General features: G+C 41.3%; 1 protein-coding gene across 1 annotated transcript; it reads right to left on the minus strand.

Moving 5' to 3' along the window:
* Nucleotides 1-11,280: 11,280 nt before the first annotated feature.
* On the minus strand, nt 11,281-50,144 carry C15H11orf97 (chromosome 15 C11orf97 homolog). Its single transcript, XM_070803354.1, has 4 exons — nt 49,932-50,144; nt 44,184-44,288; nt 30,014-30,139; nt 11,281-16,657 (listed from the first exon to the last, which is right to left on the minus strand). The coding sequence occupies exons 1-4, from the start codon at nt 50,074-50,076 to the stop codon at nt 16,653-16,655; spliced, it is 381 nt and encodes a 126-aa protein (XP_070659455.1). The 5' UTR covers nt 50,077-50,144; the 3' UTR covers nt 11,281-16,652.
* Between the last annotated feature and the right edge of the window lie 21,945 nt (nt 50,145-72,089).

The raw sequence follows: 72,089 nt of genomic DNA on the forward strand, positions 1-72,089 counted from the left end.
TTATTCAGTTTTCCCTTGTTGTTGTTCAGTTGCTCAGTCACGTCTGACTCTTTGCAACCCCATGGACTTGCAGCACACCAGGCTTCCCTGTCCTTCACTATCTCCCTGAATTTGCTCAAACTCATGTCTGTTGGGTTGGTGATACCATCCAACCATCTCATCGTCTGTCGCCCCCTTTTCCTCCTGCCCTCAATCTTTTCATAGCATCAGGGTCTTTTCCAGTGAGTCAGCTCTTTGCATCAAGTGACCAAAGCAATGAAGCTTCAGCTTCAGCATCAGTCCTTTCAGTGAATATTCAGAGTTGATTTCCTTTAGACTGACTGGTTTAAGCTTGCTGTCCAAGGGATTCTCAAGAGTCTCTCCAGCATAACAGTTTGAAAGCATCAGTTCTTCAGAGCTCAGTCTTCTTTATGGTCCAACTCTCACATCTAGACATGACTACTGGAAAAATCATAGCTTTGACTAGATGAACCTTTGTAGGCAAAGTGATGTTTAGGTTTTTAAAATACGCTGTCTAGGTTTGTCATTGCTTTTTTTCCAAGGAGCAAGTGGAAATGGCAACCCACTCCAGTATTCTTGCCTGGAAAATCCCTGTGGACAGAGAAGCCTGTTGGACTACAGTCCATGGGGTCACAGAGTTGGACATGATTTAGCAACTGAAAAACAACAACAACATAACCAATTAACAATGCTGTGATAGTTTCAGGTGAACAGCAAGGGACTCAACCATACATATACATGTATCCATTCTCCCCGAAACTCCCTTCTCATCCAGGCTGCCACATAACATTGAGCAGAGTTCCATGTGCTATACAATAGGACCTTGTTAGTTATCCATTTTACATATAGCTGTGTGTACATGTCCATCAAGATTAGTATTTTTAAAAGCTCACTTGTGAAAGGAGATGTGTATACACATGAGATGGGCTTCTGGCATGCTGGCCATGTTTATTGATGTGGGCACTGGTTAATGGGTGTATTTGCTTGAAGAAATTCATCAGACTGTATGCTTACATATGTAATTTTATGTATGTATAGTATGTCAATAAAATGTTGCTAAGAAACAAATCATTCTGTCATCAGTGAAGAATGAACTGGGTATTGTGCTTAGTTTCTCAGTCGTGTCTGACCGTTTGGACTGTAGCCCCCCAGGCTCCTCTGTCCATGGGGATTCTCCAGACAAGAACACTGGAGTGGGTTGCCATGCCCTTCTCCAGGGGATCTTCCCAACCCAAGGATTGAACCCAGGTCTCCCGCATTGCAGGCAGATTCTTTTCCATCTGAGCCACCAGGGAAGTTGGATATTAGGGACCAGGATAAGAGTAGAAGTATCTAGTCCAGTTAGAAAACTCTTGCTATAATTCAGATGTGAAACAAGAGAGCCTGGACTAAGATAGTAGCTGTGAGAATGAGATTAAATTAAACTTAAAGGAGAATCAATTCAGAGATGTGTAGCAGGCCAGTCTCTTTTTCCAGGAAGCCCTCCTGGACGTCCATATGAATACATCTGGGGTAGGTCACATGCCCCTCCTGTGTGCCTCTATATACATCTTTCAGAACATGATTGGGCAGTGATCATGGCTGTTTCTGTCAACCTCTATCCCTAGCACAGAACCAGGCATCTAGTTGTATTCATCATCTCAATGAATACTTGTTGAATGAATAAATGCTCTAATTGTATTATTAAAATGCTCTGTTAATATCACTGATCCCCAACTAGAAAGTGGGCAAGTATCAGGAGAAGCTGGCTATTCGAATGACTTGTTGTGACTTTAAGAAGTTCCTTAGGCTTTCAGTGGTAAATGCTATACATATATTAATCAGGACCCTGGGGACAGTCATCAGAAACTCCATCAAATTAGGCTGGGTCTCACTGGCACAACCTGGACTAGGCACTTATGCTTGAAGAATCACTGTGGTGAGGGCATGAGGACTCCCTTTAGACCTTCTTCTGGGTCTAGGGGGTAGAATCAATCTCATATAAAGACTGTGGACTAACAATGGGGGGAAAGTAATTCCCCAAAGGAAAAAGTGAAGTGCTCTTACCTGAAGAAGAGAGAAGGGACAGTGGCAGAGACCAAAATCATGTGTCTACCAGCCTTATGCAATTCTAAATTCTAAATCACTTTAGAACTTTAAATATTCTATGATTCTTTTTGACTTTGTAACAATAAGCAAATGCTTCTTTTGTATGTATTTAAAGACCTCCTAGTTTCCACAAAATATTACACAAGAAGAACTGGATTTCAGTCATAAGCATGATGACAATGTCAGGTATCAATAAGGAATTTTGACTAAAGGTTTGTACAAACTAGAGGAGAGCTCCAAAATTCAAGGCTCACTTTATCAAGATGGTTGAGGGATCCATGCACAATGGGACCGAGGATGGTGTATTCAGTTCCAAAATTTGATATAGAGACTGGATTCTCTGGGGGCAAGAACCAGGCCAACTGTGGTTCCTAAAAATTCAACTCATGCTTTGTTCTTCTCCATGGAAAGAGTTCATTTTAAGCCTGTCCTGCTGCTCCTCAGGACTTACCAAGTGGTGCAGTGGTAAAGAATCTGCCTGCCAAAGGAGGAGATGCAAGAAACATGAGTTCCATCCCTGGGTGGGGAAGATCCCATGGAATAGGAAATGGCAACACACTCCTGTATTCTTGCCTGGAAAATTCGATGAACAGAGGAGCCTGACAGGCTATAGTCATAAAGAGTCAGATGTAACTAAGTAACTGAGCACACACACACACTGCTCCTTCCCAGAGACAGATGCTATTTTCCAGAGATGCCTCAGAATGTGTTGTGACTGCCCTGGGTCTGCCCACCAGCACCAAATTCACGGTCAGCCTGGGTCCATGAGAACCAGACTGTCCTCAAATGGGTTGCTATTTTTTATTAGATCTGAGATTTCTGCAACTGAACATTGACCTGCTAAGTATACTTCAATTTTTTTTTTTCCATTGAAGACAGAAAAGGGCAAAGTTCCTCCCAGGATGACATACTTATTAGGAAATGGGGAGCAACCAGTGAGCAGATATAACTGCAAAAGCTAACTCGTATGCAGAAAGGTGATTATTTCTTTTCTCAGATACTATTTTTTTCCTGTGCATAATTGGGCTGACGATTATGGAGTTACTTAGTTAATAACTGTTAAGGACTGTGTAAGTTCCATAACAATCCACAAGTTATTGTTCATTGCCCTATTAAACCCTTGATAGAAAAATAAAACTAGCACCAACTTTTAAGGTTGTTTGTCTTTATCCCAGTGCAAAATTTTACTGCCCCTAAAAGATTGTCATGAATAGTCAATATGAGAATGTATTACACTTACTTTAGGATTTTAACTCTTATGCACTCAAGTCCTTTCTATATTCTTACTTGACTGAACAGGTAATGCAAGAATTTTGGATGTTCAGGAAAAGGTACATTGTGAAATTCTGGTTTACAGTCAGAAATATTTGTATCATATTCACAATGTTTGTAGGGCTTACATCTGCATTCTCCTTGTTAAACTACTCTTTCTTAGAGTGTATTTGCAATCACGTGTACAAGTTATGGAATACAAGACTTACATGAAAGAAAATTATTTTGGCCTTCTGAGGTGACCCACAATCTGTCTGTGGAATGTGTTTCTCTCTACATAAACCCACTTCTTACCTCCCAAAAAAAGAAATAGAAAATTACATTGACATTGCAATGAACATGTTACTATCACATAGTGTAGTGCCTGGCACATGTAAGGTGTATAATAAATATTTGTTACATAAGCGAATAGATGAGTGAATGAGTGAAAAACACTTATAATTTTTTTTTTTGTCCGCATCACTCAGTATGTGGGATCTTAGTTCCCTGACCAGGGATTGAACCCACACCCCCTGAGGTGGAAGTACAGAATCTTAATCACTGGATCACCAGGGAAATGCCCACTTTTAATTTTACATTTCATGAAGCACTTATGAAACAGTTCACTTTGTTCATTCATGAAGAGTATGGAAAAGACTGGACTGAAAAATAATGACTAAGGTAAATAATATAGCACAAATGTAGGGTAAACACGTGGAGTATCATACTGGCTTCCCCAAGTCCTCTTCATGTTCACCAGCACGATCTTCATAGCTCACCTGAAGTCTACTTGGGTCCTTGGTCAAATGAGTTAGCACAAATCCTGTACGGTCTCAGGATCGCAAACAGGTCTGATCTGGGTTTACTATGGTACCGGCTCCACATCAGAGCTTATGTGTGGCCATACTCAAGGCAATCGGACCCTAACTCAAGACAAGACCTGAACTCAGGAAGGCAGCCCAACTCTTTACAGTTGGAGGAAGGGATGGTGAATCCCCTCACCTTTCCCCTGTCCTGACCCCACTTCTCACACAGACCCAGGGCACACCTCACTACAGAAAATGGAGAGGAGATGCATTTTCCATAGAAATCAGGGAAGTCCGCCTCGACCAGCAAATTTCCCTCGAGCAACCACTGAGAACACAAAAGTAGTCAGATCAGATTCCATCACGCTTATTCCTGTGATTCTTCTTCTAAAAGGAGTCTGAGGAACTTGAAATATTAGGAAATACTTGCTGGATTAAAGTCAACAAAACTAGTGACATATGAATGATTTTGAAAGTATATCGGAATGGAAGGGTAAATCCATGTTGCTCATGCATGGCAAGGGAGAATTATTGCCAAAGAAGTGGGGCAGCCACATTTTATAGTTCCATGACCAGCTTCAGTTTCAGTTCAGTTCAGTCACTCAGTCGTGTCCAGCTCTTTGTGATCCCATGAATCACAGCACGCCAGGCCTCCCTGTCCATCACCAACTCCCGGAGTCCACCCAAACCCATGTCCATCAAGTTGGTGATGCCATTCAACCATCTCATTCTCTGTCGTGCCCTTCTCCTCCTGCCCTCAATCTTTTCCAGCATCAGGGTCTTTTCAAATGAGTCAACTCTTCGTATCAGGTGGCCAAAGTATTGGAGTTTCAGCTTCAACATCAGACCTTCCAATGAACACCCAGGACTGATCTCCTTCAGAATGGACTGGTTGGATCTCCTTGCAGTCCAAGGGACTCTCAAGAGTCTTCTCCAACACCACAGTTCAAAAGCATCAATTCTTTGGCGCTCAGCCTTCTTCACAGTCTAACTCTCACATCCATACATGACCACAGGAAAAACCATAGCCTTGACTAGATGAACCTTTGTTGGCAAAGTAATGTCTTTGCTTTTTAATATGCTGTCTAAGTTGGTCATAACTTTCCTCCCAAGGAGTAAGCGTCTTTTAATTTCATGGCTGCAATCACCATCTGCAGTGATTTTGGAGCCCCCCAAAAGAAAGTGAGCCACAGTTTCCCCATCTATTTCCCATGAAGTGATGGGACCAGATGCCATGATCTTCATTTTCTGAATATTGAGCTTTAAGCCAACTTTTTCACTCTCCTCTTTAACTTTCATCAAGAGGCTTTTTAGTTTCTCTTCACTTTCTGCCATAAGGGTGGTGTCATCTGCATATCTGAGATTATTGATATTTCTCCTGGCAATCTTGATTCCAGCTTGTGCTTCCTCCAGCCCAGCGTTTCTCATGATGTACTCTGCATATAAGTTAAATAAGCAGGGTAACAATATACAGTCTTGATGTACTCCTTTTCCTATTTGGAACCAGTCTGTTGTTCCATGTCCAGTTCTAACTGTTGCTTCCTGACCTGCATACAGATTGCTCAAGAGGCAGGTCAGGTGGTCTGGTATTCCCATCTCTTTCAGAATTTTCCACAGTTTATTGTGATCCACATAGTCAAAGGCTTTGGCATAGTCAATAAAGCAGAAATAGATGTTTTTCTGGAACTCTCTTGCTTTTTCCATGATCCAGAGGATGTTGGCAATTTGATCTCTGGTTTCTCTGCCTTTTCTAAAACCAGCTTGAACATCTGGAAGTTCGCAATTCACGTATTGCTGAAGCCTGGCTTGGAGAATTTTGAGCAGTACTTTACTAGCATGGGAGATGAGTGAAATTGTGTGGTAGTTTGAACATTCTTTGGTATTACCTTTCTTTGGGATTGGAATGAAAGCTGACCTTTTCCAGTCCTGTGGCCACTGCTGAGTTTCCCACATTTGCTGGCATATTGAGTGCAGCACTTTCACAGCATCATCTTTTAGGATTTGAAATAGCTCAACTGGAATTCCATCACCTCCACTAGCTATGTTTGTAGTGATGCTTTCTAAGGCCCACTTGACTTCACATTCCAGGATGTCTGGCTCTAGATGAGTGATCACACCATTGTGATTATCTGGGTCATGAAGATCTTTTTTGTAGAGTTCTTCTGTGTATTCTTGCCACCTCTTCTTAATATCTTCTGCTTCTGTTAAGTCCCTACCATTTCTGTCAGGTATGACCTAAATAAAATCCCTTATGACTACACAGTGGAAGTGAGAAATAGTTTTAAGGGACTAGATCTAATAGACAGAGTGCCTGATGAACTACGGACGGAGGTTCATGACATTGTACAGGAGACAGGAATCAAGACCATCCCCAAGAAAAAGAAATGCAAAAAAGCAAAATGAGTCTCTGAGAACATCACAAATAGCTTACAAATAGCTGTGAAAAGAAGGAAAGCAAAAAGCAAAGGAGAAAAGGAAAGATATACCCGTTTGAATGCAGAGTTCCAAAGTATAACAAGGAGAGATAAGATAGCCTTCCTCAGCAATCAATGCAAAGAGATAGAAGAAAACAATAGAATGGTAAAGACTAGAGATCTCTTCAAGAAAATTAGAGATACCAAGAGAACATTTTTTATGACCAGCTTGAAAGTGAAAGTGAAGTTGTGTCCGACTCTTCGTGACCCCATGGACTGTAGCCTACCAGGCTCCTCTGTCCATGGGATTCTCCAGGCGAGAGTACTGGAGTGGGGTAAACCACAGTCCAGAAATCTTGCACGATTCACTGTGGTGAAATCACAATAAAAATGCTCGTTATATTATTTTCAATCACTCCAAAAAGAACCTTTGGGTCTGAATTTACCCTTAGCAATATTTCTGTATGCTCAGTCGTGTATAATCTTTGTGACCCCACGGACTAGAGACTGTGAGGCTCCTTTGTCCATGGAATTTTCTAGGCAAGAATACAGGAGTGGGTTGCTATTTCCTACTCCAAGGGATCTTCCAGACCCAGGGACCAAACCTGCATCTGTTGAGTCTCCTGTATTGGCAGGCGGATTCTTTACAACTGCACCTGGGAAGCCATAACAATGTTTAACCGGATTCAACAAACATTTGATCTCAGGAGGAAGAGAATCTACAGGTGACTAAACACTGCGCCAACTGTCTGATTGCATTGCCGGAACTACTTCTGGCCTCGCAGCACCACACAACGCTGCACACACAAAAAAAAAACCCGGAAACTTCTTTGCATGAGTCACTGTTCAAAGGCAATTTCCAGGAGCATCTAAGACAGTAGGAGGAGTGAAGCTCCTCTTAAAGTCAGAGAAGAGAAATTCGATGTGATTGAAGACTGGAGATGCTGTCCGACCACCATTTATAGAGCCCGCTTTTCATCACTGCAAAGCTGCTTTGCCTCTTGGGTTCCCTCCAGGCTCTCAAGGACCCATTTCCCTGTCCACAGTTTGAGAAAGAACTTTAGGGATTGTTGTTAGATTTTGGTATGATGACCTCAGGATTGCCTGTGTTCCTTTAAAATATAAAATGCTGTGATTTTTCTCTATTTTGATATATTTTGACATTATCAGCTTGCAGAGCTATTCCTAAAGTGTTTTCCAAGCCATATGGCACTGAGAATCATTCTGTATTGATATTGGGTTGATTTAAAACCAAACAACTTTTTGGCCAACTCCATATTTGCAGGGCTACATTAGGGTCAGAACTTGTTTGGGTTTAAAAATTTGCAAAAGCTATAACTTCATGTAGTAACACTTATTGGATGTCAAGTGTGTGCCAGGCGTGAGGTATATCTGAACAAACAAACAAACGAACATTTCTACCCCTGTGGGACATGCTAACTGTCACATTCAACCCATACTGTGAATTGTAGCTTTAGAGAAATTTCAGACTTGAAGAATCCAAAAGTAGACTTTAAAAGCTGTGATGTGAGGTGAAAAAACGCGCCTCTTCCCTGGCTAGCCCTAATTTGCATAGGGCAGGCTCACTGGGGAGGAGACAAAAACTTATAAAAAGAGGGAGCCAAAACGCATTGGGCTTCCTTGGTGGCTCAGAGGTTAAAGCGTCTGTCTGCAATGCAGGAGACCTGGGTTCGATCCCTGGGTCGGGCAGATCCCCTGGAGAAGGAAATGGCAACCCACTCCAGTATTCTTGCCTGGAGAGGGTCATAGTCCAACCGGGTCGCAAAGAGTCGGCTTTCACTTTCACTTTCAAAACCCACTGAGGCCTCTCCGTTGGAGTCCGCTTGCCCTCACACCTGGAGGTTGTAAGACAGAACTTTAAAAAAAAAAAAAAAGCTGTGATGTGTTAGGCTTTTAGTAACCCTGCCCATTTGCCTCTTGAAGCAACATTTCCTTGATCGCCTTGTCACTTTGTCCTTTGTCATTTTGAATTAATCAAGTGTCACCATCAGAGTGGAAAGTTTTTTTAGACACCTATCTCTGCAACTCTTTCATATACAATTATAATTAGTTAAGCAAGATTTTTTCATACTGTCACATAAATTTTTCAGGTTAAAGGGAAGCTAGGATTTGTGAGGGGCGGGGTGTAGACAGTGGGTCTCTCCACCCAAAGTTTCTACTCTCACTCCTTTAGTTATAGAGATGTGGAAATAAAACTAGAAGGAAGCTATTTAGCCCATAGGTGTGCTCCAAGGAAGCACTATAATTAAGACAGATAAAACTAAAGGCAGTTGTACTGTTGCAAGAAGGGGGACCCCTTCCAGGGCCCGAAACTGGGCTCTTGTCTAACACTCAGAAATGAATTGTCTGAGGAGACACATGTGCTGACAAAGCAAGAGATTTTATTGGAAAAGGGCACCCCGGTGGAGAGCAGCAGGGTAAGGGAACCCAGGAGAACTGCTCTGCCACGTGGCTCGCAGTCTCGGGTTTTGTGGTGAGGGGATTAGTTTCTGGGTGGTCTTTGGCCAATTATTCTAATTCAGAGTCTTTCCTGGTGGCGCACGCATCGCTCAGCCAAGATGGATGCTAGTGAGAGGGATTCTGGGAAGTGGACAGACTTGCCATGTCTCCTTTCGACCTTTCCCGAACTCTTCTGGTTGGTGGTGGCTTATTAGTTCCGTATTCCTTATCAGGATCTCCTGTCATAAAACAACTAATGCAAATAGTTACTATGGTGCCTGGCCAGGGTGGGCGATTTCAATCAGTGTGCTTCCCCTAACAGTACTACAAAGGATTCTTTTGGTTGCAATTACAGTGGCCTGCCAGAGGCAGCTTTTGACAAAAAAGAAAAGGGTAGGGGACAAAATTTACTATTATGTAAGAAGTAGGTCTCATCAGTTCAGTTCAGTTCAGTCGCTCAGTCGTGTCCGACTCTGCGACCCCATGAATTGCAGCACGCCAGGCCTCCCTGTCCATAACCAACTCCCGGAGTTCACCCAGACTCATGTCCATCGAGTCAGCGATGCTATCCAGCCATCTCATCCTCTGTAGTCCCCTTCTCCTCTTGCCCCCAATCCCTCCCAGCATCAGAGTCTTTTCCAATGAGTCAACTCTTCACATGAGGTGGCCAAAGTACTGGAGTTTCAGCTTTAGTATCATTCCTTCCAAAGAAATCCCAGGGCTGATCTCCTTCAGAATGGACTGGTTGGATCTCCTTGCAGTCCAAGGGACTCTCAACAGTCTTCTCCAACACCACAGTTCAAAAGCATCAATTCTTTGGCTCTCAGCTTTCTTCACAGTCCAACTCTCACATCCATACATGACCACAGGAAAAACCATAGCCTTGACTAGACGGACCTTTGTTGGCAAAGTAATGTCTCTGCTTTTGAATATGCTATCTAGGTTGGTCATAACTTTCCTTCCAAGGAGTAAGCATCTTTTAATTTCATGGCTGCAGTCACCATCTGCAGTGATTTTGGAGCCCCCCAAAATAAAGTCTGACACTTTCCACTGTTTCCCCATCTATTTCCTATGAAGTGATGGGACTGGATTCCATGATCTTTGTTTTCTGAATGTTGAGCTTTAAGCCAACCTTTCCACTCTCTACTTTCACTTTCATCAAGAGGCTTTTGAGTTCCTCTTAACTTTCTGCCATAAGGGTGGTGTCATCTACATATAACTGAGGTTATTGATATTTCTCCCAACAATCTTGATTCCAGATTGTGTTTCCTCCAGCCCAGCGTTTCTCATGATGTTCTCTGCATATAAGTTAAATAAGCAGAGTGACAATATACAGCCTTGACATACTCCTTTTCCTATTTGGAACCAGTCTGTTGTTCCATGTCCAGTTCTACCTGTTGAGTCTCATAGTGACCCTCTTTTTTTTTAATTTTTTTAAGAGTTGAAGAGTTTTATTAAAGATAGCAAGAAAGCTAGTGTAATTAAGTTATAGAGTCACTCAGCAGAAACTTCCTTAAATGATCAAAGATTTAAGCCATCTGTGAGGCCAAAGGCCCCTCCACTGAGGGACACTCTCACCTGACACTCATGGGTAGCTAAGGCCTTGGTGTTCTGCACCCAAAGCGAATCTGTGACAGGGGGCTCGCTTGAACAAAAGTTACTCTCTTGTGAGAAGGGTTTCAAAGTCCAAAAGGAGGACTGTGGGACAGAGAACGCTGTCAGAATTCTACATCTGCTTCTTTCCCTCCACCCCACCACCCCCATCAGCTCTCTGTTTCTCCTGTTCGCTGGGCAGAACATAATCCTCCATAGCTCCATGATTCTCCAACAGTAGTGTCTGACAAGCAACTTTGATTTTCAATTTTAAGTCTTTGGCAGCAAGAATCTGACTGGACTATCTTGGGTGTGGTGTTCACCTAGTGAAATTAGCTATGGTCTGGCATAGGGTCCAAATGTGTGGTGGTCAGTGGGTGGGCTGGGGAAGGGAGTGGGGATGGCAGTTTTCAGAGAAATGAACACCTTTGTGAGCTGAACAGTTCTGAAGAGGTGTCTGACTCTTGTTTTCCTTTTTATTTTAAACAGATGACCAAGGAAGAAACTTTCTCAGTCTATTATTTCCATAAACAAATGCTTCCTTATGTCTACTGTAAAACAACTTATTATGAAAAACTATAAACACATACAAACATAGGAAGAAAAGGGTGATGAGCCCCTCCGTTCCCTTCATCAAGATTCAGCAATTATTGATTACCCACATATGCTCCACTTAACCACTTTCCCTTTATTTCTTTTTATGTTTTCAAGTAAATCTCATTTATCATATCATTTCATTCCTTCATGACTGTGCCACCTACAAAATCTACTTACTCAAAAGGGATTACATGAATCTAATCAAGCCACCTGGTAACTTGACACCAGGTGGCACTCAGTGTTCCATTGTCGCCCTTGTGTCATTTGAAGATAAACTACAGATTCTGGTGGTGCCCAGCCTTCCCTCCCAATGAGGAACCTCCCATCAACACTCGTCTAATGGTTTCATCCACTGATGAGCACAGTCAGTCAACGCTTTGTGGATTATAAAATGATGGTTTCATTAATCTCTCATTCTTTCCACATTTATTAACTGAAATTCTGTAAAGAGGATTTCCCTTAATCTACTAGGGCTCTTAGGTACCTAAATTACCAAATTGTTCAGAAAAGGTAAGATAATAGATGATTCTTTCTTTTCAGTTACTACCTTTGTAAATAAGAATTAATGCCTTTGCAATCTTAGTTGGTATTTAGTGAAACTGGGTTTTGTTTCTGTTGTTGCCATTTGCCTTCATTCTCTTTCATTTAAAAAAATATCCATATGAACTCATGGCTCTTTATATTTTCAGTGTGTGTCATTTATTTTGTGCTCAAATTTCTCCATCTTTGGACAGAGGACTGCTTTATGGTGACTCCCAAGTGCTTTGGATGTGACCTATTAATTTTGGAAACTTCCCTGTTTTCTGGTACAACAAGATGTCCTAAATTCACATTGGAGATTTCCTGCCTTGGGTCTAGAATCAGACATTTTCCAAGGAGCTCTGGTTTCTTTTTTAATCTAAGTATTTTAAAAAAATCAACTTTATTGAGGTATTAGGAGTTAGGTTTTCAACATAAAATTTTTGTGGAGACACAATCCAACTTATATTCAAACCGGGGAGTTTTTAAAAATGTTATGAACAATATTATCTTACTTATCAGGATTTCCTTTCAATATTGGCTACCAGGATCAAACTTGGTAAACTTTAAATTAGAATTTAAATGAAAGAATATAGTGAAGTAAAGATCAGGATCAGGAGGAAAAAGACATAGCTTTTAATGATCCATGCACACTTACAGTAGGGAGACTAAATCTCATTGTACAGGAAACTGAAGTGAAAAATCTCCTTTTGAAATTGGCCAGAGCATAAACAAATAAAGGCTAGATGGGGAAGGAACAAAGGAAGGCAGATAGACAGTCAGAAAGAAAAAAACAAAGGAAGGAAAGAAAGGTGAGAAAGAAGAAAGGAAAAAGAGAGGGAGTATAACAGGGGAGAAATGAGAGAAACAGAGAGAGACAGACTCTTTGGCCAAATTAGGAAGTGGGATGAAACCCTATGACTCAAGTGACCCAGCACCCCATGGCAGCTGTCCCTGGCTTGAACCCAGGAAGCACGGGAATTCCAGACCCGGGAGCAGATAAGATGAAGGAAGAAAGTGGGCAAGATCCAAGCATCTTCAGGAAAAAAGCAGTTTTCTTTTGTCCTCTCCTCGAAAAGAATCGGAGAAGGCAGTGGCACCCCACTCCAGTACTTTTGCCTAGAAAATCCCATGGATGGAGGAGCCTGGTAGGCTGCAGTCCATGGGGTTTCGAAGAGTCGGACATGAAAGAATGCTTCTGTCGCATTTCATCAAGAATAAAAAGAGCCATTGGTTTAAGATTGCTATAGATTTTTATCATTTGAAAGAATGTCCTTGTAACCCTGGCTTCCAAGGAGGTTTCATTTAAAAGTGCTTTTAAAATTTAAAAAAGAAAAAATAACAAGAGGCATCATATTATATAGTAATTTTAAAAATCATCCTCTACATTATTCATTATTATAAATAATCCTGACATGAAAAACCCTCTACATGAAACCGGTTTGGAAGATGTGCAGTGGGGCAGTGAAGAACAGAATTTAACCCCAAAAGGACCAAGGCCCCAAAGTGGAAAAGAGAGAGGAGTCCTAGCAAGGAAATAGTGCTGTGACATCAGTCCCTAGGGGGAAGGCTGCCGTGTGTGCTAGAGGCTGCTGGGAAGCCCCCGGCCCGGACCGCAAAGCTGAGGATGAACTGGGGGGAACTTGTTTGGGGGCAGGAGTAGAGCAGACACGGGGAAGGATATTTCTAAAGTCACCCTGAAAGCCCAAGTGCAAGAGGACATCATTTCTAGTCAAAGAGGACATCATTTCTGAAAACAGGTGGCTCAGTGGTAAAGAATCTGCCTGCCAATGCAGGGGACTTAGGAAACGTGGGTTTGATCTCTGGGTGGGGAAGATCCCCTGGAGGAGGAAATGGCAACCCACTCCAGTATTCTTGCCTAGAGAATCCCATGGACAGAGGAATCTGACTGGCTACAGTCCATGGGGTTCCAAAGAGTTGGACATGACTGAGCAGCATGTGCAAATAAAAGTCAGTCACCTACAGAGTCCCACTTGGGGTCTGTGAGCTAACAGCAAGGCTTGTATCTGCTCTGCAGGTAGAATCAATAGAAACCGAGCTGTCTTATAGTGAAACAAGATTCAGACTTCTGGCATTGACAGCAGCCTTGCTGCTGCCTAGATGGAACTACCAGCCAGCTCCCTTGGGGACAACATCATTCCAGGTCCCTTTTGCCTGTGGCCACGTGGAAAGGTATATGAGCCCAGAAATCTTCTCTGAGTATTACTATTTGGTGTTGTATCTGTACTTGAATACCTAATAACCATTTTTTCTATTACAGTAGGAAAACAGTTTTCAAAGTTCTTTTCTAATCTTTCCTTATATAACATGTTTATTAATCAGAAATAAAAGGATGCTGCCTCTTTTGTCATGAAAGTTCAAATCTATTCAGCCAATATTTATAGAGGATAGTCTAATCATCTGGCATTTATGTCACCTTATGAATTAGGGCAAGTTTTGGGATCTGGGGCAAATTACCTAAATACTCAGTCTTGGCTGTCTTGTCATATGTGTATGTGATTTGTAACATGAGATTAGCAATGTATTTATTGTTAAGTAGGATCTTGCTATTCAAGAAAAGAAGGAAATGGCAATCCACTCCAGTACCCTTGCCTGGAAAATCCCATTGACGGAGAAGCCTGGTAGGCTACAGTCCATGGGGTTGCAAAGAGGCGGAACTGACTGAGCGCCTTCATTTTCCTTTCCTTTCCTTTATTCAAGAAAATAAGACTTGCCCCAATGCCTGCTACTGCTGCTAAGTCGTTTCAGTCGTGTCCGACTCTGTGCAACCCCATAGACGGCAGCCCACCAGGCTTCCCCATCCCTGGGATTCTCCAAGCAAGAACACTGGAGTGGGTTGCCATTTCCTTCTCCAATGCATGAAAGTGAAAGTGAAGTCGTGTCTGACTCTTAGCGACCCCATGGATTGCAGCCCACCAGGCTCCTCTATCCATGGAATTTTACAGGCAAGAGTACTGGAGTGGGGTGCCATTGCCTTCTCCGTATATAGTCACTGCTGCTGCTGCTGCTGCTGCTAAGTCGCTTCAGCCGTGTCCAACTCTGTGGGACCCCAGAGACGGCAGCCCACCAGGCTCTGCCGTCCCTGGGATTCTCCAGGCAGGAACACTGGAGTGGGTTGCCATTTCCTTCTCCGCCCCAGTGCCTGGAGCCTAGTAAATAATGAATAAAAGGTAACTGACAAAACAATGATGCCAGTGATGATAAGTAGGAATAAAGTCACATTCATCATTCATTTTCTGAATACTAACAATAGCAATCTATGTTTTATGCCGTGGAGCACATTAGTAAAAGTAGTATATATACACACACAGAAATGTTGAAAGGTTGCAGAAAGGTTGATGATATGAATTTTGATAAGGTTAAGATTTTAGATTCATAAGAATAGTAAATGCTTTACCCCAACTCCAGGTAGTTTTTGGTGTTATATTTCTTGGCTCATTGAAGATATAATCTCTCCAATTTTAGCCACTGGCTCACAACACTGTTTTTTAAGTATCCAGTGATGAGAGAGTTCCATAAACATGGTGGTGGCTGAAACTGGCTTACATGTAGGATCTCTTAATGTGTATTAACTAAGTGGAAATTTTTATATTAAATCTGGAAAAGTTTGGATTTTGACTCAAGAGATTGTTGACTGTTTCATAGCATAAATATTTTTAAGTAGGGAAGGGACATACGCAGTCAACAAATCTTTGTTGACCTCAGTTGATTTATTTCATTAACTCTGAGAAATAAACTCGAGAACTATAAACTGGAGAAAATTTTAAGATGAGCTTTAGAGTGGAAAGTGAATGAAAGTTGTGTAATCACAAGACTAGGAAAAAAAAGTTTTTTAAATTTGAGGGGAAGGCTGTAAGTAAACTGGGCTTCCCTGGTGGTCAGCAATAAAGAATCCACCTGCAATGCGGGAGATGCAGGAGATGCTATCCGAAAAACCCAAATATCCAAAAAGTAGAGTAATAAATGCAAAAAAAAATTAGTACAAACATATACAGATTTTTAATATAATTATTCAGTTATATTTTAATGAATAGGAATGATATGTTAAAAAGGGATAACATATATACCATACAATGTGATTTCAAACGTGAAATAAAACATGCATAGGAAAAAAGAATAAAACTATATAAGCATGTTTTCAGTGGTTATTTCTAGAAATGAAATACAGATGGGTTTTTTCCCCTTTATTTTCCAGTTTTCTATATGGTATATATATTATTTTTGACAATTGTGGGGGAAAGGAAGGTTAGGGGTTTTTGTTTTTGTTTTTCTCCTTTTCAACCTCTTTTTAGCCCAGTAGTATTATATTGAGTATTTGTAAAACCTCTCACCCCCACTCCTGTTTTCAAGATCACTTCATAAATTTCCCACTTCCTTACTTTTTAGTGGACAAAATTCTAGAGAAGTGATGAGTTCTACCAAGGCTAACATTAAAATGGTTGTCTCTGAGTCAGAGGCTTTTCATCTTTGCCATTCATTTACTAACTTTTACCTACATGGATAAAACTTTTACCTGGATATTCTTTTTAATGGATGACCATAATCATGCTACAGTGAAAGGTTAACATATTCACCTTGAGGACTCAATAAAATGCCTTTGTTTCTTATCGTATCTGGCATGTTTAATAAAATAAGCTGAATTAGACATCCAATGTATTCTAACTGTGACAACTAAAAATAAATATAATATTTTTCTTCATTGTTTTCAGGTACTTAGCGAACTTTACCAATAGTCTTTCATTGCTTTGGATTAATTTACAGATAGGAAATAATACTGATAATAGGAATTACAGGCTAATATATGCTTCTTGTACACATCTAAACTGTGAAACAAGCTTGGGTTTCTTCTGTTTTTCAGACATCAGGAGAAAGCAGTTTCTTCTCAATGGAAAAGTTGTTCGTCTTATCCTAGAGTAAAGAAATAAGTGGACAAATAAGCAAGTTTGTCCTTTGGGGGAAATGTTTTTTAGTCCCAACCCCATTTTAATCTAAAATTGATTTAATGTTCTCAACAGTGTTTCATTGGGCAGAGCACCATGTAAAAGCATGTAAATCACCCAAGAGATTCAAGTAACTGGAGAAACCTCAGTCTTCTAGATCCCCCTATCTCAGAGCATGGTGTCTGGACTGGCACCAGCATCATCACCTGAGTGCTGGTTAGAAATGCAAAACCTCAGACCCTACCCTAGACTGACTATATCAGAAACTGCTTTTTAATAACATACCCATGTAATTTACAGGCACATTAAAGCCTGAGAAGAGCTGGGCTAGATAACTTTATTATTATTGTTTTGTTGTTCAGTTATATGCCACAGAATACGAAGGAAATGATACAAGTAAATAACTCAATCTTATTAGTATAATGAAAGCAGGAGATACTTCACAGTCTCTAATTAAAGTGGTTTTTAAAATTTTTTTAAATTATAAAAGTATGATAACACATTCATAGGAGATTTGGAAAATACAGAACAAAGTTACATATAGTCCCACTATATATTACAATTATTTTATTATTTATTTTTTATTGGAGAATAATTGCTTTACAATATTGTGTTGATTTCTGCCATACCTCAACATGTGTCAGTGCTTTTCAGGTCTACTATATCCTTCTACTTTGCTGTCTATTCATTCTATTAATTTTTGAGAGTTTGATATTGAAACTCCAACCAAAAACTTCACCTTAAAAAAATAAAGATTTTTAGCTGGAGTTTCAACATCAAGCTCTCAAAAATTAATAGAATGGATAGACAGAAAAGTAGAAGGCAATAGTAAACCTGAAAAGCACTATGAACCGATTCAACATAACTAAGATTTATACAATTTTCACACAACAGCAGGATACAAACTCTATTCAAGTTCCCAAGGACAACTATAAGACACTGGAACATATCCAGGGACATAAAACAAGGTGCAAAAATTTCATGGTCTAAAGGTGTTGAACTCATACAGAGTCTGTTCTCCTATTACTGAGACATTATGTTAGAAATCAATATCAAAAGATATTTGAAAATAACCCACATATTTTCAAGTGCAATGTGACATTTTCCAAGACAGACATTTGACTTAGTCATTGAAAGCCTCAATAAAGTTAAAAGACTGAAAAAACACAGACTGCAGAGAAGAAAGCACTTAAATGAGAAATTGATATCAAAGATATTTTTTAAATACCATATATTTGGAAATTAAATGTCCACTTTTAAATGATGGGTGTATTGAAGAAGCCATAACAAGAAAAATTAGAAAATAATTGTATGAGAATAAAAGTGAAAATAATTTATCAGAATTTGTTGTATGCAGCTGAAGTTGCTCAATGCAACTAAACACAATGTAGAATCTTGAACAGGTATGAAAGCAAATAATGGAAACTAGCATAAAATTTTGTGAAATTTGAACAAAGCTGTACTTTAGTTAATAATACTGTGCTACTGCTGCTGCTAAGTCGCTTCAGTCGTGTCCGACTCTGTGCGACCCCATAGATGGCAGCCCACCAGGCTTCCCCGTCCCTGGGATTCTCCAGGCAAGAACACTGGAGTGGGTTGCCATTGCCTTAATTTCTTGTTTTTCTTTTCTTTATTTTTACAGTTTAGCATTTCTTTGTATCCTCAGAATTGGATTAAAAGTTTCAAGCTTCAAAGTTTAAAAAAAAATTATTAAGATAATAAGCTGTCTAGACTTTTTGCAGTAATACTAGATGCCAGAATAAATGGGACGATATCAAAGTTTTGAGTGAACATAAATTAGAAATCTAGCATTCAATTCATACTTAGTCAAAGAAGTGGAACCAAAATGTCATAAATTTTTTAGTGAAGCAAAAATTCATAAGTTTCCTAAGCTATAAATATTATGTCAGATCTGAAGGTGGCTGGCAGTGAGGGGCAGCAGGGTCACTCTTCAACTGGCTTTTCTGGGTTTGGCATCTGAGAGAGAGTTTCTGACAGAGTAAAGGTACTCCTTTCTGCTACTCTCTTGAGATCTTTTAGGGGCAGGTCCCTATATCTGGGAATTGGAGATACAGAAACTGAGCGTTGGGGCAGGGAACTGCTCACTTAGCAGCAGAGCCGGGTTGGGCCAAGTGCTTAGGGTAGTGCCTTGCACAAATTCCAGGTCAAGTTAGTGGAGTAGGACGATCCTGGGCTCACCTCCTCCCAGGGACACACCAAAACTACAACCTCGTAAAGAACAACTGTCTCTCAGGACTGACCTGAAGACTAGCACAACAGACTTTCTACAACTAATGGTATAAGGATAAGGCCACGATGAGAAAGGCAGGAGGTGCAGAGTCCTGGTCTGTGAGAACCAAACCTTGGTTTTACTTCTGTGCGGCAACCCACAACCCCAAGAGACATCACAACCACAGAGGTACCCCCTGAGGAGACAGGGGGCCAAGTCCCAAATCATGCTCCCCAGCACCAGGACCTAACTGGGAAGCTGAGTCCCCAAAAGAGCTGGTTCTGAAAACCAGCAAGGATTAAATCTGGGGGCGTGGCAGTGGGGGGACGAGGATGGGGGCATGCCCTGGGAAAGGGGGGAGACTTCACTCTTAAAGAACTCCTCGCAGAAACTCACTCACTCCAAACCCAGTGCAGAGGCAACAGCTTGAAAAGCTCCTGGGCCATACAAGATGGGGAGTCCTTGACATATTTCGGGGCCCAGAGTGGGTGGGGTTTGTCATAGTCTTTGTAGACTGGGACCTGGGGACTAGAGTCGATGAGAAGAGGGACGCAGGGGACCCTAGTCTTGAGTGAAACAAGGGTGCTTTATTTGCAGAAACACATGTTTATATATCTTCATACAAGGCCGCTTTAGACAGTAAAAAAAACTGAGCAAAAACAAAGCCAAGCAAATAACAGTCTTCAAAGGGCCAGAAAGCATTCCATATCCTGAGTAAGAGGGGCATAACTGAATAGATTACATTTAAGTAAGGTCACTGAGAGTTCCAGAAAAAATATCTATTTCTGCTTTATTGACTATGCCAAAGCCTTTGACTGTGTGGCTCACAATAAACTGTGGAAAATCCTGAAAGAGATGGGATATCAGACCACCCTATCTGCCTCTTGAGAAATTTGTATGCAGGTCAGGAAGCAACAGTTAGAACTGGACATGGAGCAACAGACTGGTTCCAAATAGGAAAAGGAGTACATCAAAGCTGTATATTGTCACCCTGCTTATTTAACTTATATGCAGAGTAAGTACATCATGAGAAATGCTGGGCTGGAAGAAGCACAAGCTGGAATCAAGATTGCCGGGAGAAATATCAATAACCTCAGATATGCAGATGACACCACCCTTATGGCAGAAAGTGAAGAGGAACTAAAAAGCCTCTTGATGAAGGTGAAAGAGGAGAGTGAAAAAGTTGGCTTAAAACTCACCATTCAGAAAACGAAGATCATGGCATCTGGTGCCATCACTTCATGGGAAATAGATGGGGAAACAGTGGAAACAGTGGAAACAGTGGCTGACTTTATTTTTGGGGGGCTCCAAAATCACTGCAGGTGGTGACTGCAGCCATGAAATTAAAAGACACTTACTCCTTGGAAGAAAAGTTATGACCAACCTAGATAGCATATTGAAAAGCTGAGACATTACTTTGCCAACAAAGGTTCGTCTAGTCAAGGCTATGGTTTTTCCTGTGGTCATGTATGGATGTGAGAATTGGACTGTGAAGAAAGCTGAGCACCGAAGAATTGATGCTTTTGAACTGTGGTGTTGGAGAAGACTCTTGAGAGTCCCTTGGACTGCAAGGAGATCCAACCAGTCCATTCTAAAGGAGATCAGCCCTGGGATTTCTTTGGAAGGACTGATGCTAAAGCTGAAACTCCAGTACTTTGGCCACCTCATGCGAAGAGTTGACTCATTGGAAAAGACTCTGATGCTGGAAGGGATTGGGGGCAGGAGGAGAAGGGGACGACAGAGGATGAGATGGCTGGATGGCATCCATCATCCATCATCGATGGATGTGAATCTGAGTGAACTCCGGGAGTTGGTGATGGACAGGGAGGCCTGGCATGCTGCAATTCATGGGGTCTCGAAGAGTTGGACACGACTGAGCGACTGAACTGAACTGAACTGAACTGAAGGTCACTGAAGGGAGTCACTGATGGGAGTCACTGAAAGGAATCCAAGCAGGTGCCTCTTCTCATGATCTCAGTCCTGAGAACTGCGTGCATCTCTACTCGTTCCTGTTTTCCAGGAACTGATAAGGAATAGAGAATCCTTGAGAAACGGAACACAAAACAAAAGAATAACATATTGGATCCCTTAAAGCTGAACGTCCCCTGACAGGCGTCCAGTGGAACCTCCTCTGGGGGCGGAAGTGCCTGCCGAGCATCATTTGTTTTCACTTTCTTCCCACGTAGCTGGCCTGGTGCTAGTGAGCACCGTTTCTATCAGTCTCCATAAGACTAACTAACACTACCTGCTCTGGCCCTGCTTTCTCCTGAGAACCCAAGAGGCCAGGCCTACACACCAGCACCTGCTCCCTACAGTGGTCACAGCCAGGTCTGTGGACATTTGGACCAGGAACCGACTCCACCTACTAGGATGTCTGCTGCAGTCACAGGGAAGCCTGCCTGGGGACCAACCTCACCCACCATCACACCCACAACAACTGTTGTCCACCCATCACAGGAGGGCACACGCAGCCTGCACTGGGGATACCCCTGGGGCACCTGGCTGTGTTGACCAGGGGAGATTGTACCGCTGGGCCCTATAGGACACCTCCTACACAAGGTCACCCTTTCAAGACTGGGCGATGAAGCTGATATATGCAGAAACAGAGTTCAGGAGTCAGTCAGTTCAGCAGTGTCTGACTCTTTGCAACCCCATGGACTTCAGCACACCAGGCTTCCTTGTCCATCACCAACTCCCGGAGCCTGTTCAAACTCATGTCCATCGAGTTGGTGATGGCATCCAACCAGATCTCATCCTCTGTCATCCCCTTCTCCTCCAGCCTTCAGTGTTTCCCAGCATCAGGGTCTTTTCCAATGAGTCAGTTCTTTGCATCAGGTGGCCCAAGAATTGGAGTTTCAGCTTCAGCATCAGTCCTTCCAATGAATATTCAGGACTTATTTCCTTTAGGATGGACTGGTTGGATCTCTTTGCAGTCCAAGGGACTCTCAAGAGTCTTCTGCAACACCACAGTTCAAAAGCATCAATTCTTCAGTGCCCAGTTTTCTTTTTAGTCCAACTCTCACATCCATACATGACCACTGGAAAAACCATAGCTTTGACTATATGGACCTCTGTTGGCAAAGTAATGTCTTTGCTTTTTAATATGCTGTCTAGGTTTGTCATAGCTTTTCTTCCAAGAAGCAAGTGTCTTTTAATTTCATGGCTGCAGTCACCATCTGCAGTGATTTTGGAGCCTCCCAAAATAAGTCTGTCACTGTGTCCATTGTTTCCCCATCTATTTGCCATGAAGTGATGGGACCAGATGTCATGATATTCATTTTTTGAATGTTGAGTTTTAAGCCAGCTTTTTCACTCTCCTCTTTCACTCTCATCAAGAGGCTCTTTAGTTCTTCACTTTCTGCCATAAGGGTGGTGTCATCTGCGTATCTGAGGTTATTAATATTTCTCCTGGCAATCTTGATTCCAGCTTGTACTTCAGTCCAGCATTTTGCATGATGTACTCTGCATATAAGTTAAATAAGCTGGGTGATGATATACAGCCTTGACGTACTCCTTTCCCAGTTTGGAACCAGTCTGTTTTTCCATGTCCGGTCTGGTTAGAAATGGAATTAGGCAAAATGAAAAAACTACAGAATATCTTTCAAAGGGAAGAATAAGACAAAACATCGGTGGTGGGGTGGGGGGAGGGGGGGGTGGGGGGGAAAAGAGCTAAAGGAAAAGGAGATAAAGTTTATCAGATAAAGAATTAAAAGTAACAATCATAAGATGTTTATCAGACTCAGTAGAAAACTGGATGCATTTAGGGAGAGAATCAACAAAAGGCTAAAAGGATTGTAAGCCTCTTTCACCAAAGGGCCAGAAGATATAAAAAAAGAAAGTTTTTACAGTTTTGAATTCATTAACTGAAGTAAAAAATACACTAGCAGAAACCAGCAGGAGATCAGATAATACAAAAATAAAAATACAGACCAGTGATCTGGAAGATAAGGATAGTAGAAGTCACTCAATCAGAATAGCAAAAGGGAAAGAAAACAAAATAAATAAGAAGAGGGCTCATGAGGGGTCCCAGCTCCTCTGGCAGCAGGAGGAGCAGCAGTGGACAGGCAGCCCAGCTTCTGGATTTCTCTCAGCCCCCACAGTGTGCGCCCGACAAGGGCAGCTCCGCATAGAGGACAGCAAAGGAAGACTCCAAGAGGAGAGCTTGGAGGTTGCCATCTAAACCTGCTCCTCCAAAAGTGGAAACAGAGCCAAAAAAGGCAGCAGGATGGGATACATCTTCGGACAGAAAAGTGCAAACAAAACGGAAAGGGGGAGCGAAGGGAAAACAGGCAGAAGTGACTAAACCTCTGGTTGGAGGTTTGCCTGCATAAAATGGAGAAACTGAAAATGAGGACAGCCCAGACTCTGAGGAAGCAGGAAAGAAAGAAGCTATGTGTGGTTAACATCACACACCGGGTCCTATCGGTGGTCCCTGTCTACCTTCTCGTTCAATCCAGATGAATATTTTTATTAATTAGTTTGTAAATGCAAGTTTTTTTTAGCAGTTCTAGTAGTATTTTTAAGAAAGGGAATCCCACTTCATTTTTAAAGTGTAAGTGCTTGTTTTCTTTAAATTGGAGTATAGTTGATTTACACTGTTGGGTTAGTTTCACGTGTATAGCGAAGTGAATCAGTGTATATGCATGTATACATATACATAGATCCACTCTTTTCTAGATTCTTTTCCTATATAGGCCATTACAGAGCACTGAGTAGAGTTCCCTGTACTATAGAGTAGGTCCTCATTAGTCATCTATTTTATATAAAGTATGTGTCTTTGTCAACCCCAATATGTTCCCCCCTTCCCCGCTGGTAACCGTAAGTTTGTTTTCTACATCTGTGACTCTATTTCTGTTTTGTAAATAAGCTTATTTGTACCATTTTTAAAGATTCCACACATAAGTGATATCATATGGTATTTGTCTTTCTCCGTCTGACGTTACTCAGTATGACAATCTCTAGGTCCATCCATGTTGCTGTTGTAAACAATTTGCTGGTTGCTTTGTTTGTTTCTTTTTTTGGTCCAATCAGAAATAGTGGGATATTGAATATGGGAAATTTTGATTGTGTTAGGTGTCAGCTTAATATTCCATAGATGGGGTAGCTTTTATATCCTATGATACAAAGAATACCAAATGACAGTTTGGAGTCAGTTGTGCATTTAATGCACAAAACTTGAATACTTTTTTTTTTTTTTGGCTGTGGCACATGGCATGCAGGATCTTAGTTCCCCGAGCAGGGATCGAACCCATGCTCCCTGTATTGGGAGCACAGAGTTTTAACTACAGGACCACCAGGGAAGTCTCACTGAACACTTTACTTCTCTTCCCATGTTGATTTTGGGTAGAATTATTTCCTAAAACAAACCACTCCTTGATCTTGGCTATCCTGGTCAGAATTTTGTGCACTCTGTACCATCTTTCTTTGGTCATGGTAGTCCAATTTTCCTAGTAACTTTGTTAATGTGCTGTGAATTCATCAAAAACTTGAAAAACTTGAGTAGATTTTGTATATAATATCAAATTGTGAATTAGTGGGACTTATGACATAACAGACCCACTCCAGTGTTCTTGCCTGGAGAATCCCAGGGACGGGGGAGCCTGGTGGGCTGCCGTCTATGGGGTCGCACAGAGTCGGACACGACTGAAGTGACTTAGCTTAGCTTATGACATAACAGCACATCAACATTTGAAGATATTGGTACTTGTATCCTGTTAAGGAAAATTTGCCTCGACCTTTTCAGCTGGAAAGTCACTGGAATAACTATTCAGAAAGAATCACATCTACATGATTTTTTAGATTTTTCGGTATGTATATTAAGAATTGTGTACAAATTGAAATGTCTGTGTCCTGATCCTCAAAACAACCAGTAAAATCTCAGTCATGAAAGAAAAGAAAACAAAAGTGAGGATAGCAAAAGGACCACTGAGAGAACGTCAAGGGGAGGAACAGTCACATAAAAGAGGTCCCAGAACAAGAAAGAGAAAGGGACAGAAAGCTTATTTGAAGAGATAATGGCTGAAAGCTTCCCTAATCTGGGGCAAAGGAATCAGATAACCAAGTCCAAGAAGCCCTGAGTCCCAAACAAGATGTACCCAAAGAGACCCCCACTAATTAAATTGTCAAACTATCCCACAGGCCTCATGGCCAAAAAAAAAACACCCAGAACATAAACAACAGAAGTGGGTTTCCTGGTGGTTCAGTGGTGAAGAATCCACCTGCCAATGCAGGATACATGGGTTTGGTCCCTGGTCCAGGAAGGGATCCCTGATCCCTTAGTTGCTGTGAAGCAACTAAGCCTGTGGGCCACAACTACTGAGCCCGAGAGCAGCAACTCCTGAAGCCCGTGAGCCCTGGAAACCATGCTCCGCAACAAGGCAGGCCACGGCCACGAGAGACCCGAGCACCGCAACCAGTGAGTGGCCCTTACTCTCCGCAGCTAGAGAAAGCCCACACGGCAATGAAGACAGCACAGCCAAAAACTAAAAGGTAAAGGGTTACCCTTTTTGCTTTGGGGATGCTGATAAGACTCTGATTCCTATTCTAAGTGCTGGTTACTCAGATGTGCTCAGTTTGTGAAAACTGAGCTGTACACCTACAATATGTGAACTTATTTGTATGTATATTATGCTTCAGTTTTTAGGTCTCTCCTCTAGTGTCTTTCTCCTCCCTAGAGACAACTTCTATAACCAGTTTCTACGTCCTTCCTGAGTTATTTTAAGCATATAAAAGTTTATATCTTTTAAAATATATATATTATATTATGCATATTACTTATATATGTATGTGTGTGTGTAAGTCGCTCAGTTGTGTCCGACTCTTTGAGACCCCATGGACTGTAGCCCACCAGGCTCCTCTGTCCATGGGATTCTCCAGGCAAGAATACTGGAGTGGGTTGCCATGCCCTTCTCCCAGGGATTTTCCCAACCCAGGGATCAAACCCAGGTCTTCTGCATTACAGACAGATTACTTACTGTTTGAGCTACCCGGGAAACTCCATTTATATACATATGTATGCAAAAGCTTTTCTACTACACTTGATAAAGGCTTGAGAAAGAACAACAACAACAACAAAGACACAAATTGGAAAACATAAACTAAATGAAAGCACTGAATTGAAATACAAAGGGTAAAACAAATTAGATAAAAGTAAAACATCATCATCGGAGAAGGCAATGGCACCCCACTCCAGTACTCTTGCCTGGAAAATCCATGGACAGAGGAGCCTGGTAGGCTGCAGTCCATGGGGTCGCTAAGAGTCGGACATGACTGAGCGACTTCACTTTCACTTTTCTCTTTCATGCATTGGAGAAGGCAATGGCAACCCACTCCAGTGTTCTTGCCTGGAGAATCCCAGGGACGGCGGAGCCTGGTGGGCTGACGTCTATGGGGTCACATAGAGTCGGACACGACTGAAGTGACTTAGCATTAGCATTAGCAAAACATCATCATAGAGTCCAGTTGTTTCTAAACATCGCTGCTCATTAGAATTACATCTGCAATTTTGGAGAAAAAACCAGTACCTGGGCATTTGTATTTTTCAAAAAATTCCAAGATAATTCTAATGTACTTTTGGATTTTAAAAAGTGATTACAGGTTTTTTTTTTAATTAAATGGTAGTTTTAGTGATATAGAATTCTATTATTTTCTGTTGACCAATCATGATACAATGGTATTAAAATGAGTAATAGTTACATAATCACAGTAGTAAAAAATGTTTATCAGTTTTCACAATCAATAGCCAGACAAAAAAATAAAAGATAATTTCAATTGCAAGCCATAATAGAAACATGATTAACCTAACAATTTAACGTAATTATGTACAATTTGGGGAGTTAAGTACAGTGATGTTGTAGGTGGAAGTGCATACATGTACACATTTTCATCCACTCAGCCAGTCTATGACTTTTGGTTGGTGCATCTAATTCATTTATATTTAAGGTAATTTTCGATATGTATGATCCTATTACTATTAATTACTTTTTTTTTTTAGGTCTTTTTCTTCTCTTGTGTTTCCTGCCTAGAGAAGTTCCTTTAGCATTTGTTGTAAAGCTGGTTTGGTGGTGCTGAATTCTCTTAACTTTTGCTTGTCTGGAAAGCTTTTGATTTCTCCAGCAAATCTGAACAGGAGTCTTGCTGGGTTGAGTATTCTTGTCTAACCTAAGTGTTTTAGAATTTAGAACTACAATTGATTCTAGAATTAAAAAGGATTCTAATTTTAAATGGCGTGTGTTAAATGTTGGAGGAGTCACAACTCCAGTGATCACTACACTGCAGACAGTGATTCTTCCTATCAATTATCAACCGATTCTTATGGATTCATCAGCTATGATTTGTATAGCAGATAGAAGCATTTTAGATGGCAAAATGCAGCTGGTAACTTACAGAGTTGTAGCTAAAACATTCAACAATAACAGTTACTGTAACATGATCATTGTAAGAGCTTGACAGTGGGCTGGAGATAGAGGGCTGAGGGCTGCTAGGAAGGTAATGTGGAAGAGTATCAATGAGTGGGAGCTGTGAATAAGTTTCTCCTAAACTGTATGGGTGAAAGTATTGTAATTATAGTCCAAATCAAACATATGTTTTTTATTATATGCCCTTAATTGATAAGTCAGGGAATCTGTTGCACTTCTATGTCTTAAGCTGAAGGTAACTTGTTCTTCAAACCGGTCTTATAATATGACCTTAGAAAATCACCTTTAAAATAAATTGCTTTGTGAGTTTTATTGGAATGTTGGATTTACCCTCTAGAGTTGGGACCTGAGTAACTGGGTGGAAAGTTGAAATAAACAGTCCCCGCTGGGCAAGTGTCCCAGACTTGGGTTGAACAAGCAGTACTTTAGGACACGCACATCTGTGGGTTTTCATTCAGTTGCCTCCCAGGTCCCTAACCCTGCATTCCTTGGCCCTGGCATTTGAGCCTGTTTAACCACTGCTATTCAGCCCTTGTTGTCCGATGTGTGAATTTCTCTGCCGTGGTTTCACAGAGGTTGAAGCATAGTGTTGGAAGTGAGACAGACATCGGCTTATAGTTCTGGCCTCACTACTCCCTAGACACAGGAAGTTGGGTAATGCAAAAAGTCTCCAAGCCTCAATTTTCTCACCTGGAAAATGGAGACTAAAACCCTCATCTTGTGTGACTCTGCAGATTACATAACTATAAAACTCCCGCTGCCATGCCTGGCACACTGTAAATGGTGATTACGACTACGTTATTATTATTAAACCCAGGTGTCCATTACTGGTTCCTTTTTGCTACGTGAATCCCTTAGGTAACAAGTTTTTATCTTTTCACTTTGTGTGTCAGTCTTTAGTGGCTGTATTTTCCTCCTGCTGCTGCTGCTGCTAAGTCGCTTCAGTCGTGTCCGACTCTGTGCGACCCCATAGACGGCAGCCCACCAGTCTCCCCCGTCCCTGGGATTCTCCAGGCAAGAACACTGGAGTGGGTTGCCATTTCCTTCTCCAATGCATGAAAGTGAAAAGTGAAAGGGAAGTTGTTCAGTCGTGTCCGACTCTTAGCGACCCCATGGACTGCAGCCCACCAGGCCCCTCTCTCCATGGGATTTTCCAGGCAAGAGTACCAGAGTGGGTTGCCAGTGCCTTCTCCATATTTTCCTCCTACTGAATCCATATTCCAGAGGCCGCCTCCCTGGGAGCCCCTTCTTTTGTGGCACTTGGGCTGAGCCCTCACCTGCCTCCAGGCCCAGCGGACAGCCCAGCTCCTATGCACTGCTGACTCACAGAGCTGCTGGTGTCTAGTCACTTCTTCTCGCTAGCTGACTGGCTTGAGTAAATTATTTCAAGCTTTCTAGGTCTCAGTTTCCTCATCTGTGAAAAGAACTGTACCTGCTTCATGTGATTGTTGTGAAGATTTAATAGATAACTACATTAAAAGGGTCTAGAATACAAAGCGCTCCATAGCACTTGCCAGTATGACTCACATTTAGGTAAAGAGTACCCAAGCTTGGCACTTATGCACTTCTCTCTTCTCAGCCCAGGGTTCCCTCAAAATGTAGAGCTGTTTTCAGGACCTAACTGCATGTCCCTCCACTATCTGGACACTGCTTGTACCCCCATGTGAGAATCCCTGCCTTCTCCACATCCTGCCACAAATATTGCTGGCAGACGCTGGCAGGAGAGTGAGGAATGAGTAATACTTTTTTCCCCAAACATACTGTCTGTGAGGAACAGTGTACTGGGGCCACCCTGTTGGCCTCCTACCTAAAATAGGATAAAACTCATGGAACCAAGTAAAACAGTTACCTTATTCTTCCTGAATTTCATCATCTCTCTTTCCTCATTGCCACTAGTAAACACAGATCAACCATCTACAAGAAAAGGACAGTGCAAGATTCCTACCCACTGAGTCTGTGGGCTGCAAAGTGTGCCACGGATAAAAAGAGTCAGGGGTGTAACTCAGGAGTGTGAACTTCTATTGTATCCATGGGGTAAATTGGTTACCTGAACTATAACTGTTCAAGTTCCACAATAAAGCAATGAATTGAACTGCTGAACTACAAGTAACCTGAGAGAAACAAGTCAAAAAAAGATTGGATTTTGACTGAGAACTATAAATAAAACACATCACTGGTTTATAAACTGCTCAGCGCTAGTGGTAAAGAACCTGCCTGCCAATGCAGGAGTCGTAAGATGCAGGTTTGATCCCTGGGTTGGGAAGATCCCCTAGAGAAGGGAATGGCAACCCACTCCAGTATTCTTGTCTGGAGAACCCTTTGGATAGAGGCGTCTGGTGGGCTACAATCCATGGGTTTGCAAACAGTCGGACATAATGGAAGTGACTTAGGACAGCATAGCAATAGCACCCTCCACACTGGGCTTGGAAATCAAGTATGAAAGAAAGAGTTAGTCGCTCAGCATGTCCAACTCTTTGTGATCCCATGGACTGTAGCCCACCAAGATTCTCTGTCCATGGGATTCCCCAGGCAAGAATACTGGAGTGGGTTGCCATGCCCTTCTCCAGGGGATCTTCCCGACTCTAGGATCAAACCCAGATCTCCCTCACTGAAGACAGATTCTTTACCGTCTGAGCCACCAGGGAGCAGGGGGAAATCAAGGGTATCAGGATCTTACTTCTCAGGCCTCCGTGCCTTGAATAGTATTTGGCTTGTGGCAGTAAGCTGTTCCTGCTCTGCAGTCCTGGCTTCAAGCCTCCCACAGGGAGGTTCCTTTTAATGCTCCAAATCCCTTCCAGGGCCACTGTCAATATTTTCAAAAGCAAGATAATGATTATTAGTTTCTACTGTTTTTAGCACAGAGTGTTTTTAAACTATTTACCTGGTGATTATTTTTCTCAGATTTGGATGGAGACTTATTTGAGTTAATTACACTACCCAAAGACTTTAGCATTTGTTTAATGTGTAATTCCAGTTCATTTGTTCAATTATTTCCTATGCAGTTAAACATCTACAGTGCTACTAATTTAACTTCCCCTGAAGAAAGAGATGAAAAGTCATTAAAGAAACCAACATCAAAACACAGAGAAATTAGGAATATGTAATAGGTAAAACGTGGACTTCATTGGTCAGTCTTATCTGATTCTGATTTAACTTCTAGAAGCACAAAATATTTCCAAAGATAACATAACCTAAAGTTACCAGATTAACTCCTCCAGTAGATCCTACAATCTTTTAAACTAGATGCTGGTTAATCTTCCCCTTGAAACAGTAAACTAACTGGAAAACATCACGGCAAAATATTTGTAACGTAATGTCTATTAAGAGGAGGTGGCAAGAATACACAGAAGAACTGTACAAGAAAGATCTTCATGAACCAGATAATCATGAAGGTGTGATCACCCACCCTCACCTAGAGCCTGACATCCTGGAATGTGAAGTCAGGTGGGCCTTAGGAAGCATCACTACGAACAAAGCTAGTGGAGGTGATGGAATTCCAGTTGAGCTATTTCAAATCCTAAAAGATGATGCTGTGAAAGTGCTGCACTCAATATGCCAGCAAATGTGGGAAACTCAGCAGTGGCCAAAGGACTGGAAAAGGTCAGTTTTCATTCCAGTCCCAAAGAAAGGTAATACCAAAGAATGTTCACATTATCACACAAGTGCACTCATCTCACACACTAGTAAAGTAATGCTTAGGATTCTCTAAGCCAGGCTTCAGCAATATGTAAACCATGAACTTCCAGATGTTCAAGCCGGTTTTAGAAAAGGCAGAGGAACCAGAGATCAAATTGACAACATCTGCTGGATCATTGAAAAACCAAGAGAGTTCCAGAAAAACATCTATTTCTGCTTTATTGACTATGCCAAAGCCTTTGACTATGTGGATCACAATAAACTGTAGAAAATTCTGAAGGAGATGGGAATACCAGACCACCTGACCTGCCTCCTGAGAAACCTGTATACAGGTCAGGAAGCAACAGTTAGAACTGGACATGGAACAACAGACTGGTTCCAAATAGGAAAAGGAGAAGGTCAAGGCTGTATATTGTCACCCTGCTTATTTAACTTATATGCAGAGTACATCATGAGAAATGCTGGGCTGGAAGAAGCACAAGCTGGAATCAAGATTGCCAGGAGAAATATCAATAACCTCAGATATGCAGATGACACCACCCTTATGGCAGAAAGTGAAAAAGAACTAACGAGCCTCTTGATGAAAGTGAAAGAGGAGTGTGAAAAAGTTGGCTTAAAGCTCAACATTCAGAAAACTAAGATCATGGCTTCTGGTCCCATCACTTCATGGGAAATAGATGGGGAAACAGTGGAAACAGTGGCTGACTTTATTTTTCTAGACTCCAAAATCACTGCAGATGGTAACTGCCGCCATGAAATTAAAAGACACTTACTCCTTGGAAGGAAAGTTATGACCAACCTAGATAGCATATTCAAAAGCAGAGACATTACTTTGCCAACAAAGGTCCGTCTAGTCAAGGCTATGGTTTTTCCAGTAGTCATATATGGATGTGAGAGTTGGACTATAAAGAAAGCTGAGCGCCAAAGAATTGATGCTTTTGAACTGTGGTGTTGGAGAAGACTCTTGAGAGTCCCTTGGACTGCAAGGAGATCCAACCAGTCCATCCTAAAGGAGACCAGTCCTGGGTGTTCATTGGAAGGACTGATGTTGAAGCTGAAATTCCAATACTTTGGCCACCTGATGTGAAGAGCTGACTCATTTGAAAAGACCCTGATGCTGGGAAAGATTGAAGGCAGGAGGAGAAGGGGACGACAGAGGATGAGGTGGGTGGATGGCATCACCGACACAACGGACATGGGTTTGGGTGGACTCCGGGAGTTGGTGATGGACAGGGAGGCCTGGCATGCTGCGGTTCATGGGGTCGCAAAGAGTCCGACATGGCTGAGGGACTGAACTGAACTGAATGTCTACTCATTGCACAAGGCAAGTTAGGGTCCTAAATCCTGATACTGTCAATAAGTGTTGGCTTAGTAATGATTTGCACTGGGCTTTTCTATGTATCTTAAAATCACATGTTTACATTTGGGGAGTCAGTTAACAAGTATTTAGTGAGAATTTACTGTGTAGAAAACTGTGACCCAAGTTAAACAAAGAAGTGAATTCAGGTAAGTGCCGTTAAGTTGGTTTTCCCATTTCTGAAGCTACAAATGTTAATATCCAATATTCTCCATAGACGTAAGGTTTCCTATGGCAAACACACTGACATGACCCCTCCAGAAAGGAGTCTATAGCAGGTAATGACTGGGGGCACAGCCTTTGGGATCTGAGGAGATCTGGGTTTCAGTCCCTTCTCTACCACCTACCAGTTTTATGACTTTGGGCAAATCATTTAATCCAGTATGTGTCAGTCCTCTCACGGGGATGACAATAATATCTACCTTGAAGGATTGTTGTTGCATTTGGATGAAATGGACATAAGTGCTTTGTACGCAATAAATAGTAGCTTTTTTTTTTTTTTTTTACAGAGACAATGATTTTCCTGTCCAAGCATGGACTGAGACTCTGTTTCCAGAGGCACAGTCATTGAAGTGACTCACTGAACTGACTCCTTCTCTGCTCCTGAATGGAGTGGCTGAAGCTATCTGTCAAGATTAGTTCCCCCCTCCTTTCTAAAGACCTTCAAGGAAGTCTCCACAACTTCCTTCTGCCAAGACCTTACAAAATTCAAGCTGTTTCTAATATCTAACCCAAATCTTCTCTTAACTGATCAAGGCAGTTTCCTCTTTTGCCCTGTGTAGACATAGAAAAGGGTAATAAACTCTCAGATGAAGGAGTCCACAAACATTTATTCAATACTCTCTGTGACACCCTATGCAACACTAAGGAAATACGTTTCGATTTATTCCATATTGTGGGAAGGTCTGGTAAATAGAAAACAGGTAAAAATCCAGAGGCAGGGACTTCCCTGGTGGTCCTGTGGATAAGACTCCGTGCTCCCAATGCAGTTGGCTGAATTCTATCCCCGGTCAGGGAACTAGATCTCACATGCCACAACTAAGAGTTCATATACAGCAACTAAGACCCAGTACAGCTAAATAAATAAATATGAAAAAAAAAGATCTGGGGGCAAAACTCTGTAGAAAACCCATCTCAAATTAGATGGAAAGATTGTACCAATCTAATTTCGTTTGCTCTTTCAGATGCAAGCACAACTTGATAGAAACAATCTGTTGCTGTTGTTGTTTATTCCCTAAGTCACGTCCAATTTTTTGCAACCCCTTGGACTGTAACCCACCAAGCTCCTCTGTCCTTGGGATTTCCCAGGCAAGAATACTGGTGTGGGTTGCCATTTTCTTCTCCAGGGGATCTTCCTGACACAGGGATCAAAGCCGAGTCTCCTGAATCGGCAGGAGGATGCTTTACTGCTGAGCCAACAGGGAAGCCCTAACAGAGAAAGTACCTGAAACACGAATGCATATGCCCAGAAACACCTGGGTGAGAAAAGAAAACTCTCAAAGCAGAATACTGTTAGTCACAAGCATTTATTGTACTTGGGGATAGAGGCTGCTGGGATAAATAGCGTGATTTTGAGCAGATAGGATATTTTTGGATGAAAATGTTATGGAAAGTGATACATTCTCCTGGAGGAAAAGAGGACGAGCAAGAAGTATGAATACCCATTGAAGCAGCGGCATCTTTAAAGGGAGCTTCAGCCTCTAAGCTCTGGGCAAACGCTTTCCAGGTGGAGAAAGGAAGACAAGGAGGGGGAGGGGTGGAGCTGGCCAGAGAGACCTCTGCTGGCAGCTTAACCTGAAAAGAGAAGCAGGCACAGAGAGAAGCCAGGAGAAAAGAATTAAGTCCTTTCTGGAAGGTAGGAATATTATAGAGATTCTTTTCTTTCTCCTCTTTTCTTGCCTCCAAGCCTATTCTACTCAGAAATCTTTTTAGGTGTGTTTTTATCCTGAATTTGAAAGCTACAGAACAAAGTCTTTATGCTGAAAATTTTGGCCGATGGGATCTGACCTGGTCCGACAGAGAAGGCTGCCCTTTAAAAACATTTTTGTTTCCTTCAGCTGTCTCCAGACTGTGAATAATGAACATTAGACCTTGAGAAGCCAGCTTAGAAACATACTGTCCATGCTTCCTTTGTGTAAACGTGGTCAGAGGAAGAAAATTTCAAGTCATTTAAACTTTTGTTTGGTGACTTCTGAGCTCTGTAATTATCTCTTTTTTTTTTTTTGGTAATTATTTTAACATGCTTTTGGTGTCTAGTAAGTTCCTTGTATATTGCAGGTACAAAAACATTTTTGTTGAATGTGTTAATGAATAGCAAAAATATCCGCAATTGCTGGGTAACGTTTTACATTTCTTAAATTTATACTAAACATAATAAACCAGACTCAAAGTAAGTTTGCATGCATTCAGGCACATATAGACACAAATGAATGTGTCTGGTACCACACTCCCAAAATTAATCAGGAAATAGAATGTTGTGTAAGAGAAAACTAGTAAGCTTCATTCATCAAATTTTTCACGACCACCATAAACTCTGCTAGTTTTAGCCAGAAAAATACAAAAAACCCTAGCAACTTAAAAACATTAAATTAGTACATTAATTTACTCCTGTGTGGTTCTCTTACAGAATTTTTTGAAATGTAGATATTGTTTTAAAATCAATGGCAAAATGAATGCAATAGTCCTGTAATGCATGCCTCATAAACCTACCTCTTCTTTTAAAAAAATTGGAAGGAGGGGGAAAATTTCAGGGAACCACTAAAAATACATGAATTATCAGTTCAGTTCAGTTCAGTCGCTCAGTCTGACGACTCTTCGCGACCCCATGAATTGCAGCACGCCAGGCCGCCCTGTCCATCACCAACTCCTGGAGTTCACTCAGACTCACGTCCATCGAGTCAGTGATGCCATCCAGCCATCTCATCCTCTGTCGCCCCCTTCTCCTCCTGCCCCCAATCTCTCCCAGCATCAGAGTCTTTTCCAATGAGTCAACTCTTCACATGAGGTGGCCAAAGTACTGGAGTTTCAGCTTTAGCATCATTCCCTCTAAAGAACTCCCAGGGCTGATCTCCTTCAGAATGGACTGGTTGGATCTCTTTGCAGTCCAAGGGACTCTCAAGAGTCTTCTCCAACACTACAGTTCAAAAGCATCAAATCTTCGGTGCTCAGCCTTCTTCACAGTCCAACTCTCACATCCATACATGACCACAGGAAAAACTATAGCCTTGACTAGACAGACCTTTGTTGGCAAAGTAATGTCTCTGCTTTTGAATATGCTATCTAGGTTGGTCATAACTTTCCTTCCAAGGAGTAAGTGTCTTTTAATTTCATGGCTGCAGTCACCATCTGCAGTGATTTTGGAGCCCCCAAAAAGAAAGTCAGCCACAGTTTCTCCATCTATTTCCCATGAAGTGATGGGACCGGATGCCATGATCTTCGTTTTCTGAATGTTGAGCTTTAAGCCAACTTTTTCACTCTCCTCTTTCACTTTCTTCAAGAGGCTTTTTAGTTCCTCTTCACTTCTGCCATAAGGGTGGTGTCATCTGCATATCTGAGGTTATTGATATTTCTCCCTGCAATCTTGATTCCAGCTTGTGTTTCTTCCAGTCTAGTGTTTCTCATGATGTACTCTGCATATAAGTTAAATAAGGAGGGTGATAATGTACAGCCTTGACGTTCTCCTTTTCCCATTTGGAACCAGTCTGTTGTTCCATGTCCAGTTCTAACTGTTGCTTCCTGACCTGCATATAGATTTATCAAGAGGCAGGTCAGGTGGTCTGGTATTCCCATCTCATGAAGAATTTTCCACAGTTTGTTGTGATCCACACAGTCAAAGGCTTTGGCATAGTCAATAAAGCAGAAATAGATGTTTTTCTGGAACTCTCTTGGTTTTTCGATGATCCAGAAGATGTTGGCAATTTGATCTCTGGTTCCTCTGCCTTTTCTAAAACAAGCTTGAAGATCAGGAAGTTCACAGTTCACGTATTGCTAAAGCCTGGCTTGGAGAATTTTGAGTATTACTTTACTAGCGTGTGAGATGAGTGCAATTGTGTGGTAGTTTGAGCATTCTTTGGCGTTGCCTTTCTTTGGGATTAGAATGAAAACTGACCTTTTCCAGTCCTGTGGCCACTGCTGAGTTTTCCAAATTTGCTGGCATATTGAGTGCGGCACTTTCACAGCATCATCTTTCAGATTTGAAACAGCTCAACTGGAATTGCATCACCTCCACTAGCTTTGTTCATAGTGATGCTTTCTAAGGCCCACTTGACTTCACATTCCACGATGTCTGGCTCTAGGTGAGTGATCACACCATCGTGATTATCTGGTTCATGAAGATCTTGTTTGTAGAGTTCTTCTGTGTATTCTTGCCACCTCTTCTTAATATCTTCTGCTTCTGTGTTAGCTAAATTCTTTACTTATCCAGAAAGTTACATGGTGGTGGTCAGCCATTTAGTTGCTAAGTGAAAGTAAAGTGAAGTCTCTCAAGTCGTGTCCAACTCTTTGCGACCCCATGGACTGTAGCCCACCAGGCTCCTCTGTCCATAGAATTCTCCAGGCAAGAGTACTGGAATGGGTTGCCATTTCTTCCTCCAGGGGGTATTCCCGACCCAGGGATTGAACCCTGGTCTCCCGCATTGCACTCAGACACTTAACCGTCTGAGCCACCAGGGAAGCTCAGACCCTCATGGACTGTAGCCCACCAGGTTCCCCTGTCTATTAGATTTCCCAGGCAAGAACACTGGAGTAGGCTGCCATTTCCTTCTCCAGGGCATCTTCTGACCCAGGGATTGACCCACATCTCCTGTATTACAGGGCTTCCCAGGTGGTGTTAGTGCTAAAGAACCTGGCTGCCAATGTAGGAGATGTAAGAGATTTGAGTTTGATCCCTGGGTTGGGAAGATCCCTTGGAGAAGGAAATTGTAACCCACTCCAGTATTCTTGCCTGGGGAATCCCATGGACAGAGGGGCCTGGTGGTCTACAGTCTATGGGGTCGCAAAGAGTCGGACACAACTGAGCACTGAGCGCACACACACACTTCTGTATTACAACTGGTCTCCTGCACTGCTGGTCAGAAAGCTGCATTTCTTTTTTTCAGGATGGTGAGATTCTGTAGATCCAGGCCCAATGGCTTATCTGACAGAACGTGTAAAGCCTCTGAAACCTGTTCTATCTCAGGTTTGAACCTGAACCTGGATAAGATCATGACAATCTTGTGTTAACCGAAAATAATACTATTCGCTACCAATGCAGTTTCAAATCTTTTTTCCCTCTAAGAAAATATAATCTTATAAAGTATAACCCAGTGACAAAGAGCAAAGATACCAGCTTCAGATGAACCTACATTCATGTATCAGTTATTCCACTGAGTGGCAACAGTTACTGTACCTTCCCCTAGTCTCAGCTTCTAGAGCTACAAAATGGGAAGAATAGTGATACGGAAAGAGTAAAGGGACAAAGTAGGAGATTAAATAGCTAATCCCACTGGGGGACTGTAAGTGAAGCAAAAGGTATAGGAGACTCCTGTAAGTTAATGATGACTGAAGGAAGCAGACTTGCTTAACAACAAAACCAAGTAGGCTTGTTTAGCAACAACAACATGTAACAAGAGCAAGAGACATGCCCCCAAACAATAAAACAACGCTAGAAGTGAGGCCCAGTGAGGTCAATAAGTTAACGATTCCCAGGATTTAGTACACCCCCGGGTGTACTCTGGGGGTTGATGATGGACAGGGAGGCCTGGCGTGCTGCAATTCTCGGAGTCGCAAAGAGTTGGACACGACTGAGCGACTGACTGAACTGAACTGGGTGTATATAAAGAACAGTATATATTGCTTAAATTCAAATAAAAATATATATTCATATGTGTATATACACATAGAAAAAAGAGAGAGAAAGGGCCAGGCAAATAATATAAGTAAGTAGAGGAGGCTAGAGGTAAGAAATAATTGGCTCTCCCAGTTTTTTCTTTTTCTACATTTATTGGAGGCATGGATACCACAGAAATACTTTTTTTCTTATTGCTACCACTTGCTCCATGGAAGAAAAGCTACAACAAACCTAGACAGCATATTAAAAAACAGAGACATCATTTTGCTGACAAAGGTCTGTATAGTCAAAGCTTTGGTTTTGCCAGTAGTCATGTACAGATGTGAGAGTTGGACCATACATAAGGCTGAGTGCTGAAGAAATGATGCTTTTTAACTGTGGTGCTGGAGAAGACTCTCAAGGGAATTTCAAGAAAAACTGTGTGGCTAAAGTGGAGTCAGAGAGTATGGGAGATGAGTTCACAGAGGTGAGCAGGCCACACGACAAAGGTGAAATTTAGCCTAAGGAAAATAAGAAGGCATTGGAGAGCTTTAGCATGGCGGTGATGGGCAAAAATTTATGTTTGTCAGAGATGCCTCTGGTTTCTGAGAAGAGAATAGACTGCAGGGGGAAGGAGTAGAAATTGTCACTGGGGGCTATTGCTGAGCCTGCAAGAGACGACTGGGGTTTGGGGCAGGTGATTGTGGGCAAAGTGGTTGCTATTGTTCAGCTGCTTAGTCACGTCTGACTCTTTGTGACCCCATGGACTGCAGCATACCAGGCTTCCCTGTCTATCACCATCTCCTGGAGCTTGTTCAAACTCATGTCTATTGAGTCAGTGATGCGATCCAACCATCTCATCATCTGTCGTCCCCTTCTCCTGCCTTCAATCTTTCCCAGCATCAGGGTCTTTTCTAATGAGTCAGCCTTTCCCATCAGGTGGCCAAAGTATTGGAGTTTCAGTTTCAGCATCAGTCTTTCCAATGAATATTCAGGACTGATTTCCTTTAGGACTGACTGCTTTGATTTCCTTGCAGTCCAAGGGACTCTCAAGAGTCTTCTCCAGCATCACAGTTCAAAAGCATCAGTTCTTCAGTGCTTAGCCTTCTTTATGCTCCAACTCTCACATCCATACACGACTACTGGAAAAACCACACCTTTGACTAGACTGACCTTTGTTGGCAATATGCTGTCTAGTTTGGTCATAGCTTTTCTTCCAAGGAGTAAGTGTCTTTTAGTTTCATGGGTGCAGTCACCATCTGCAGTGATTTTGGAGCCCCCCAAAATAAAGTCTCTCACTGTTTCCACTGTTTCCCTATTTGCCATGAAGTGATGGGACCAGATGCCATGATCTTCATTTTTTGAATGTTGAGTTTTAAGCCAACTTTTTCACTCTCCTCTTTCACTTTCATCAAGAGGCTCTTTAGTTCTTCATCTTCTGCCATAATGGTGGTGTCATCTGCATATCTGAGGTTATTGATATTTCTCCCTGCAATCTTGATTCCAGCTTGTGCTTCCTCCAGCCCAGCATTTTGCATGATGTACTCTGCATGTGAGTTAAATAAGCAGGGTGACAATATGCAGCCTTGATGTACTCTTTCCCCAGTTTGGAACCAGTCTGTTGTTCCATGTCTGGTTCTACCTGTTGTTTCTTGACTGGCATACAGGTTTTTCAGGAGGAAGTTAGGGTGGTCTGGTATTCCTATCTCTTTCAGAATTTTCCATAGTTTGTTGTGATCCACACAGTCAAAGGCTTTAGCATAGTCAATGAAGCAGAAGTAGATGTTTTGGGCAAGGTGGGGAGATTTCAAATATCTTTCAAATGTAGATTTCACAGGATTCACTGATGGACTGACCATGGAGAGAGGATTTGCCTTCTAGGCCTAATCAACTGAGTGAATGGTGGTACCATTTCTTGAGATGGGGAAGACCCACTGAAGAGTGGGATTTAAAAGCTGGGATTTAGGGATGTCCTTGGTGGTCCAGTGGTTAAGATTTCACCTTCCAATGCAGAGGGTGCAGGTTTGATCCCTGGTCAGGGAATTTGGGCTTCCCTCGTAGCTAAATCGGTAAAGAATCTGCCTGCAATACAGGAGACCTGGGTTCAATCCCTGGGTTGGAAGATCCCCTGGAGAAGGGAATGGCACCCCAACTCCAGTATTCTTGCCTGGAGAATCCCATGGACAGAAGAGCCTGGCAGGCTACAGTCCACGGGGTCGCAAAAGTCGGACACGACTTAGAAACTAAAACACTACCACCAGGGAACGAAGATCCTGCATGCCTCGTGGCCAAAAACCCAAAACATACAACAAAAACAATATTATAAAAGATTTAATAAAGACTTAAAATGGTCCATATTAAAATTTTTCAAAGATTTTTATTCAGTTCTGTTCTGGTCATGCTAAGTTTGAGAGGCCTTTAGATATCCAAGCCAAGTAGGCTTCTGGGAATTTGAAAATCAGAGGGCAGAGATATAAATTTTGGAGTTGTCAGCACAAGAGGGCCAAGTGTGATCTGCAGGGAGGGAGTATGGATACAGAAAAAGGTCTATGACTGAGTTTTACACATTTTAGAGCATAGAAGAAGCAGAGTCAGCAAGGAGGATAGAGAACGGGTGGTACAACTCAAACCAGGAGACTGGAGCATGGTGACCTGGAGGCTGAGCTGAGAAAGTGTTTTCCGGGGAAGGAGTAAATGGTTATGTCATATGCTGTGGAGAAGCTGAGTTTGTGGATTGGATTTGACCTTGAAGATCACTACCTTTGACCTTAACAACAAAGGTCATTTGCAATCTGGAAAGGAACAATTTCCTTGTATGCGTGGAAGCAAAGGCCTAATTGGGATGGGTGACAGAGCCAATAAGTGAAAACGTAGAAATAATGGGTCTAACTTCTAACATCTAGGGATGGCTGCTTATAAGTCATGTGTGTGCGTGCTCAGTTGCTGTTGTGTCTGACTCTTTTGCAACCCCATGGACTGTAGCCCACCAGGCTCCTCTTTCCATGAGATTTCCCAGGCAAGAACACTGGAGTGGGTTGCCATGCCTTCCTCTAGTGGGTTGTCATGCCTTTCTCTAAGGGATCTTCTCAACCCAGGGATCAAACCCCTTTCTCCTGCGTCTCCCTCATTCACAGGCAGATTCTTTACTACTGTACTACCTTAGAAGACTACATTCAAGGTCCTAAAAATCCCTAAGAGTTTTATGCAGAATTCTGGGTGTGTGTGGCAAGGTGTGTCCTCCAGCAAGAGAGGCTGTATCTTTCTTCTGATATTTAAAAGAGTTTGTCACTGTAAACCTTGCAGTTTACAGTAGCTGATGAACACTGCCAGCCTTAGCTCTCCGGGCTAGGCTGGAAGAGTGTGGAACTCTCCCTACGTGCTAGTTTCCTGTTCTGGTCCACATGGGGCTTCCAGCCGTGAAAAGGAGAAGAAACGAAAAAGAAAAAATTTAGTAGGCTTCCGTTTTTTATCCATTAGAGCCCTTTAAAACTTAACGTTACAGAAGCAATTCTCAGCTTTGAGATATTTTTTCTAGGCTAAAATAGCACCTCTGTGCGACCTCTGGTGGATGCTACAAAAAATGCAGCACCCCATGCGGTCTTCATTTCATATGAAAAATATTTAAGAAGTCTTCCCTGATAGCTCAGTTTGTAAAGAATCCACCTGCAAGGCAGGAGACCCCAGTTGGATTCCTGGGTCTGGAAGATCCTCTGCAGAAGGGATAGGCTACCCATTCCAGCATTCTTGAGCTTCCCTTGTGGCTCAGCTGGTAAAGAATCCATCCGCAATGCACAAGACCTGGGTTCAGTACCTGGGTTGGGAAGATCCCCTGGAGAAGGAAAAGACTACCCACTCCAGAATTCTGGCCTGGAGAATTCCATGGACCGTATAGTCCATGGGGTCGCAAAGAGTTGGACATGACTGAGCCACTTTCACTTTCAATATTTAAGATTGCCTAGAAAAATAAATTTTTATAAACCAAATGATTTTTCCTAATTATTCAGACTGACATAAATAAATTTATCCATTAAGAATCAACACACCATCCAAATAGTGTATAAATGAGCTTTTATGTAATCTCTGAAATGAAGGGGACCCAAATACAATTGCAGATTGGGTTTCAGAGAAACAATTTAGTTGGTCATTCTGCCTCCATCTGTAGAGTTCAAACTCTAAGACTTTATACTTTCCTTCAAGACACTGTATGAACAAAATTAGCCATTCCTTTGACCTATCTTTCCATAAGAATGGGTGATGCAAGAAGACCTTAAAAGGCGTTTCTATGCTGGTTTTAAAATGTAAAGTGGAGGGAAAACAATTCTTAAAGGAAAAAGAAGACATTATGAAAAGCTGTAGTATCAATGTGGCATTGAAATAGATGAATGGGACAGAACAGGGAGTGAAGAAATAGGAAAAACCCCATAAAGTGTGAAACTATGTCACAGAGTCTGAAAGTTGTACCTCTGGGCCTGCAGCCTCTGCTCTAATTTGGGTCCCACTAGCCTGGGCTTCCCAGGTGGCACCTATGGTAAAGAACATGCCTGCCAGTGCAGGAAATCTGAGACATGTTCGATCCCTGGGTCAGGAAGATCCCCTGGAGGAGGAAATGACTACCCACTCCAGTTTTCTTGCCTGGAGAATTCCACGGACAGAGGAGCCTGGTGGGCTGCAGTCCATAGGGTTGCAAAGAGTTGGACACGACTGAAGCAACTTAGCACAGCACAGCCCGTTTTTCAACAATTCTCCTCAGAAAACGTCAAGTTCTCTATGTACAGGAGTCATGTCTCATTTCTTTTATATCTTCAAGCAACTGCTGGTATCCAAGAGGGTTTCAATAAAAACATGAAATATGCACCTAGTAATCACAGAGAAGGAACTATAAAAAATAAGGAGCTCCAGCAGTTTCAAAATAATGTCTATAAGGGATTCTTTAGAGCATGCATGTGTGTGTGCTCAGTTGCTTTAGTCATATCCAACTCTGTGCGACCCTAACCTGCCAGGCTCCTCTGTCCATGGGATTCTCCAGGTTAAGAATACTGTAGTGGGTTGCCATGCCCTCCTCCAGGGAATCTTCCTGACCCAGGGATCGAACCCACATCTCCTGCATGGATAGGCAGATTCTTTATCTCTGAGCTCTCAGGGAAACCCTCTTTAGAGCATATCTTTTTTCAAATGAATCATCAGTGTGAGCTATCAATGCCCAGACCATGTAACCCATATACTATGTGTATGTGAGATAAAATCCTGGGATGAATTGACCTATTTAAATGACTTAGATTCTTCTGAGTCAGTGATTTGCAAAGTGGGGTCTCTGGACCAGCATCATCAACTTGGGACTTGGTAGAAATACAAATTCTTGGGCCCCATCCCAGACTTTCTAAGCCAGTTACTCTCTAGATGGGGCTCAGCCGTCTGCTTTTAACCTGTAATTCCTAGATAATTCTGATGCAGTCAATACTTTGAGCATCACGGTTATTGGTACTACTTATGGAGAAGGCAATGGCACCCTACTCCAGTACTCTTGCCTGGAAAATCCAATGGGCAGAGGAGCCTGGTAGGCTGCAGTCCATGGGGTTGCTAAGAGTCAGGCATGACTGAGCGACTTCAATTTCACTTTTCACTTTCATGCATTGGAGAAGGAAATGGCAACCCACTCCAGTGTTCTTGCCTGGAGAATCCCAGGGACAGGGGGCCTGGTGGGCAGCCGTCTATGGGGTCGCACAGAGTCGGACATGACTGAAGTGACTTAGCAGCAGCAGCAGCATATTGATAAAGGTTGAGGATGTTATTGTGCTTTCCAGACACTTGGAAAAAATTCTACTTATCATTAAGTAGAAATAAATCCACCAAAAATGTGGAACAGCAATGTAAATACATTAATTTATTTGGGCAAAGGCAAAATAATTATATAAAATTATCCAAGAACCTCTCAGGGGGCTGTTTTTCTTTTAATACTCATGGTTTTACAATAAATAAAATAATCACTGCCATCAAACAGGTAATTTTATATCCATTTTGCAAATATACTTAATTTGTCACTGAGATTACCTGCAGGTGGATGTTTAATGTGGCATTCATCTCTTTTAATATAAAGTTCTTCCTCGAGTACTTCCTTAATTCTCTTATGTGGTTCACAATATAAAAACTTCTTCCCTGTAAAGGTATTAACAAAATTGGTTACTTATCATAAATTCTGCCCAACCTTCTAGCCATTATTTACATAAATAACTATTTTTTAAAGAGACAAATCCTTCCATACAAATAACAGGTGTTTCATCCTGCAGACTCTATTTTGGAAAGATCCCTTCCAGTGTAACTTTTAGCTTTGCCGGGGGACAACTTTATATTTTGTGGTTAAGTTTCAGATAACTTATTTTAAGTATTATGAAGTAATATATGAAGTTTTCTTCATTAACTTGAAGAAAACTTTCATTTATTCAATAAATTCTTATTAAAGACATACTCTGTGCCAGGCATTTGGGGCAGAGGACACAGCAGTGAATAATAAAGATATATGGTGGCTCAGACAGTAAAGAATCTGCCTGCAATGTGGGAGACCTGGGTTTGATCCCTGGGTTGGGAAGATCCCCTGGAGAAGGGAAAGGCTACCCACTCCAGTATTCTGGAGAATTCCACGGACTGTATAGTCCATGGGTTCGAAAGAGTTGGGCACGACTGAGCAACTTTCACTTTCCATGCATAGAGCCTACAATCCAGATACATGATACAGAACAGTCTAGTAGTATTTCATCAGCTTTTTAAAAGAATAAACCTGAATTGTAGTGGAGTGTCAGTAATGGACATATGACCTTTTCCTGACCTCCAAACCTGGCCCCACAAGACTTCACTGTTATAGTTGAGGATGGACTGTTTTTTCTAAGCTCTTTAGCTACATTTCTTCTGCTCAGCCCAGGGAGTCATCTGAGCCCATACTTCTCTCCAGACTCTCCTGTCAGCCCTTCTCTCTCTTGCTCTCTGAGCTCCGGCCATGTGGCCTTTCTGTCCATCCCCACACATTGTCTCTTTTGTACAGTCTGTTTTCTCTGCCTGAACTGTCCTTCTCATAATTATTTTTGCCTGGGTAACTTCTACCTGAATGTCAGGTCTAGGCTGAGATGTCAGTTCTTTAAGGAAATTTTCCTTGGCTCCACAATGTCCCTGGTTACTTTTTCTCATAGTATTTTCCTCTTTGCTTTCATTTGACTTATTGCAATGTGTATGCAGCCTCATTTACTTTATGTACAATTTTATTTGTGTAACTATTAGTACCGTATGTCTCCCTTGCCAGGCTATATACCGTGAGAGCAGAGGTGTCTGTTCAGCTCATCAGAGTCCTAGAACAGAGTGTGACATAATAGTAGATGCTCAACAGGATTTCCCTGCTGGTCTGCCTGCCAATGCAGAGGACACGGAATTTGATCCCTGATCAGAGAACTAGATCCCACATACGTCGGGGAAGCTAAGCCTGTGCACCGCAACTGCTGAGCCTAGAGCCTGTGAACTACCGAAGCCCCTGCTCCCCAGAGCGTGTGCTCCTCATTGAGGGATGCCGCGGCAGTGAGAAGCCGGCATATTAGAGAGTAGCCTCTGCTTGCCCCAACTAGAGAGTGCCTGCGTGAAGCTACGAAGACCCAGCACAGCCAAAAATAAATAAATACAAATTAAAAAAATAATAGATGCTCAACAAGTGTGTGTTCAAGTGGAACCAAAGCATTGTTCAATCAGGTGGAGCGCAGATTCCTCTGTGTGTGTGTCTGCCCACCCAGCCCTGTGAAGAGCAGGCAGCCAGTAGTTCTAGTCCTAGTGCTTAAAAACTCAGTCCAGGGAGCCATGGAGAATCTCAATGACCGAGGCAAAGATATGGCAGGTGTCCTCTTTTCTAGACCAACTGAAGAAGAACAAATTTGACTTGTGTGCAGACTGGCCCAAATGGGGCAAGAGACCTAATGCTTCTCGCCACGGGTCTAGGTCATTCCTGGTCGTGAGACCCAAACACACCCTCAGACATGAACAAGGTAGAGTGAGATATTCTCTGGGTCTGGGCTTGTTTTCCCCCAAATTCAGAGTCATATGAATGAGAGATGAATGTGGGTCAGCATTACTCAAGTTTAACTCTGGATTAAAATTTAGTTAAATCATGATCTTCAGGCAGAAAAGGGTTTAAGAAATTTGGCTAAGAGGAAAAGCCTATAATAGCTCAGTAGAAATGAAGAGATCACTTGCTGTAATTTGATGTCTCTTGACAAATTTCAGCCCTTCTCTCACAAGAATTCACAGAAGAAATCATCAAAGGTTTCAAGGAACTATGAAAAATGACAGACTTGTAAACAGCTGTGTGTGTGTGTGCGTGTGCACGTGCGCGTGTGCATGTGCATGCACACTAAGTCATGTCCAACTATTTGGGACCCCATGCACTGTAGCCCGCCAGGTTCCTCTGTCAATGGGATTTTCCAGGTAAGAATGCTGGAGTGGGTTGCCATTTCCTACCAGGGGATCTTCCTGGACTAGGGATCAAACCCGTGTCTCCTGCATTGGCAGGTGGATTCTTTACCACAGTGGCACCTGGGAAACTCATAAAGAGCTAGTTTGGGCAAATATTCCTTGCTCTAAGAAAGACAAAGAGAAAGACAAGAAAGGAAGGAAGCAACGAGCTGGCTACTAACAATTGCTACGGTTTATTGAATGCTACCATGTTCTAGGCATCTTATGTATACTATCTTTCTTCTTGACAATCAGCCTATAGGAAGGTAAAATTATTCCTACTTTATGGAAGAGGGGCTTCCCTTATGGCTCAGCTGGTAAAGAATCTGCCTGCAATATGGGAGACCTGGTTCAATCCCTGGATTGGGAAAGGCTATCCACACCAGTATTCTGGCCTAGAGGATTCCATGGACTACAGTCCATGTGGTAGCAAAGGTTTGGATACAACTGAGTGACCTTTCACTTATGGATGAGAAAGTAAGTTTCAAAAGTTTTTAAAACTAGTCATAAAAATTAAAAGAAATTGATTCTTTCAAACTGTGGTTCAAGAGAAAACTTTTGAGAGTTCTTTGGACAGAAAGGAGATCAAACCAGTCAATCCTACAGGAAATAAACCCTGAATGTTCATTGAAAGGACTGATGCTAAAGCTGAAGCTCCAATACTTTGGCCACCTGATGTGAACAGCTGATTGTTTGGAAAAGACCCTGATGCTGGGAAAGATTCAAGGCAGGAGGAGAAGGGGACAACAGAGAATGAGATGGTTGGGTGGCATCACTGACTCAATGGACATGAGTTTGAGCACACTCCAAGAGATAGTGAAGGACAGGGAAGCCTGGGATGCTAGCAGTCCATAGGGTCACAAAGAGTCGGACATGATTTAGTGACTGAACAACATAGCTGACCCTCTCAAACCAAGTTACTAAACTGGCTAGATTAAGGAGATGTTGTACCCATAGTATAGTATTTGCATTTCGGCAAGACATTTGATAAAGTGCATTCATATAGGAGGCAGAGTGCCCAGCCAAAGATGCTACTTGACAGATCAGGGGCTTCCAGAGACTCTACTTGGACTGTGGGGTTCACCATTTAATTAGTTAATCTGAATATAGGAACTTTCAGCAAACTCACCAAATGTGAGAATGACACAGACTTGGTGAATGGTTTACAGGCTGAATGGCAAACTCAGGATTCAAAGGGCCTTCCATACTTGGAATGAAATGTTCATATCCATAGGATGGTATTGATGGGGACAATATAACGACCTGCATTTAGAACTAAACAGAGGAACTCCGTAAGTATAGGACAGAAAAGGCCTTGGTCAAATGTTTTCAATTGGACAGATGGGAAAAGAGAAACTAAGGATGTCATAGATTGCATTTGTTGTGTGTTAAGAATCTAATGTGTCTGCCTAAACAGCTATTGTGAATTTATATAGATTCACCTAATAGAAGTATAACGTTCAGATCAAGCGAAGTTATGGTCCTACCACACTACCCTAATCTGATGGTACCTAGTATACTGGATTCAGTGATTTAATAAAACGGAGAATATTGGGATAGTTCAGCCCATGGTGAGAGCACTACAAATTATTTTAAAGATAACACTAAAATGAATAAATAAAGGTAACACTGAGGCGATAAAAGATTTGGTGGGGCTCAAATAGCCACCGTTATATAATTCAAAGATGTTTCAGTGGGAAAGGGCCACATTTTATCTGTGTATATTTGGGAGCAGATGTGTGATTAGGGAGTAGAAGCTGTACAGACACTGAGGACCTTTCCAAAAAATAGAGACTGAAGATTTAAAAAAAATTTTTTTTTGAAAATTAAATAGGTACTTGTGCCCATTTAATTTAACAGGTATGAATAATCTGTCTCTACTTGAGCTGAGGCCCTAAACAATGAGCTCAGGAAGGTTGAGGCAGGCACTCTTCGTATGTTTCTACCCTGACTCTGTCAGCCCCTGTGTAAATTAGACACCAGCCTTAATTCATTACTCATTTCCCAGCAACTGCCCAATGGAAGGCACGCAATCAGGACTCAATATTTGTTCAACTGACAAGCAAATGGCTAATTCCACCTTTTACTCCTACAGCCAAAAGGAATAAAGAACCTCTAAATTCTAGTGTCGCTTATGAGAAAATTTCCAGGTTGAATTTCAAGTCAGAGTAAGGAATTCCTTAAATATACTGAATACTTACATATACACTGAACTTAGTCGCTCTAAATAAGGTCTCTGCCTGCTGTTGACAAGAACAAGAATGAGGCATCATAATCAAGTATATTGTGACTGATGCTGAGGAAAGAGGCAGGCAACAGCAGTTCTGAGGCTCCTAGGGAGGTGCCGGGCTCTCAAGAGGGGGTGTGTGGTCCCTGGGGGAGTGGAAGTCGAGCTTCTTCGGCCCAACCCTTGCTCTCTAGAGGGGTAATCAGCGAGGCTCTGCAGAATGGCTGGGAATTGCTCACCTTCTTCAGACTATTATTTTCATCTTCATCATTCCTTAGCACCTACTGAAGACATGTGGGGCACACGGGGCTGGGAAATATCTGTAAATTTATGGAACAAGATGGATAAGCGCTTTGACCTGGCGCGGACTCAACTTTCAACTATGTTGGTTGTGAACCAGAACTCCTTTTTACTTCTTGCACGGTTGTTTGTATGTTTGGCAGGGCAGGAGGAAACAGCAGCAGTGTGTTAACATGTGACCCATAATTGTGAGACTCTAAAAGGGTCAGGTAATCATAATTTATGAACGGAGAATCCAAGAGATGGGAGTTTAAGTGTTTGAAGGCGTTCTCCTGCACTGAGTGATGCTGGGCAAGGTATATCCTTTCTGCTAGTTTAGACTTTAGTTTCCCGGTTTGTAAAATGAAGGAATTGACAAAAATGATACGTGTATTTCCATGCGTGTATATATAATTTATGTATTTAAAAATTAATTTCATATTTTATATGTAAAACAAATTTTTATATTTTACACAATTTTAATTAAAATATATTTTGTAATTTAATATTTTGAATACTATATGTATGTGTATTCATACGTGCACAATTTTTTTCAGTACCTTCCAGGCCAATGCCACTGCCCATTAAGTTGGAGGCTACCTGGGCTCAGATAACCTTTTATGAAGGAGGGCTTGGGGAAATGGACCAGATGCCTTTGGCCCTTACCTTTGTCAAAACAGCAACTCCAACCCCTCCCTCCAAAACCTTTGCGGCTTCAGCTAGTCCCACCGCAGTTTCCCCGTTCGCCTTTCACGGATTCTCCTCGCCCACGTCCCTCCCACCGTGTCGACGGCTGGAAGGGAACTCACACTGCTTGCGGGACTCCTGGGGACCACCGCCGCCCGGTTCTCCGCGCACCGCCGCGCACCCCAGGCCTGCGGGAGGCCCGGGCTGCTCGCCATCGCGGCCCGCCTGAGGCACCGTCACGACTGCCGCGGCCTCCTCCTCCCTCATGCCGCCGGGGTCTTCGTGGCCGGCAGCCGGCTGGCCTTCTCTGCTCTGCCGCGGGCAGCCAGGGAACGCAAGGCGTCTCTGGTTGCCATGGTGACAGGATCCTCCCCCTCCCCCCCACCCGCCGCCTAGCAGCTCTATTATGCTGGTGTCTCCTGTGTTCCGCGCGCCCAGGAAGACAGACGCTGGAGTTGGGAAGCTGTGATTACTTACCCACCAAAGCAAAGGACTTTCTGTTAATTTCTCATGTGTTTGTCACAGCAGTTTCGCAAGAGAGGCTTTACTATTGCCTCGTAGGGAAGCGGAGATTCAAAAAGCTAAGAACATTGTCTGAAGTTAGGCAACCAGAAGTGGCACAAGCTGGAATCCGAATTCAGAAAAGTTTGGTCCCAGAGGCCAAAGAGTAGATAGCCACCTGGAACAGGTAAGAGCGGGTGCAGGGACTGGACACGTGAGTTCAGGCAAGGTCACTGGTTTCACGCAGTGATAATGTTTGTTGTGTCCCGGCTCCTTGCTACACACACAACATGATGGAATAAATCAACATTAAGGATTCCTAACTTTTGGATTGTAAATTCTTGTTGTTAAACAACTCTTGTAGTGTCCAAGCACTTTTGTATTCACAATCTATTTCAATCCATATAATAAGGGATTTTACAGATGAAGTCAAACTCAAAGTTCAATTTGAATAGCAGATGGGAAACTCTAGGGTTTTTGGAGTATGAGGTTGCTTTTGTTTTTGCAGTTATTTAAAACAATGTTGTGGTTTTACTTTTATGAAAGCTAAATGTGCAGAATTAAAAAGTTCTACAAGGAATGTAGTCCAATGTAACTGCCTCCATCTTACCTCCATTTTACTCCACTTTTCACATCTTTGGGCTGATAGTTTAGTATCTACAACACATAACCAAATGCTTACTTTGCCGCTTTTTATATTTTTCCGTTTTAGGTATCATATCTTGATTTCCTAGTATAGGAGATAAGAATTTAGCTCTCTTCCATGCTTCCCACCTCACATGTACTTACTACACCTCAAGACTCTGAATGTAGATAAACTGAAATTTTTCCTAGAGTTTTTTCATTACTATGGCTATGTAAACTCTAATTGCAGACAAGTTTATCCACCCCCTAATACCCTAGGGTCACTTTTTTCATTTGCATAACCTTTGAATTACTTGGAGTTAATAGTTGCCTTGTTCTTTTTTTCACTTCTTTCTACTTTGCCAACAAAGGTCTGTCTAGTCAAGGCTATGGTTTTTCCAGTAGTCATGTATGGATGTGAGAATTGGACTGTGAAGAAAGCTGAGCGCCAAAGAATTGATGCTTTTGAACTGTGGTGTTGGAGAAGACTCTTGAGAGTCCCTTGGACTGCAAAGAGATCCAACCAGTCCATTCTAAAGGAGATCAGTCCTGGGTGTTCTTTGGAAGGAATGATGCTAAAGCTGAAACTCCAGTACTCTGGCCACCTCATGCGAAGAGTTGACTCATTGGAAAAGACTCTGATGCTGGGAGGGATTGGGGGCAAGAGGAGAAGGGGATGACAGAGGATGAGATGGCTGGATGGTGTCGCCGACTTGATGGACGTGAGTTTGAGTGAACTCCGGGAGATGGTGATGGACAGGGAGGCCTGGTGTGCTGTGACTCATGGGGTCGCAAAGAGTCAGACACGACTGAGCGACTGGACTGAACTGATAGTTAATTTACAGTGTTTTGATAGTTTCAAGGGTACAGCAAAGTGACTTGGTTTATGTATATGTGTATATGTAGTGTATACACTACATATATTATAATATATATACATATATATTGTTTTCCAGATTCTTTCCATTATAGATTATTGCAAGATATACGGTACAGTTCCCTATGCTACACAGTAGGTCCTTGTTGTTTACCTATTTTATATACAGTCGTATGCCTCTGTAATCCCAAACTCTTAATTTAGCTCCCCTCCATCCCCTTTGTTAACCACGTTTGTTTTCTATGTCCGTGAGTCTATTTCTTTCTTTTTTTTTTCGTGAGTCTATTTCTGTTTTGTAAATAAGTTCACCTGTATCATTTACTTTAGATTCCACATATAAGTGATATATGATATTTATGTTTCTCCTGACTTGCTTCACTTAATATGATAATCTCTAGGTGACTTGCTAATTTGTTAGATTTTTCATGTGCTTATCACTGATTAATTCCCAAATTCTCTTTGTGTAAAGCTCTTAGTATGTTTAAACACATGAAGAATTGTATCAATTTCATCTTTTTGAAAAAAAGATCCCTTCCAGAGAGACCTGTGATCTGCTCCAGTCTGCACTGGTCGCTCTCCAGACCTGTGGGTGCACAGCTGCTGTGTAAGGATTTCCCTTCACCATCATACCTCTCTCTTGCATTGAATCCCTGATTTGTGGAGCCCTCTTCCTCACTTTCCTAGTTTACTTGCTTGGTGGAGCCTACCTCCAGGAGATTTTTTTCAGAAGTGGTGTATGGGAAATAAAATGTCCAGGTGTAGAAGTGTCTTTATTCTTTACTAATGTGAGTGTCTAGCTGGTTAAATAATCTAATTTGGAAATCATTTTTCTTCATAACATTAAGGTCATTGCACCATTGTCTTTTGGCATCTCCTGTGGCCAATAGAGAATTCTACTGTCATTCTATTCCTGCCCCTTGAATAAGACCCATCCTTTCTTTGAAACGTGGAGGATCTTCTCTTTGCACTCATTGTTCTGAAATTTCATGATACTGCACCTTGATATCATTAAATTTTCAACCATTATACTGGGAACTCATTTCAATCAAGAAATTCACATCCTTCACTTTGGAGACTTTCTTGAATTATTTGTAATCTTTATTTTCTCTGTTCCCTTGGGAATTCCTGTCATTTGTATATTATTAGTAGATTTTCTGATTTGTCCTCTAGTTTTATGACCTATTTTTTCTATTTTATATCTATTTTTGCACTATTTTCTAGGAAATATCAACATTATTTTTTAAACATTTTATTTTTCACTTCTGCTATCATGTTTCTATTGGTTTGCCCCAAAAGTTCCTTCAGTTTTTAAATAAAACTAAGACACAATTTTCATTTTCACAAAGAATGTTATTGAACAATGTACTCACCATTTTGTTTCACTACCTTCTGCCATTTTCCAGGCAACTTCATAATTCCATCTTCCCAAAATTGTTTATATTTTTGAGCAAAGAACTGTTCCAAGTGCCCTTTACAGTCTTCCGGGGAATTAAAATTTTTTCCATTAAGAGAATTTTGTAAAGACCAAAATAAATGGACATTTGAAGTTGTAATGTCTGGTGAATATGGAGGATGAATCAGAACTTCTCAAACTGTAACAGTTTTTGTTTGGTCATCAAACAAACATGTGGTCTTCCATTATGCTGATGGAAGATTATGCATTTTACATTGACTAATTCTGGATGCTTTTTATTGAGTGGTGTTTTCAGTTGGTCTAATTGGGGGCATTTGAGGATTAATCACTTGGTTTTCTGAAGGAGTTCCCTTCTAATCCTATCGTGTACACAACATCACCTTCCTTGTATGAAGAGCAGTCTTTGGTGTGGTTGATGGTGATTCATTTTACTTGCCCCATGATCTCTTCTGTTCCACATTATGTACAATATCCACAGTATTCCTTGCCCATCACAATTTGTTTTAAAAATGAAACATTTTTGTTACATTTCAGTAGAGAATCACATGCAAAAATATAGTCAAGAAGGTTTTTTCACTTATGTGAAACACAAACATCAAAGCAATTAATGTAACCAAGCTAGTGCAGGTGATTTTCAACACTTGATTTGCATATTTTGAGTATGTCACATATCTCCCTCGTGGTGTAACGGAGATTGTTCTCAGTTTATGTCCCCATTTCATTGCTATCAGTTTCAACAGGTGTACTCGAATATGAAGCATTGTCCAGCAAGAAATCTCCGGCACAAATCTTCGCCAACCACTTTTGACACATTTGATAAATCAGAGCACTTTATCCAAACACTGCACAAATCTTTATTTTGTGATTCAGTTGTGTTTTCACCTTTATTGACCTTTATTTATGATATGCTGAAAATGTTGCTTGTTTCTTCCATTTTCAATATTAAAATGGCTATACAAAAATTCACCCCTTTTGATAAGTTTTTTAAAAAATGCAAGCTAATATGACAGCTGTCACAATAGTCTAACAAAATTGTTTTGAATGAAGTTAAAGACAACTCAGTGCTACTAGAGTCATCGTACTGAAAAAACTGAACAAACTTTTTGGCCAACCCCCAAATTTCTCAGAACTCTTTTTGTGTGTGTGTGTGTAACACCTTGCCCTTATATCATGGATGGAATATCTTATCTCTCTAAGGATATTAGTGATGTTATTCCAGTATTACTTTTTCCTTGTATAACTGCTGCACCCTCCAAGTTAAGTGTTCTGGTTTGTTTTGTCCTCTATCTTTGTAGCTTCGATTGATGGTTGACCATCTTGCCCCGTCTAGTAGGAGAGTATGACTCTCTGCATACAGGTGGACTTGTCGACTGGGGGTTTCACTGATGGGTGATCTGTTTGGAGGCAGCCCTCATGTCACTGTTACGGCCTTATTTCTTGAACTTCTCTGATTCTTCACAGAGTGACTTGTCTTGTCTCCCTGCTGGAGAGTATCAGTCTGGTGCCAGCACCCTAGGAAGTGAGGGGAGGAAAGAAGTGAAGGCTCAAGAAGAAGAATGTAAATATTCATGAAATTTCCACTTCGGTGTAGTGCTCCTACCCTCAAGAGTGCTCCTTGAGGTACTCAAGAGCACCTCCCACCCATGAAAGTCTGTTTGACTTTCTTCAGAGAATTACCCTCAGTCTTCTGCTAGGGTAGAGGTGGGGGTGTCATTCATCTGGCTGCTATGAATGGGGGTTTTGGAGGCCTAACTGGTTTTTTATTGTTGTAAAATGTACATAACATAAAATTGACTCTTTTAACCCTGTTTAATTATATAATGCAATGGTATTAAATACACTCACATTGTTGTACAGCCATCACCACTATTTCCAGACTTTTTTCATTATCCCAAACAGAAGCTGTATCCATTTAGCAATAATTCTCAATTTCCCTCTCTCCCAGGACTCTGGTAACCTCTTCTCTTTTTTCAGTCTCTATGAACTTGACTACTTGTACATTTTGTATAAATGGAATCATACAAAATATTCCTCCAACAATAGTAACAAAATTATTTTCCTCCAACAAAAATAACAACAATAATTTGTTGTTATTTCATCCAACAAAATGTTTTTAAAGTTCATCCATGTTGTAGCATGTATCAGAATTGCATTCTTTAAAGTTGAAATGATATTCCATTTTATGTACACAATATGTTGTAACATATTGTATATCTGTTCATCTGGTGGACATTTGAGTTGCAAATAATGCTGAAATGGTGTAAAAAGATCAGTTTGAATTCCTGCTATCAGTTCTTTAGAGAATATACTTAGAAATGCAATTACTGGATCATGTGGTAGTTTGATGTTTAACTTTTTGAGGAACCATCTAACTTTTTAAAGTCCCTGCACCACTTTACATTCCCACTATCAATGCACAAAGGTTCTAATTTTTCTATATCCTTGTGGACATTTGTTAGTTTCATTTTTAAAAATGTAACAGCCAGCTATTCTGATGAACATGAGCTGGTATCTTTTTGTGATTTTGCTTTGCATTTCATGTGCTTATAGCCCATTTGTACATCTTCTTTGGAGAAACGTCTATTCAAGTATTTTATCCATTTTCAGATTGGGTTTTTTGTTGAGTTTTAAGAGTTCTTTGTATATTCTGGATATTAATCCTTTATCACACATATGATTTATAAATATTTTCTCCCATTTAATGAGTTGCCTTTTCACTTTGTCTTTTGATTTAAAAAATGTTTCAATTTTGATGTAGTCCCGTTTATCTCAATTTTTCCTCTAATGCCTATATTTTTGGTGACATATCCAAGAATTCATTGCCAAATATAAAATCATAAAGATTTCTCATATGTGTTTTTCTAAAAGTTTTATAGTTTTAGCTTTTACATATAAGTATTTGATCATTTTGAGTTTATTTTTGTATTAACATTATAGTATGATAGATGAGCCCAACTCATTCTGTTGCATGGTTTTCCCAGCACCATTTGTTGAAATGGCTACTATTTTCCTCCATTGAATTGTCTTGACATTGTTGTCAAAAGTATTCAAAGATCCATAATGTGAGGGTTATTTCTGGACTCAAAATTCCATTCACTGATATATATATATATATACACACACACACACATATACATTTATCATTATGCCATTACCACAAGGTCTTGATTAACAACAGCTTTCTAGTACATTTTGAAATCAAAAAGTGTGAGGCTTCCAACTTTGTTTTTTTTTTCAAGATAGTTTTGGTGCTTCTGGGTTCTTTGCATTTCCATATGAATTTTAAGATCAGCTTGTCACTTTTTATGAAGAAGTTAGCTGGAATTTTGACAGATTGCATTGAATCTATGATGTTAAAACTATGATGTTAACTTTCAAGAGATATTATACTGCTTCAGGCATAAGTTAAGAACCTTCCATTTCTCTCTTCCCAGTATTATATAAATGACAACATATATTTTGCATTTAGATATGCTATAAACTATAAAAATTGTTAGTATTTTTGTTAAAATGGTCAATTATCTTTTAAAAATACTTAGTTTCCAAATCTGTATTATAATATTTATTTGTAAAATTAATGTATGAGACGATTTAAGCATTCTGACAATCACAAACAATTGCAGTTATATTTTTTATATGACTAATAGTTTTTTAACCATCTTAACCATTTTAAAGTGTTGAGTATATTAACATTGCTGTGTAGCAAGATCTCTAGAATTTTTTCATCTTGCAAAACAGAAACTGTGTACCTATGGAACACCAACTCCCTATTTTTCCCTTCCCCCAGCCCCTGGTAACAACCAGTCTATTTCTATGAATTTGAATATTTTAGATGTCTCATATGAGAATTTACTTAACAATCCTTTCCTGCCTTCCTTTGTGTGTAAGACCAAGGTCACCCTTCCACATATCAGTTTATAAAGCCTGGCTCCACCCATTAGTCTGTGTAGTGCTACCAGTAACATTCCTACTATGACTGAGGAAATAGGCTAGAGAGAGACAGAGCCCTCAGTTTGTTTAAATTCTCTAGGCCCCAATGCTGGAAAAGATTGAAGGCAGGAGAAGAAGGGGACAACAGAGGATGAGATGGTTGGATAGCATCACTGACTCAATGGACATGAGTTTGAGCAAGCTCCAGGAGCTGGTGAAGGACAGGGAAACCTAGGATGCTGGAGTCCATAAGGTTGCAAAGAGTCAGACATGACTGAGTGACTGAATTGATACTGATGAGTAGTTCGTAGGTGCTAAGTTGCTTTAGTCGTGTCCAACTGTTTGTGACCCTTTGGACTGTAGCCCACCAGTCTGTCCATGGGATTCTCCAGGCAAGAATACTGGAGTGGGTTGCCATGCACCCCTCCAGGAAATCTTCCTGACCCTGGGATTGCACCCACCTCTCTCATGTATCCTGCATTGATAGGCGGGTTCTTTACCACTATCGCCACCTGGGAAGTTTGTCTTTTTGTGATTGACTTATTTTATTTAGCATAATGACCTCCAAGTTAATTCCTGTTGTAGCATGTGTCGGGATTTCCTTCCTTTTTAAGGCTTAATAATATCATATTTTACATATACACTGCATTTCTGTATTCATTACCTATTTATTAATCCTGGGCATTTGGATTGCATCCATATCTTAGCTATTGTGAATAAAGCTATAATGAATGTGGGTAAGCAAATATCTCCTCAAGATCCTTCTTTGAATTCTTTTTGTGTGTGTGTGTGTATCTATATATATATCTCTCTCTCTCAGAAGTGGAATTAATTGCTCAATCATATGGTAATTCTATTTTTAATTTTTGAAGAACTATGTCAACATGGTTATACACATAGAAAATGCAAATGAATGTATACACAAATGATTAATATTAGAATTAATACAGTTATTAGGATCAGTGGACACATAGCCAATAAAGACAAATAAATTTCACTTTGATATATAGAAACAAAAATATAGAAAAGTGGAACTATTTACAATAGCATAAAAAGTGAGCAAATGCATGGGTAAATCTTTTTTTAAAAAGGAAAGAATACCAGAACACTCTAAAACATTATCAAGAATAAATAATGAATATCTAAATACATGAAGGGATATATTACATTCAAGAATTGTGACACTTTATTATAATGTTAATTCCTCAAATTGATCTATAGTGTAACCTCAGTCTACGTCTTAGCAGGGTTGTTTTAAAATCAAAATTGACAAAGGGACTCTAAAATTGAAAAGCAAATGCAAATATCCAAGAATGGCAGAAACAGCGTTGAAGAATAAAAACAACATTGGAACATTTATATGACCACATATCATGATTTCCTATAGGGGAATTCCCTGGTGGTCAGTGCTTAGGAATCAGCACTTTCACTGCTGGGGCCCTGTTTTAATCCCTGGTTAGGGAACTAAATCTCACAAGCCACATAGCCTGGCTGAAAAAGACAACTTACTATAAAGCTATAGTATCAAACCTGTGGTATTGAGGGAAAGATAGGTCAATTTGAACAAAACAGAAAGTCTAGAAACAGGCCCAATCACATACAATCACCAAATACATGGCACAGTTGTCACTGGTGTGTAACATGTGACATTTGTGTGTGTGCGGGGTGTTTTTTTTTTTTTAATACATAGTATTGAATATATGGGATATTTATATAGGTAAAAAAGTGAACTCACTCCTACCACAATCAAACAAAAAAATAAGTCAAAATGAATTATAGCACTGAAACTAAAACAGTAAATTTCCTAGAAGACAACTGTGAAAAAATATGTTGATGATCTTGATGCAGGCAAAACTTCTTAAAAATGAAATAAGAAACACTAACCATAAAGAAAAATAGTCAATAAATTAGAGGTAATTGAAATTAAGATCTCTTTATTAAAATTGCCATTAAGAGAATGAGAAGTCAAGTCATAGACTGGGAGAACATTTTTGTAACACATATGTTTTATGAACGATTGTTGCTGCTGCTGCTGCTGCTGCTGCTAAGTCGCTTCAGTCGTGTCTGACTCTGAGCAACCCCATAGACGGCAGCCCACCAGGCTGCCCCGTCCCTGGGATTCTCCAGGCAAGAACACTGGAGTGGGTTGCCATTTCCTTCTCCAATGCATGAAAGTGAAAAGTGAAAGTGAAGTTGCTCAGTCATGTCTGACTCTTCGTGAACCCATGGACTGCAGCCTACCAGGCTCCTCCGTCCATGGGATTTTCCAGGCATGAGTACTGGAGTGGGTTGCCATTGCCTTCTCTGATGAATGAATAATATCTAATATATAAAGAACTTCTACAAACTGATAAAAACAGGGCACACAACCCAACAAGAAAATGGAGAAAGATTTCACAAAAGAGAAGATCCAGATGTAAAATCAGCATATAACAAATTGTTCCACATCATTAATCATCAGAATAATGCAAATTAAAACTTCAGTGAGACATTATTACATACGCACTAGAATCAGTTCAGTTTAGTTGCACAGTCGTATCCAACTCTCTGTGACCTTGTGGACTGCAGCACTTCAGGCTTCCCTGTCCATCAACGTCTCTTGGAACTTGGTCAAACTCATGCCCGTTGAGTTGGTGATGCCATCCAACCATCTCATCCTTTGTCATCCCCTTCTCCTCCTGCCTTCAATCTTTCCCAGCATCAGGGTCTTTTCCAATGAGTCAGTTCTTTGCATCAGGTGGCCAAAGTATTGGAGTTTCAGCTTTAGCATCAGTCCTTCCAATGAATATTCAGGACTGATTTCCTTTAGGATTGACTGGTTTGTTCTCCTTGCAGTCCAAGCAACTCTCAAGTCTTCTCCAACACCACAGTTCAAAAGCATCAATTCTTCGGCACTCAGATTTCTTTATAGTCCAACTCCCACATCCATACATGACTACTGGAAAAACCATAGCTTTGACTAGATGGACCTTTTGTTGACAAAGTAATGTCTCTGCTTTTTAATATGCTTTCTAGGTTGATCATAACTTTTCTTCCAAGAAGCAAGTGTCTTTTAATTTCATGGCTGCAGTCACCATCTGCAGTGATTTTGGAGCCCAGAAAAATAAAGTCTGTCACTGTTGCCATTGTTTCCCCATCTATTTGCCATGAAGTGATGGGACCAGATGCCATGATCTTAGTTTTATGAATGATGAATTTTAAGCCAACTTTTTCACTCTCCTCTTTCATCAAGAGGCTCGTTAGTTCTTCACTTTCTGCCATAATGGTGGTGTCATCTGCATATCTGAGGTTATTGATATTTCTCCCAAAAATCTTGATTCCAGCTTGTGCTTCATCCAGCCCGGGATTTCACATGATGTATTCTGTGTGTAAGTTAAATAATCAGGGTGACAATATACAGCCTTGATATACTCCTTTCCAGATTTGGAACCAGTCTGTTGTTCCATGTCCAGTTCTAACTCTTGCTTCTTGACCTGCATACAGATTTCTCAAGAGGCAGGTAAGGTGGCCTTGTATTCCCATCTCTTGAAGAACTGTCCACAGTTTGTTGTGATCAACACAATCCAAGGCTTTGGAGTGGTCAATGAAGTAGAAGTAGATGTTTTTCTGGAACTTGTTTTCTTTTTCAATGATCCAATGGATGTTGGAAATTTGATCTCTTGTTCCACTGCTTTTTCTAAATCCAGCTTGAACATCTGAAAGTTCACGGTTCATGTACTGTTGAAGCCAGGCTTGGAGAATTTTGAGCATTGCTTTACTAGCGTGTGAAATGAGTGCAATTGTGTGGTAGTTTGAACATTCTTTGGCATTGCCTTTCTTTGGGATTGGGATGAAAACTGACATTTTCCAGTCCTGTGGCCACTGCTGAGCTTTCCAAATTTGCTGGTATATTGAGTGCAGCACTTTCACAGCATCATCTTCTAGGATTTGAAATAGCTCAACTGGAATTGCATCACCTCCACTAGCTTTGCTTGTAGCGATGCTTCCTAAGGCCCACTTGACTTCACATTCCAGGATGTCTGGCTCTAGGTGAGTGATCACATCATTGTGTTTATCTGGGCCATGAAGAACTTTTAAATATAGTTCTTCTGTGTATTCTTGCCACCTCTTCTTAATATCTTCTGCTTCTGTTAGGTTCATACCATTTCTGTCATTTATTGTGGTCATCTTTGCATGAAACGTTCCCTTGGTATCTCTAATTTCCTTGAAGAGATCTCTAGTCTTTCCCATTCTGTTGTTTTCCTCTATTTCTTTGCATTGACCACCGAGGAAGGCTTTCTTATCTCTCCATGCTCTTCTTTGGTACTCTGCATTCAGATGGGTGTATCTTTCCTCTTCTCCTTTGCCTTTCACTTCTCTTCTTTTTTCAGCTATTTGTAAGGCCTCCTCAGATAACCATTTTGCCTTTTTGATTTCTTTTTCTTTGGGATGGTCTTGATCACTGCCTCCTGTACAGTGTCACAAACCTCCATACATAGTTCTTCAGACACTCTGTCAGATCTAATCCCTTGAATCTATTTCTCACTTCCACTCTATAATTGTAAGGGATTTGATTTAGGTCATACCTGAATGATCTAGTGATATTCACTCCTTTCTTCAATTTAAATCTGAATTTGGCAATAAGGAGTTCATAATCTGAGCCACAGTCAGCTCCTGATCTTGTTTTTGTTGACTATATAGAGCTTCTCCATCTTTGACTACAAAGAATATAATCAATCTGATTTCAGTATTGACCATCTGGGGCAGGGACTCTGGGGGCAGCAAACCTGGGTGTGACATAAACCGTCTTGGAGGAGGTCACCATTAACCCCAGCACAGAGCCAACAGAACTTACACAGGACTGGGGAAACAGACTCTTGGAGGGCACAAACAAAACCTTTTGCACACCAGGACCCAGGAGAAAGGAGCAGTGATCCCACAAGAGACTGAACCAGACTTGCCTGTGAGTGTCCAGGAGTCTCCGGCCGAGGCGTGCGTCAGCAGTGGCCCGCTGCAGGGTTGGGGGTACTTAGTGTGGCAGTGCATACATAGGACCTTTTAAAGGAGGTTGCCATTATCTTTATTACCTTCACCATAGTTTGGTCTCAAGTCAAACAACAGGGAGGGAACACAGTCCCACCCATCAACAGAAAATTTGATTAAAGATTTACTGAGCATGGTCCTGCCCATCAAAACAAGACCCAGTTTCCCCCTCAGGCAGTCTCCCATCAGGAAGCTTCCATCAGCCTCTTATCCTTATACCTCAGAGGGCAGACAGACTGAAAACCAGAATGACAGGAAACTAATCAAACTGATCACATGGACCACAGCCTTGTCTAACTCAATGAAATTATGAGCCATGCTGTGTATGGCCACCCAAGGTGGATGGGTCATGGTGGAGAGGTCTGACAAAATGTGGTCCACTGGAGAAGGGAATGGCAGACCACTTCAGTATTCTTGCCTTGAGAACCCCATGAACAGTATGAAAAGGCAGAAAGGTAGGACACTGAAAGATGAACTTCCCAGGTTGGTAGGTGTCCAATATGCTACTGGAGAAGTGTGGAGAAATAACTTGAGAAAGAATGAAGAGACAAAGCCAAAGCAAAAACAACACGCAAGTCTGATGCTGTAAAGAGCAATATTGCATAGAACCTGGAATGTTAGGTGCATGAATCAAGGTAAATTGGAAGTGGTCAAACAGGAGATGGCAAGAGTAATCATCGACATTTTAGGAATCAGTGAACTAAAATAGACTGGAATGGGTGAATTTAACTCGGATGACCATTATATCTACTACTGTGGGCAAGAAACCCTTAGAAGAAATGGAGTAGCACTCATAGTCAATGAAGGAGTCTGAAATGCAGTTCTTGGATGCAGTCTCAAAAACAACAGTATGATCTCTGTTCATTTCCAAGGCAAACCATTCACTATCACAGTAATCCAAGTCTATGTGCCAACCAGTAAAGCTGAAGAAGCTGAAGTTCACTGGTTCTAAGAAGATCTACAAGACCTTCTAGAACTAACACCCAAAAAAGATGTCCTTTTCATTATAGGAGACTGGAATGCAAAAGTAGAAAGTCAAGAGATACCTGGAGTAGCAGGCAAATTTGGCCTTGGAGTACACAATGAAGCAGGGCAAAGGCTAACAGAGTTTTGCCAAGAGAACACACTGGTCATAGAGAACACACTGGTCATAGCAAACACCCTTTTCCAACATCTACACATGGACATCATGCACTAGAATAGTTATTTAAAGAAACAGACATGGCAGTAAGAAGGGTGAGGAGGGTATGGTGCAATTGGAGATCTCATTCTCTGATGCTAAGATTATAAACTGGCATAACCACTTTGAAGATCTGTTTTGGCAGTTTTTACTAAAGCTGACTGTATAGGTATACCCTGCATCCCAGCAGCCCTAACATATATGTACATCAAAATCTTGTACTAGAATATCATGCCAGCACTATTTACAAAAATACCAAACTGGGAACAGTTCAAAGGTGCTTCAAAACTGGCATTAAAATGTATATATTGTATATTCCCATAACAATACAACAATGAAAAGGAATAAATTCCTGCTACATGAAGAAATATGGATGAATCTCACAGCTGTGATGTTTAGTGAAAGAAGCAAACAAAAACATACAAAATTAATGATTTCATTTAAGTAGGCAAAACAAATGATGGTGATGGAAGCTTGAATAGTGATTACCTCTGAGAGAGCATGGAAAGAGGGAGCACAAGGTTGACTTTTGGGGCACTGGCTTTGATCTGTTTTGCAGGGAGGGGTGGCTGCACTACACAGTGTGTGGGGTCTTAGTTCCCCAGCCAGGGATTGAACTTGGGCCACGACAGTGAAAGCACCAAATTCTGACAACTCGACCCCCAGGGAATCCCTGCCTGTTGTGTTCTGTGTCTTGATGTAGGTGGTAGTGAAATGGACTTGTTCATTCTATAGAATTCATCAATTTCTAAACTTTACTGCATTTGCCATACTTCTATAGAATTATACAAAATTAGCATATTTTAGTTATAAAAAATTAGTATGAAAATTTTTTTACTCATAAGAAAATGTGGTTTATTTTGATCAAATGGTAAAGAATTATCCAATTATTGCTTTTGTCTGCAGTACCAAAATACTTGGAGATAATTATCATCAATTATAGTAACTATATTAACTTAAGTGGTTTATTTCCTCCTTTCTCCTAAATGGCTTTTGGTTTTCTGTTCCCAATTATTACATGCATGCAACTAATTATATACCACCTGAGATCTTTTGGGGAATAAATATTGACAAAAATAAGTACTTTTTTATCCATGAACTGTGGTTACCATTTTTTTCTTACTTTTTTTTTGTAATTCCAAAAAACTAAAAATGAACAACAAAAGCAGAAAGCCTTATTGTCCTTTTTCATTTTAGTTAAATGAGAAAGACCAAAATGTCCACTAGATGGAGGCAAAACCCAAGGCTAAGTTTTTCTGGTTGCTGCTGCTGCTAAGTCGCTTCAGTCGTGTCCGACTCTGTGCAACCCCATAGATGGCAGCCCACCAGGCTCCCCCGTCCCTGGGATTCTCCAGGCAAGAACACTGGAGTGGGTTGCCATTTCCTTCTCCAATGCATGAAAGTGGAAAGTGAAAGTGAAGTCGCTCAGTCATGTCCAACACCTAGCGACCCCATGGACTGCAGCCTACCAGGCTCCTGCGTCCATGGGATTTTCCAGGCAGGAGTACTGGAGTGGGGTGCCATTGCCTTCTCCGAAGTTTTTCTGGTAACAAGTAAAAAATTGTATGTAATGTATAAACAGAAATTCTTTATCAAGGAAAGAAAACAAGATATTGCCCAAGTTAATATATTACTTTGTGTTACTTAATGGTATATTAGTAAAAAAATCTGGGTGGATTAACTTTTACATTCTATATTTAATTCTATAGATTTTAAACACATCTCGAGAAGTCATCTTAGTCTTTCTTCTGCTTAGTAATAGGACAATCGAATAAGCAATGGGATGTTTAATGTTATTTTTTTGGTAAAAATTTTGGGATTTATTTATTTTTAATTTTTTATTTTATGTTGGAGTAAACCCAATTAACAATGTTGGGATAAAATATTTTTGTTTTTTCTTCAGAGGAGTAGATGCTACAATCACTTTGGTATGCTATTCTAGATTCTGACAGCCTTGATCTAAATTATTTTAAAAGCCAACAAAATCCTTCTTACAGTAACTATAAACCATCTTTTTCAAATTTGCTGAATGCTGTCAAGTGACTATTTGAGGGCAAATATTTTGTTTCCTACTCTATCATTTAATTAAGAATCTGCTCCTTGCAATTACAAAGGGTTTTTGGACTTGGATTTTAAAATTCCAGTGAATTGGTGACATTTTTTTTTTTTTTTTGATAACTCACAACACTCTGCAAGCCCCCAGGAAGATATACCCCTAGAATTTGGGGAGGAGGTTCTCATATATTCCTCCTTGCTAGTGAAAATAACAAAAGGATGAAATTAGTCATCCCTGGATGACAGTTTTTGAAAATCAAACTTATTAAAGTATAACTTATGCATTAAAACAAAGATCATGGCATCTGGCCCATCACTTCATGGGAAATAGATGGGGAAACAGTGGAAACAGTGTCAGACTTTATTTTTTTGGGCTCCAAAATCACTGCAGATGGTGACTGCTGCCATGAAATTAAAAGACGCTTACTCCTTGGAAGGAAAGTTATGACCAACCTAGATAGCATACTGAGAAGCAGAGACATTACTTTGCCAACAAAGGTCCATCTAGTGAAAGCTATGGTTTTTCCAGTGGGTCATGTATGGATGTGAGAGTTGGACTGTGAAGAAGGCTGAGCACTGAAGAATTGATGCTTTTGAACTGTGGTGTTGGAGAAGACTCTTGAGAGTCCCTTGGATTGCAAGGAGATCCAACCAGTCCATTCTAAAGGAGGTCAGCCCTGGGTGTTCTTTGGAAGGAATGATGCTAAAGCTGAAACACCAGTACTTTGGCTACCTCATGCGAAGAGTTGACTCATTGGAAAAGACTCTGATGCTGGAAGGGATTGGGGGCAGGAGGAGAAGGGGATGACAGAGGATGAGATGGCTGGATGGCATCGCCGACTCGATGGACGTGAGTTTGATTGAACTCCGGGAGATGGTGATGGACAGGGAGGCCTGGCGTGCTTCGATTCATGGGGTAGCAAAGAGTCGGACACGACTGAGCAACTGAACTGAACTGATGCATTAAAAACTTCATCCCACTTAAAGTATAGAATTCAATTACTTTTGGACAATATATACTTGTAAAACCACCACTGCAGTCAAGGTACAGAACATTTCTACCACCTCCAAGAGAATTTTCCTGACCCTGTGCAATTGAACTTATGTATCTGTCACCAAGCAACCACTGCTCTGCTGTTTATAAAGTAATTTTTCCCGAAATGACTGTTCAGTTGTTCTGGATTATTTTAAGAGAATTCCCCCTCCCCCAACAAAGAGAACTCACTGCATTCCTCAGCATCCTTGTCAAAAATGAAGTGACTCTTGTTCCCCCTGCTCCCTCTTGTAGTCACGTTTTGCCCTGCCATGAAGTTTTGCTTTGTCCATCGGAAGGCGACCTGCAGCCTCTGCTTTGCCTTGCTCTCAGACCAGCCTCCGCCCCAACAAGGGGATCAGCTGGGTTCTATGAACCTGTACAGTACCTGTGATTACACAGTACCACCAGTGGAAAAGGGCTTCCCTGGTGGCTCAGCAATAAAGAATCTGCCTGCCAATGCAGGAGAGGTGGATTCCATCCCTGGGTCAGAAAGATGCCCTAGAGAAGGAAATGGCAACCCACTCCGGTATTCTTGCCTGGGAAATTCCATGGACAGAAGATCCTGGCAGATTACAGTCCATGGAGCAAAGGAAAGTTTGAAGTCAAAAAGAGTGATCGAATTGCACAGCTCATGTATGAATGGATATTTTACCCCAAAATAGAGGAAGTTCACGTTAGATGACACTGAAAATGATTTAGATGGTTTCAAAGGTTCCACTGGAAATAATTAAAATTTAAGCCAAAACAGAAAATGAGAAAATGTAATTTTTTCTTGAAAATAAAGACTTTGCTTAAAGGGGCAAAAAAATGAAGTGACTAGTGTATATCTGGATCTATTTCTAGACTGTGTTCTATTGGTTTACATTTTCACCCACCAGTACCATAATTTTTTTAAACAGTAAGTCCTTGTTATGCGTTTTAAACACAGTAATGTGTACATGTCAGTCCCAACAGTAGCCTTGATAACTGCTTTTTTATAATTATCAAATCAGGTTGTATAAATCCACCAACTTTAAAAAAAAATTACTATGGCTCTCATGATTTCCAACTAATGGATTCTTTGCTTATGTTTTTGTGCTACAAATTGCAACTTTCTCCTAATAATAAGTGAAACTCGCTCCTCTTGTTGGACGCTTTGCCACCCCATGGGGATTTCACAGGGTGAGAGCAGTGCTTTTGCCAGCAGAACTCAAATGGCAGGTTCACGCCCATCATACCTCTCTGCTGTGTCCCAGCCCTGAAAATACACACTTGGCACTAACAAGCTTTCCATAATGGCCAGAGTTGAACTGATTTCTCTCTATGGGGTAGGTGGCATAAACGTAAATGCATTAACAACGCTGGTGTTCTATGAGGTGAGCTTTTAGTATGGACATCCAAGCTCATTGTTTCCTTTAGGAGTGTCACTTCCTTACATTTATGGACTGTAATGAAGTCAATTACCCAAGGAAAGCAAGCACCCAACCTGTTTTCCTAGGTGGGTTTGAAAGTGAAACACTCGTAGCTTGCAAAGGGTGAGAAAACGGCGTTTGCGCACTGAACGTAAATGGCCGAGGCACACCCCGCGTAATCGGCGGCTGTCTGGCAGCGCTAGAAACGAACAGTTAGTACAAACCGAAACTGCGTTTAGTGAACTCGTCTCTATGTGGTGAGTGGCAAACCCATACGACACAGTAGGAACCTTAGGTGTTAAGCAGAGCTGGTAGTAAGGAGAGTCAGGCAGATTTTACTTTAGAAAATTTACTTGATTGCACTAAACATGGATGGTCGTGAACTGAGAATCAAGGTGTTTTTGGAAGAGGCTTCAGACATGCCAGCAGTCCACAAACGGCAAGTTCACAACAAGTGAACTGGTTGATCACTGTGCCGTGAGTGGCTTCACCCTCCAACATGTTATGAAGCTAGGCATTCTGTGGGCACACCTCCTAGTAAGGAGATGCAAGTACAGCGTTTCTTCAGAAAAGTCATGGCCGGGTGACCAGTACTGACGGTAGCAAGGAGAGAAGCAGCACCCAAAGTGTTTTCTCAAACACCCAAAGTGTTTTCTTAAATAGCCCAAGTGTTTCCCTAGGTGGGTTTCAGAATGACACGTATCTGCTTTCACAGAATGAGAGCAGACTTCCTGCTAGCAGAGCCCAATTTCCAGTTTGACACCCAGCATATTTCCTTGCAGTGTCTCAGCACTGAAAATACACACCTGAGTCAAACAACCTTTTAACAGTGGAAGTGGAGTGAACTGGTTGTTCTCTGTGCGTTGAGTTGCAAAACCATACGAGAAATTATGAACCGAGGCATTCTAGAAGATGAGCTCTTAGGAAATCCGAGGACCGTGTTTTGGCCAGAAAATTCACGTGCTGGCATCAGGAATTGTTTGTAGTGAAGAAAGAATCAGCACCCACAGAATTTTCCCACGTAGAGTTGAGAGTGAAACAGTCTAGGTTTCAGGGGCTGAGAGCAGTCCTTTTGCCAGCAGAACTCAAATGGCAGATTCACACCTATTATACCTCCCTGCCACGTCCCAGTCCTGAAAATACACACTTGGCACTAACTGAAGTTTCCGTAATGGCCGAGGTCAAACTGATTTCTGTGTGGTGTGTGGTAGAAACATAAACCATAGGAACTTTGGTGTTCCGCGACATGAACTCCTAGTATGGATATTAAAGCACGTTGTTTCCTTTAATAGTGTCACTTCCTTGCACTTATGGACTGTACTGAATCAATTACCCAAGGAAAACATGCACCCAAGCTGTGTTCCTAAGTGGGTTTGAGGGTGAAACACTCTAGCTTTCAAAGGGTGAGAAAATGGTTTTTGCCCACTGAATGTAAATGGCCAAGTCACACCCAGGATATTTCTCTTATGTCTCACAGCACTAGAAATGCACAGTTGGTGCAAAATGAACCTTCACATTTAAAAAGTTACATGAACTGTTCTCTATATGGCTAGTGCAAAACCCATACGACACAGTATGAACATAGGTGTTCTATAAGCAGAGCTGGTAATAAGGAGAGTTGGGCAGATTTTACTTTAGAATAGTTACTTGCTTGCATTAACAATTGACAGTAATGATGTGAGAATCAATGTTATTGTAAGGGGCTTCAGAGTGAAACATTCTCAGATTTACAGGGTGAGCACACTGTTTATTCTAGCAGTCCACAACTGGAGTTCATACCCAGCATACTTCCTGGCAGTGTACCAAATTTTAAACTACTCACTCGGTACACACTGAACCTTTCCACGAAGGAAGTGGTGCGAACTGGCTGATTCTGTGTCGTAAGTGGCGTGGCCCTAGAATGTGTTATGAACCTAGGTGTTCCATGGGAACAGGTCCTAGTAAGGATATCCAAGTACAGTGTTTCTTCAGAAATGTCATGAGCTAGTGACCAAAATTGATGGTAATGAAAGTGTTTTCCTAGGTGGGTTTGAGAATGACACATTCTTGCTTTCACAGGCTGGAGTACAATTTAGGCTAGCAGAGCCCCATTGCCAGTTTCACACTCAGCATGTTTCCTTGCAGTGTCTCAGCACCAAAATCACACACTTGAGTCAAACAACCTTTAGTTGACAGAAGTGAGGTGAACTGTTTGCTCTCTGTGTGTTGAGTTGTGTAACCAAACAAGGCATATGAACCTAGGTTTTGTATGAGACAAACTCCTAGTAAGGTGATTCAAGCATGGTATTTCTTCAGAATTATCACTTGATAGGGACAAAAATTGACTGGAATGAAGGGAGAATCAGCACCCAAAATGTTTTCCTCAGTGGGTTTTGAGAATGTCTCTTTTGAGCTTTCACCATATTCAAGCAGTGTTTTTGCTGCTGCTGCTGCCAAGTCGCAGTCGTGTCCGACTCTGTGCGACCCCAGAGACGGCAGCCCATCAGGCTCCCCCGTCCCTGGGATTCTCCAGGCAAGAACACTGGAGTGGGTTGCCATTTCCTTCTCCAATGTATGAAAGTGAAAAGTGAAAGTGAAGTTGCTCAGTCATGTCCGACTCCTAGCAACCCCATGGACTGCAGCCTACCAGGCTCCTCCGTCCATGGGATTTTCGCTAGCAGACCCCAATTGGCAGGTTCGCACAGAGAATAATTTCCTGCAATGTCCCAGCACTAAAAATACACACTTGGATCAAACTGAACCTTTCCCTGAGGAAGTGGTGTGAACTAGTTGTTTGCTGTTTTTTAAGTGGCGTAACCATACAAGGTGTTCTATAAGCAGAGCTTGTAGTAAGGAGACTCAGGCACAGTTTTTCCTTCAGAAAAGTAACTTGATTGCACTAAAAATTGATGGTAGGTGAAATGAGAATCAAAGTGTTTTTATGACTTCAGAGTGAATCATTCTCAGACTTACTGGGTGACCACAGAGTTTTTGTCAGCAGTCCACAACTGGTAAGTTCACACCCAGCATATTTTCTTGCAGTGTTACAGAACTGAAGGTGCTCACTCTGAACTGAATCTTCCACGAAGGATGTGGTGTTAAATGGTTTATCTCTGTGTCGTGAGTGGCATAAGCCTACACTATATTATTAACCAAGGTGTTCTATGGGCAGAGATCCTAGTAAGGAGATCCAAGATCAGTATTCGTCAGAAAAGTCAGGAGCTGGGAACCATAACTCACGGTAGTGAAGAGAGAATCAGCACCCAAAGTGTTTTTCTCAAACTCCCAAATTGTTTTCCTAATTTGTGGGTTTGAGAATGACACATTCTTGCTTTCACAGGATGAAATCAGAGTTTTTCAAAGAAGAGCCCAATTGCCGGGATCACACCCAGCGTGTTTCCTTGCAGTGTCTCAGCACTGAAAGTACCCACTTGAGTCAAATCACCTTTTGACGACAGAAGTGGGATGAACTGGTTTTTCTCTCTGTGTTAAGTTGTGTAACCAAACAAAGCATTATGAACCTAGATATTCTATGAGATGAGCTTCTAGTAAGGCGATCCAAGCACGGTGTTTCTTTAGTCACTTGTTAGTTACAAAAATAGAATGGAGTGAAGGGAGAATCAGCGCCCAAAGTGTATTCCTCGGTGGTTTTTGAGAATGTCACATTCGAGCTTTCATAGTATTCAAGCAGTGTTTTTTGCTAGCGACCCCAATTGGCACATTCACACCGAGAATAATTCCCTGTAATGTCCCAGCACTGAAAATGTACACTTGAGTCAAACAGAACCTATCCACGAAAGAAGTGGTGTGAGCTTGTGGTTTACTGTGTGTTTAGTGGCATAACCGTACAAGGCATTATGAACCTAGGTATTCTAGGAGATGAGTCTTAAGATGGAGATCCAAGCACAGTGTTTCATTCAGAAGATTAACTTGCTTGCACCAAGAATTGACTGCAGTGAAGAGAGAATCCCAAAGAATCTTCCCAGGTGGGTTTTTGAGTGAAATAGTTGTGCTTTTACTGTTTGAGCACACTGTTTTTGCCAGCCATCCCCAGTTGGCAAGATTATACTCAACATATTTCCTTGCAGGGTCCTAGAATTGAGAATACACACTTGGAACAAACAGAACCTTTCCATGAAGGAAGTGGTGTGAACTGATTGTTCTCTGTGTGGTGACTGCCATATCCATACAATGCATTTTGAAGCTAGCTTATTCTAGGAGATGAGATCGCAGTAAGGAGATCCAAGCACAGTGTTTCTTCAGAAAAGCCA

Source organism: Bos indicus, chromosome 15 (genome assembly GCF_029378745.1).
Source record: "Bos indicus isolate NIAB-ARS_2022 breed Sahiwal x Tharparkar chromosome 15, NIAB-ARS_B.indTharparkar_mat_pri_1.0, whole genome shotgun sequence".
In the NCBI taxonomy this organism is placed as follows: Eukaryota; Metazoa; Chordata; class Mammalia; order Artiodactyla; family Bovidae; genus Bos; species Bos indicus.

Bases quoted from the DNA above. Each gene is read 5' to 3' on its own strand.
- C15H11orf97 (XM_070803354.1), bottom strand. From the start codon at position 50,076: ATGAGGGAGGAGGAGGCCGCGGCAGTCGTGACGGTGCCTCAGGCGGGC. The intron at 44,289-49,931 runs GTGAGTTCCCTT...ATACCTTTACAG, and splicing joins CCAGGAGTCCCGCAAGCAGT to GGAAGAAGTTTTTATATTGT. The intron at 30,140-44,183 runs GTAATCTCAGTG...AAATATTGACAG, and splicing joins CATTAAACATCCACCTGCAG to TGGCCCTGGAAGGGATTTGG.